Source organism: Homalodisca vitripennis, unplaced genomic scaffold, assembly GCF_021130785.1.
Source record: "Homalodisca vitripennis isolate AUS2020 unplaced genomic scaffold, UT_GWSS_2.1 ScUCBcl_3101;HRSCAF=8394, whole genome shotgun sequence".
Classification (NCBI taxonomy): domain Eukaryota; kingdom Metazoa; phylum Arthropoda; class Insecta; order Hemiptera; family Cicadellidae; genus Homalodisca; species Homalodisca vitripennis.
This window is the reverse complement of record NW_025779223.1, coordinates 209-65,310: the sequence shown is the minus strand read 5'-3', so window position 1 is coordinate 65,310 and position 65,102 is coordinate 209. Positions and strand designations below refer to the sequence as shown.

Here is a 65,102-nt window from a genome sequence, read left to right as displayed (position 1 = left end):
TGTAGAGTAGGCTCAAACTCTTAAGTTGGCACAATTCTGTTCATTGAATACTAGTTTTGATGAGTTAAGCTCTCTTCTGCATGATTTTGAATTTTACATTTTTGGTGTTTCCTAAACATGGCTTGATCTGTGCACTCCTTCAGACCAATATGAAATATCGGGGTATACCCTCTTGAGAGCCGACCGTAATGCTGCAGTGCCCTCCAAAAGCTGGTGGTAGCGTGCGATTTGAATAAAAGCGGGTATTGGTTATAAGCTGTTTTGAGTGGGCTGATGTAGAAATATATCTCTTTCACACTAAGAGTGGGAGGAATGAGACTGGGTCTTGCCATTGTGTACAAACCCCAGCAAGTTAGTTGCAATGCCCTGCATTCTCTCTTCCACTCTTAATTGGTCAAAATGGCTGTTGAAGTTAACTCACACTTCAACAGCCCACTTGTTTTTTTTTTTAGGTGACACTAAATGTGAAACCTAATATCCAGTTCATGCTATGAAGCAAAATTTAAGCATTATCTTTTACAAACTACCAACACTGTACAACATATTAATGAGCTGACAAGAGTAGTAAGTAACTCAGTCACTCTTGTAGACCACATCGTGTAACAGAAAAGTCAATGCAGTTAGAAAAGAAAACAAAGTAAAAAGCAAATACTGGAAATCATGACAGAATGATGATTGGGAAAAATACAAGACTATGAGGAATATACTATACAGAGAGAGAATTATGGATGGTAAAGAAATTTTATTTCACGAATAAATTATACAATTGTTCAGACCCTAAAGAATTTTGGAGGTGCATACGTCAAGGCGGTGTTCTTACTAATAGAGAAAAGTGTGTTACAGTACAAGCAAACAAGCTGAACTCCAAAATGTATTTGTATTCAATAGTGTTTCTGAGGACTAAGTAAAATCTACCATGAATGAAATCAGCTCCAAGGTGGGTTGGTACTGGTGAAATAAGTATTGATATGATCAAAGCCGTGAGTCCACATGCAATTGGAGCCATAGCCCATTTAATTAACACATCTTTAAAAACTGGAAAGTCTTTGCAATCCTGGAAGACATGCATTGTCCACACCTTAGCAAAAACACAAGAACCTTCCAGTTAAGACCAACATCTATCTTGCCAGCTATATCGAAGATTCTTGAAAAGAAACCAGTAAGACAAATTTTTTTTTTGTTTTTTTTTGAGGGAGAGGGCAGGAAAAATGCAATTACGCACGCAGGTGGCCAGCCTGTAGTGTGGGACTTCTCCCCTAAAAACGGGTTTACCCATTAAAAAACCTCTCTACTCTTTAGGATTCTAACCTGGGATTGTTTATCACATTACTTCAGACTAGGCCTAAATTTGGCTTAAGCCCGTGGGACTCGCTCCTTATCCCTTACCGCTCGGTCAAGGGATCTGGGCCACTTCGCGGTCCAGATCGGGTTTCTTTTCCAGGAGGATGCCCTGGACGAATTGTGACAAACAATCCCAGTTCCCCTCATCATCCATAATCTTTTCGCAGACCGTATCCACCGAAAAAACACCGAGTTTTCTTGTGGCCTCCAGGCGGGGCCTTTCCCAACGCGGACAGCGGAAGAAGGTGTGTTTCCGCGTCGTCGGGAACGCCCGGACAGTAGATGCAATCCGGTGAAACGGTCTTGCCCATCCGGTTCAGGTACGACTTGAAATAGCCGTGACCTGTCAGGAACTGCGTGAGGTAAGTAGTTCACCTCGCCATGCCGCCTTTCGACCCATGGTTGAACCTGCTCGATGAGTCGCGCAGTCCATCGTCCTCGGGTTTCGTGCTCCCAGCTGTGTTGCCACTGCTGGAAGGTTCGGGCACGCTCTTCGGATCTTGCTGCGTCCTTGCCGATCTCGCCTTGTCTCTGATAAATCGCCGTCCTCTCCCCTGCCAAGAGCTTGACAGGGATTACTCCGACAAGCTCGGATACTGTCCGATAGGCGGAACACACCCGGAGCGCAGCTTGACGCTGAACCCGGGCGAGTCACGACCTATAAAATTCCTTGGTAAGAGCGTCTGCCCACACCTCTGCCCCATAAAGGAGCACGGACTGGACTGCGGACATGAATAACCGTCTTTTGCTGGACCGAGGACCCCCACATTTGTAAGACAAATTGTGGGATATGTGCAAATGAAACATTTGCTACCTAGACTGCAGTCAGGTTTTCGGCAAAATCACTTGTACTGCCTTAGTATGTTTGCAGATTTGCTTACTATTAAAATTATTACTAACATATATAGATACTCCCCCATATCCTAAGTTTTTCCTACAATTGGCTCCCAAATTATACCCACTAGGTACGTAGAAATCCACCTTCAGAGGAGCAAGCCAATGTTCATTAAAACGAATTATATTATTTTCTAATAATTGACGAAAGAAAAGTCACAATTAATTATCCAATAATTTTATTTTTATACACAAGGCCTCTCAGCATCAAAGATGCCATCCTTTCATCATTATTAGAAAACAGTGTATTCCAATAAGAAGAGCTCCTCCTTCAATGAAATTATATTATATTTACATTTATTTTAAAATATATCCAATTCATTAACCTTATTTCAAAACACAATATTTGTAATACTATTGGAAAATTGATGTATGTTTATTTTTAAATGTTATGTCTTCAACCTCTCTTCTGTTGACATGAAGTTCCCCACTGGAATAGAGCCCACATTAGTCTGATTGGGTGTGGTAGATCTAGATAGAGGTGACATTGAATCTCCTGTGATAGGTCTCAGGGTCTCCTACACCTTAATTGCGAACATGTCTTTCCAACTGAATTTAAATGCGTACCAAGTACAGTACGCATGTGTCTCCCAGCTGTACTCGCTACTACAAACCTCGCATTATCATAACGTCACTTAAATTTTTTTAATTCTAAATTAGTTTTCTTAATACCTCTATTTACACATGAACAGTCCGGTAAGTCATATCTTTGAGGTAAGTCCACTGAAAACACTTTGTTATCAAAACAAAGGTCAAGAGTAATATTTATGCTGTCCAATAACTGTATGTGCTTCGTTTCTGACATCACTGAACCCACAAACAACAATCAGGATGTCTTTTCTCGTTTAAAACCTGCTTGGTAGGGCCTCCAGGTTTTAACAAAACCGACAGGTTGATACTTTTTAAAGGTTGGTTTCTAGCATTTGTTAATATGCCAAGATAAATCCCTTCCATGACTGTCCCCACAAATTAAAATTTGTTTCTTAGCAACATATTCTTCTTCATCTGCCACAGAGTTTTAACTACTTTGGGCATCTTTGTCCAGAGGTGTCAACAGATAAAAACAATTTTCTGAGAGAATACTGCCATGGTTTTTGTTTGTCGTATGGGGCATGTTCATATTATTTAATTTACTTCCTTCGCCAATTACTGATGAGTAGTTTAGTTTGAATAATTTTTGAATAACTTACTTAAGTATTAATTTTGAACTACATATATTTGGTAAACTGAAAGGTTTAGTGTTCTTTATTCAACCATAAAGACGTTTTCCTCAAATTTGCTTTTGAACTAACTCATTTTCATTTCAAGTTTAATGGTTTCTTCCTCTTTCCACAATACAATTGTTTCTAGTTGAATTTTTTGATTCCTTAAAGTTGTGATTTCTTTATTAGCCTGGATCAACTCTTCATTTAATATGCTTAATAAAATATTTACATACTTTATATATTTTCTGAAACCTAAACGTAATCAAATATTTTTACCTTTATAGTGAATTTTAGCTGTTTACTGGCAGTTAAATATTTGAATTATATTTCGTAAATATTATTACTATTTTTTTTCAAATCCTAAATATTCTGGAAAGCTTTTCTATCTTATAAAATTTACTATTGTATACATTTATGACAAAGACAAGAATGTCTTTATTTTCACATTCATCAAGAAGGAAATGGCGTCAAATACATAGTATCTTAAAATTTTTCCCAGGTTTGTTGTCATTAGCTGCCTAGGTCTTCACATTCTCTGCGAGTCGGCTCTCCAATTCAAGAATTCTTTTACCGAGTAAAAGGGTCTCTCTTGGAACCAGGAGTGCAGGCTTTTCTTCAACTTCCTTCCTTCCATTTTCTTCAGCTCATCAGGGAGATTATTGAAGAATTTTGCACCAGCATAGGTTGGTTTTGTTTCAGAGAGAGTTAACTTGTGGATCTGCATTTTTGTAAAATTTCATAATTTGAGTCAAATTAATTCTATAATTTTAGAAACTACAGTGACTGATCACTATCCGGTATTGCCCAGCTATATTTCCAAAAATATACACACTACTCAATACCTGAATCGTTTTATAATAAGTATAACTGGGCAAATATTGGCAAAGATCTTTTAGACACGAATTGGGAACCTGTTTTTTGAGAGCGCTTGTGTTAATGCTTCTGTTGATACATTTATTGAAATTTTGCGCTCCGTGATTAATTGTAATTCTAGAAGACTAAAGATAAACGCAAAAAATACAAAATTAAAACTATGGATAACTTTTGGTTTGCTAAATTCTATTCGACATAGGGATAAACCCAGTAAATCTTTAACAAAAGAGCCATTTAATACTCAACTGCGAAATAAATTTATTCGGTACCGTAACACGTTACATTCGACCATAAAGCAAGCTAAATTTGTTTATTACAATAATAAAATTGCTGAAACTGCAGGTAAAATTAAAAAGTTCTGGTCCGTGGTTAATGAGGTGGCTTTTTTAATATAGTGGCAGGTCTAAGAGGAATCTCTTCACCAGGATGGGATAACATTTCTACAAAATTAATTAAAGATCATATTCAAGCACTGTCAGAACCCCTTTATCATATCAACACTGTAGTACTGTAGTAACTAGTGTTGAACTAGAGCTGCAAACTGTTATTAATTTGTATATTTTTGACTCGGTTTCATACATCCTGAAAAATATTCCAGCTCTCACTTTTGGCAGCAACATACACCGCTACAATACCAGAAATAAAAACAACATTGCAATAGAACACTGTAGGCTAAGCAAAACACAGCAGAGTCACATTGTAACTCCTCAAAATATTTATAACAAATTAAGAAATGTAGTTGATAAGTATCCAACAAACATTTTCAAAGCTAAATTGTATACTTGGTTACTGAGGAATCCTTTTTATGATCTGACTGAGTTTTTTAGTATTCATGAAGTGAATTTCTAGTTTTCCCATTTCTTCCTGTTTATTCTTATTTCTTTCTTCTTATTTACTATACTTTGTTTCATGTTTTGTAAAAAAAAAAACAGTGTTTTGTATAACATTGTAATGTTTTTAATTGTACAATATTTTAATGTTTTAATTGTATAATATTTTAATGTTTTTAACTTCCTAGATAGGTGCTAATATTATAGGTTATAGTTTTATTTACAATTTTACAGTCCATTTTAAATAGCTTGTAATAGGGATTGATCAGGATGTTGTTTAGTACCTAAGTTTATTCCGTTGTATCATTTATGAAATTGTATTATTTATTATGTAGGTATGAAGATAGGTGGAAGAGAGAAATTCTTGGCAACTTTTGTTAAATATGTTTAAATGTTAGATTAATAATATTGCCTCCAGACTATACCACTTAGGTGTATATTTGACTTTGCTGATGCATTTTTGTAAGATGGCAATAAACATATATTTATTTATTTTATTTAGTATCAGAACAGGAGAATTCCCCAATGCATTTAAAGTTGCCAAAGACGTTCCCATTTATAAGTCAGGTGTTAAATCAGCAATGAATAATTTTAGGCCGATCTCTTAGCTTGCTGTTGTATCGAAGCTACTAGAAAAATGTATCAAAGTCCAATTGATGAATTATTTAGAGATGAATCTATTCCTTTCAAATAATCAATATGGCTTTAGGAGTGGTAAAAGTACATCAGATGCTCTCTATGACATAACTAAATTCATATTGTCTGAAATTGGTTCTAAAAAGCAAGGCTAGTCACCTTTCTTGATCTTGCTAAAGCTTTTGACTCTTTAGATAGGCGGAAACTGCTATCAAAATTAGAATATGCCAGAGTATAAAACGTTACGCTCAATTGGTTTGTCAGTTATTTTAATAATTGTCAGCAATTTGTTTCAATTAATGGAGTTAAGAGTAACCAAACAAATGTGGACTATGGTGTGGTGCAGGGAAGTACCCTTGGGCCATTGTTGTTCTTAGTCTATATAAATAATATAACAAACAATGAGATAAATAGTAAGTTGTTCTGTTTGCTGATGACACGGCTGTGGTATCATCTGGCTGTATGTGGAAGGAGGCATTTAAATAAAAAAAAATAAATAAATAAAAAATTGGTGTGATCACAATACTCTGACTATTAACTTAACAAAAACAAAATATTTACCATTTGTTTCTAGAATAGATTTTAATCTGGGTCAGAGATGTCTCAGACTGCACTCCTGCGGTGATCCTTACTCCGAGTCCTGCGGTTGTGGTATCATTGGTCGTGTGGACCAATACACCTATTTGGGAGTAATTTTTGACAGTAAATAAAATTGGGTACCTCATATCCAGTACGTTAAGAAAAAAGTTAGAAAATTGTTATTTGCATTTAATCAGCTCAGCGGGGTATTGAGTGGGGATCGCTTTAGGTCAGTTTATTTTGCCTACGTGCAGTTGGTTCTGCAGTATGGTATTCTCGCTTGGGGAGGAGTGTCGTCTGCTGTACTGGAACCGCTTGCGGTCACACAGAGAAGTATAATAAGGATCATTTTGAGGAGAAGCCGCAGATATCCTTCTAATCTATATATTAAAAATGAATGTTTGTATGTTTGTCCTTTATGGAATCGTGAACTATTGGACCGATCATGATGAAAATTTGTACGTATATGTATTTTTCCACGGAGAAGGTTTATAAGCTATGCCCATCCCTTTCCCGATTCAGGATTCCGCCCCACTGGTTACAGAAATACCCATAAGAAATGCATTGCAGCAAACATATGTTAACGTCTTTTCAAATTTTTAATCAGCTGTTCTTTGTAAACATATATTACACTTATAGTTTTAAAGCATAGAGTAAGCTTAAGAGAAACGACAAATTTTGTTTAAACTGTTTCTGCAATCACTGTTAAACATAGACTTTACTATCCAGATAATACAATTCAAATTTGACGTAAAAATTCACCTTTAACTGCAATATTTATTTAATATAAACCATGCTCATGCTTGATCAGAAGAGCAATGCAGATATCATAATTACTATCTTACGTTGGCTACAAATATAAAGAATGTTATAAAATCAACCTTAGTTGTTTTTTTTGACAGAAGTATGGTTCTCAAAACTCCGTGTGTACATATTCTCTCGATCGAGACAACAAAGCAAGCTCAATCGTGGCATCGGAGATATAACTAATTTAATCTAAAATTTATTATAGTAAAAAAAAAAAATTTACTAAGTAATATAAGGACTTCGGTTCTTAAGATTTGCGTGCGAAGCCGTGGGTAACAGCTAGATAGAGGCAGGAATATGGTACATACCTTCATAATACGCCCAAGAGGCTCACAATTCTCAGCAATGTTTAGAATGTGATAGAAAAAGAATAAGTGAATATAGTGTACTGTTTTCAACGGGAAATTGCGTGCGAAGCCGCGGGCAACTTTTGCAAAAAATTATTGAAATGCGCAGCAAAGCGCGCCGGGCCCGCTAGTCTGTTATATAATTTGTTCCCTGTTTTAAGTGTAAGGTAATCTATATATACAGTATGGTAAAAAAGTCCCGGAACGGTTTGATATATTTTTTATCAATATAGATAAAGTAATGAGACTCTGTCACCGCATAACAGAGGAAACTCATCAAATACCTCCTGAGATGATTCAAAAAGTTATTGAAGGCTTCTACCACAGACTGGGCTATTGCCAAGAGAAACTTGGACAACATTTTGAACACTTCCTATAACTGTAAGTACTAAATTTTCAATTCTAATTATTAAATTAATGTTATCTTAATGTAAGAGAATGACTTATTTGGATAAATGACGAATAACTTTAAAACGCCACCATTTCAGTTAGAGTGAACCTTTTGAGGTCCGGTTTGCGGCAATGTATTCTACTAACTAAGACCTTTAATTTGATATAAAACTCGACCTATGCTGCTATTTAAGAATTTTGTCTGACTCCTCGTGGGCCGTCCCCCATAAGGGATAAAAAAGACATTTATGGCTATTATTGATATACCAAGTCTCATTACTTGATCTATATTGGTAAAAATATATTAAACCGTTCCGGGACTTTTTTACCATACTGTATATATAAATTAATGTTTGTGTGTTTGTCCTTTATGGAATCGTACACTATTTGACCGATCATTATGAAAATTTGAATGTATATGTACTTTTCGACGGATAAGGTTTATATGCTATACTCATTTATAAAACTCACCACGAGGTGGCGCTGCAAAATATAATTACGAGACAGTAATTTGCCAAAGACTATTTGAAGGCACTAAATTACATGGCCAAGGCTTACGTAAAGCGTGCGAAGCCACGGGAAACAGCTAGTTATATATAAAATCTCTTTTACTGCATATACAAAAATACAAAGTTTTATCTTTATAGCGCTTCACCACAACTATACTATCAGAAATAGAATACAGTTTGGATATCAGATACCAAGACCAAATTGTTCCATAGAAAAATTTAACTCTTTTTACATAGCTCATGTGCTTTATAAAAAATCTACCAGAGCACATATTGGAGGCAGAGGGTGGAAGTGTTGCTATAAGTGTATATAATTTTTACAATAATGTATTTTGTACAATCTTAAGTCAATCTTTTGTAAATTTTAATGTAAAACTATGCTACACAAATGTAAATTAAGAAAATACTGATTTATGGACTCTTCTCCTTACACAGACCTATAGTCTATATGGGGAATTATTCATTGAAATTATGGAAGTGTATTGTATATGTTATTGTTTTGTGTATGTGAATAAAAATATATTGATTTAATTTGAAAGTAAAGTTATTGGCATGCCTAGTATTGTAAGAGTGAATGTCTTGGTGTTGTTGGACATTATGAGTTGTAGCTATCACAATAATCAGCCTAATAATAATCAACCTTGGTTTATCTTATCTTATATATATTTATTTATCTTATATTTTGGACTCCAACAAATATTTTTTTTAAAGGATTAGACGAATTGGTACAAACATTCTTAAGTTAACGCATAGCAAAACATTTAGCTATTTATAAGATTAGTTGTTTGTTTCATAGTCATTATAACTCGTTTACATTTCACTCTTCCCATTGTGTGAATTAATTGTACAAAGATGATACACTAAACTTACAAAAAAATTCACACAAAACTATACCAATACTAATTGTACTGAAAATAGCATGAAATCTGGTTTTTTAATTTTGCAACAAGAACACTGTGATATCCATACTTTAAAAGTTGCTAACTTGAGAGTAAATAACACTACATGTGCCTCTACCAAATCCGTATTGTATTATTAGGTACATGTACATTTAACTGTACCAAATATAGAGTTAACCCATTGCGGATCGTATTGTTTTGGCGCGCGGGCACGAATTAATTTACAGTCAGCGGCCGCACGAACAGCAATGGTGCGACACATCGTATCGCTCGCTATTGTATACTAGAAAATTCAGCCGTAAAGGTATTCATTCATGTGGATCATGGGCCTGCTGGGGTATCCGTGATGTAGGAACATTCCGGGGTGGCAGGGATGATGTCTGAATCATAGTCTAAATAATGCGGCTCGGGCGAAGCGATTACAACATCGGGCCATTGTCTAGACTAAACCCGCCAACATGTACTTATAATAACAACTGAGGAAAACACCCAATCAGAAGTGCTAAAAAGCAGAGAGTAAACACATATGAATGATTTTTCAACTTCGACATACAACTGCGATCTGTAGGATATTTATAAAAGTTATGAAAACTCTAAACGCAGACCGTTGTTAAACACTCTTAGTTGACAAGTGAAGACGATCGCCCGATCTATCAGACATTAATAGAACTATTTGGAGGGAAACTTGAAAGCAGACCGCTTTTGCGACCTGAGCTCATCATCAAGTTAGGCCTGGCTGCTGCGTGACGAGCTCAGCTCGTCAGTATTCCGCAATGGGTTAAAGGATGAAGTGAGTGACATTTTACTTTCTTTGAGCAATATTAAAAAAAAAATACTTTGAACTCAGTTGGTGGTTTTATACATTGAAGACCAAGCTGTTCACTGTACAAGACTTGGATTGTAACAGTAATCATGATATATTTTTTTAATACATCACAACAGACAAAAGTAAGCATAAAAAGAGTTTTTAAGAACCAAGGAGAAATGAAGGAGAAATTGCAATAAGAAAATTGATTTATTTAGGTGGTATTCATATATGATACGGCAAACGCCTGTTTTACTTTGGTAACTTGACATGTTTGAGTTCATGTGTAAGCCAAACCGCAAACGAGAGCAGGACCAGACTGCCAGACTGATGTGCCGCTGCTATGGACACTGGGACATATGTCAGCAGTGTAGTAATTCCCATTGCAACCTGTGGACAAATTTTAATTGGATTTGTTTGTCAAGAGACAAGCAGCTTGACATGTTTGATTTTGTGTGTGGACTAGACAATACATGAGAGTAGGACCAGATTGAACTGAAACTTTTTGAGATTTTATGTGTATTTTACTTTTTGCAGCTACTTAGGTTGTTGTATAATATAAAGTAAAAGTTTTAAAATAGTATTCCACACTGTAAAAAACATATTTTATTTTAAAAGTTTTTAGTTCTTTTAGTTCTAAATGTTTGTAATATAATTTACACTTTTTAAAATATACAGCTAAAACAAAAATATAGTACAACCAGAAGTTTACTTTGTTCAAAACAATAAGTCTAAGATAAATTAAAATCTATTTCTGTCAAGTGTTGTATATGTGTGTTAACATTTTTTTCCCTGAACTGATAATGATTCTATTTATAGTACAAAATTGAAATTTTCTGTATAGTACATAGCTCTACTTTTTAATAATCGAGTTATCTTTTTTCACTTGTCAGAACTGTATAGCTATAACAGTATATCTACCTGCAGCCATGCCATTGTAGCCACTGCATTGGCAGCTAACACAGCTCTCCTGGGGATCATTCTCCTTCGTGACAGCAGCCACATTCCTGATATCAACATCAATGTTGATGTTCCCTGTAAATATATATGTAAATTAACTGTCAATATCTTTGGAAACATCAGTTATTAAAAATACATTGACCTTTGTTTGAAGTTTGTTTTTGATGGAAGGATTGAAAGAGAAACAGGATTTTTCCGGACATTTGCCATCGTTCAGTGAAACAAAATAATGAGTAACACTACATTTCGAGGTCTAAAATCTGGTCTCTTACTCTGGTGAATAACTACCTTAACAAATTGACCTGTTGCACAATGAGTGACATTGACCTGTTGTGATATAAGCCTATCTTGAATTTCCTTGTCATATTAAAAGTAAAGTAAAAAGTAAAGAATGTCTTATTTTACCAGGCGAAGTTAGGGCTAAGAAGCCCTCTCTAACACTTAACCTGTATATTAAGCAGATACAGAAAAGTAAACTAGAATTATTTCCTCACTACTGTGCAGAGTGTTACAAAAATTGCACATATACGTTATTACTCTGTATATTAGTTATTGTCCTGTATACAATATGCTTTGGTTACATACATATTTATATGAACGTAAAATAAATTAAATGTATTTAAAATAATTATCTATATTTAGTTTAATTGGTTACAATTAATGATGAAGATTTCAGCTATTTAGGTCAAAATGTTTAGGATATATATTAAAATATGTACTAAAAACATGCTAGAAAACACAAGATTAAACATTCTTTTGTTTTCACGCAAATAAAATGCTGTATGATACTTATTTAAACTTTATTAATATGCGCTTGGATTTTATTAGAATAGTTATACAGTATCTCTTTTCTTTCTCTTAAATATCTTTTATAAAATCCTATCATAATTTATTTTACTCCTTATTTTGCAATTACAAACAGAAACACACATGGGCCAAGCAACATTAACAAGTATACTTTTAGTTTGGTTGATATACTAGTTACTTTAAATTTATATACTTTTAAATCAACCAATTAAGTGTAAATCTAATCAGCTGTTACTTTTCTAGTAAGAACTTTATATTTAATCTCATGTATTTTTCATTATTAAATAATAATGATTAAACATACTTATAATTTTTTTTGTAAAAGAACGTTAAAAATAAAAATAATAAATAAATGCAAATACAATCTGTTTAAATTAAAACACTTGTGGATACCCTTAACGCTATATTTGTATGATGATAAAGTAAAATTATTAAAACTTTTTCCTTATGTAAGCATTAAAACAAAAAAACATTAATTAATTATTTTATTAATTATCATTAACTAAATAAATTCCCAAATTCTGAAGTACTGTATTTTGTCAGTTTTTCTACCAAAGATCCCCTTATGCATTTACCAAGAGCCTGTGGTCGAACTGAACCGTTGTGGGGTTTTCAGTAAAGTTGCGAAGAGCAGGTGAAAATGCCAAAATGTCGTCAGGTATCCACTTATCAGCCATTTTGGGAAACGAGTTGTATATCAACCCAGCATCAAGTCCAGCCACAAAAGCCCCTGAAACACACAAATTATATTCTTAATCTGTTATTACTCACACATAGTAAAAAAATATATTAGACAAACTTGTAAAATACTTCTGAAATTACAATGATACTTTGACAATCATAATCAATAGTGTGTGAATTTATTGAATTATTAGCATTTATGGCACAAAGCTCTAATCAAACTGCTTGGTGGTCGGATATTGGGGAGGTATGGCTTTCTTACGCTGTTCCTATGTGGAATAGCACAACTAGAGTAGTCTGGGGTATATCAGTGTGAGCCCTAGCTTCACAAACCACTTCTGACATTGGGATACTGAGTAAATATTTCAATAACTTTTAATAGACAAAAGATATTTTGTTGAAAATCTGTAAATTCTAGCTTGAATGAGTACTTGAAGTCAAAAATGTTCACCAAATCCAGAAAAATTCTATTTTGTATTATCCACAGCATCACTTTTGTGTACTCAAAGAAGTTTTTTTTTTCAATTGCATGATAGAAATAAGTATGAGTAAACACTGATGTTGTCATAAAAATCTTCAAAAGAGTGATGTTTTGTCTTCAGCTACATTACTTCTAAGAAATATTAAAAAGTTCAGTTGAATCTGCAACTTTAATGCCTTTAACATAGTTATTGTTATTGGAGTGAGTTTGGTATTGTGCCTTATATGATACCAAAGACTTCAAAAACCAAAAGCCAACTCCTAAACTAGAAAGAGAATAGTAAAAATATTTTTTTTCTAAGTGCAAAGATCCTTGGGACTTTACTGCTGTAGAAACAAAACTTCTGTGATCTCCTTAACTTCTATTGCTCTTGGAACATAGTTCAAGAGTAGTAACTAACTGTAAGTGAATTTCACAATTTTAAAAGCTTTTAGTTTGTAAAAATCGTCTTAAACTCCTTGGGGGACTCCAAAAGTAGTTCATATTTGTACGCTGATGAAAACTCTTTCATAGACTCATCAATGAGAGTGTGAACTCTTCTGAATTAGATCAAAAACAGAAGATGGCTTTTCAGCTAGTTCAATTATATGCATTAAGTTCTAAGAATCAGACATTATCCAAAACCAGTTAATCTTTCACGTCCATATTATGCAGCTATGATGGAAAGGGTTAATTCAATGTGAATATTGACTTTAGCTCCATTTCACCTTTCGATTAGTGCAACTCTGAAATCTGACACACTCACAGACTTAATTACTGGGATCTTGAGATCACGTCTGCCTGAAGGGATAAAAAAACAGTAGGCAACGAAAAAGATGTTCATAACGAACTCTGTATCATTTCAAAATCAGAGACACCTAGACCACAAAAGAGGTCTTTCTGGTTCAGCCATCAGCCAATCATTGAAAAAAATGTGAATGTATCATTTGGCAAAATATTCTGAGAACGATTTAATCTGTAGACTTTTAAATTTTGCATGAAAATTTATTTATACATATATAAGAATGTGTTCTATGATGGTGCTTGCCCAACTATTGAATTTGGCTGAGCGTAATTTTTATGTCAATTTATTTTTTTATAATTTCATGTCTTTCTATCTGCCCACACGAAATCTCAAGAATGAAATAAACTATGGATTTTAAATATTGCGCACAATCCCAGTGAAGCCTTTTATGTGGTGTGGCATACTCTTATCTTGTGTATTTTATATTTTGGTGATAGGTGTGTCAAAGTTGAGCCACGATGAACTCACGTTGTGAGCTAAAAATAACTTCACAAATCTGTCACACACTCAAGAACGACAAGGGATCGCTCAACTGAAGATTATTACATTACTTTTTTGTTTGTTTGGTTATGTTTAACCCTCTCTTGAGCAATTGCCATGACAAGGAGCCTGGCACTAATGTCCAATCACCACTGATCATCACTAACTGCTTTATCACTACTTTCTGCTTTGTGCTGCCATCAACAGCTACTTTTTGAATTGCTAATGGAAATATCTATTGACAGTATTTTTGTCCACAAGGATTCATTGCATGGTTTTATGTTTATTGATGCTGTCTAAGAATAATGGATAAAACGTTTTAACAATCTCTTCATTGACAGTGATTTAGCCATTTTTCATCAAAATTCCTTCAAACTTCTTTTGCTATTATTAGATCTACTTGTAACTTTTTGTAGCCACTAATTTACTGACATATTGTCATGTTGTTTTAACAGTTATTTGAACAAGATATGTAGCCTTATTTTAATATAACAATACAAACAAAGAATTCTTTTACAAATGAGTATTCATTTACATTGAATTTACCTTAAAGGCTTAATAATTTTTCAAATTAATACCATCATATTATAGAGAATTTAATAATATTTACAATGATGTATAATACAGGACAGTTTTGTATGGAGTAGAGTTGCGACTGAGTGGCTCAATCAAATGAGCCTGGTAGTATCACAAGCGTGTTACACTGTTGATAAAATTGTAACTTTACGATGAGTAAGAAAAATCTGAATGACGTAAAACTTAATTTTATTTCTATGTAACATTTGAAAACGTTTATACATATTTTGTACTAATATGACATGAAAGATTATAACTTGAGGAATAAATGAACAACAAAGTTATCATTCTAGATATAAATAAGCATTACAAAATTACAATCATATTGGTAAAACTATACAAAATGACCCCAGTCATTATGGATAGTAAGTCTCATTGTTTGGTCGTCTTCAATGAGTTAAAAGATGAAGATCGTCTTCAAAGGGTTAAAATATTACATAAAACTAAATATTTTTGTGTAGTAGACAAATATTTCCTAAACATCAAGAAAAATGAGAACTCAAGTAATACTACGTGTTAAGATAATTTAACTATTCTTGTTGCACAAACCAATCAGGAATATTAATAGTAGGCTAATTTACAATGAAAACATTCCTTTACCTCATAAAATATAAAATAATGTAGCAAGTATCGAAGATAAGCATTTTTACTGAAAGTTGTATATTTAATGTTAACAGATATCCTATTTACATTTGTATTTAAATTTACTCAGGCCATGGACACTTAAAAATTATATTACAATTCTGATTGGGCAATTTCAGATTTGTATTACTAAATAGTTTTAAAATAATAAAAGTGCTTAGCTAATAATTAGATTAAGAAAATTCAATATCTAAGTTTTGTAATACATTAAAAAGTATGAATTTGTTTTGAAATTTTAAATTGTTCGAATTTGTAATTTCAATGATTTTGTGAAGGAAACAGTATCTTTCTGGAATGCCATCATACAGTGATACAATAAATCAGAAACATTATGTTTCAAGATTTACAATCTAATCTATTTCTCACTTGCATAACTAATCTCCTATAATAACAATCACGTTAAAATAAACAAATCATACCACAGCATTGTGACACACATAAGTAAAGAATTACAACAAACATGTTATGTGTCAATTCCATACACACTATATCTAAAACATGCACTTTATATAAACAAAACACAAATCATTGAATCTGAACTAAAGAATACATGTCAAGATAGGTTTAACGTTGTTTTCTTCGTGGTTCTCATTGATGAGGTTACTGATTCCTTGTATCAATGTACAATGGCAAATATCTGAAAAAATCCTGGTTCCTTCACAATACTTTCATTGTTAACAACAAACTTTAATCTATTTTACGCAAAATTTACTTTCTCCAAAAGTTGTTGTATTCGGCCAGAATCAAACAACTTGGTAGACAGAATGTCTGTCACAGCAGAAGTGCTAGGTCTAGCCTTTCCTTCGCCAACAATGACGGTTGTAGACTCATCATATTCTTTGCACATTAAATAAAAAACTCTAGACCTTGCATCCCTTGATCTGTATGTGAATAGTAAACAACTGTTTTTAGACTCATTTTAAATTGTTTGATCATTTAGAATGAGTCTAAGATAATATTGATGTCTAAAATATTGTTTAGATTCCATCTTCATATTTTACCTTGGTGTCCTTGCAATTTGGTAAAGGCCTTCTATTACTACCCTATTCTTGATATCATAACTTGAGAACTTGTGAACACACCTGAGACCGCTGTAAGGAATACAAGGCCCTTGCAGGAATGGGCGAGTGCTCGGAACCTGGTGGCGGACCGCGTGACCTGAGCAAGTCTCTCGGCAGGCAATAGCTGGTCTAGAGCTGACCACAAGAACAGAGTGTATAGGACGAATGCCAGACTGAGGTGTGAGGCCAGACGGTATTGGGACACTCTGGGCACATCACTGGGACCATCAAACTTGTTTTCCAGGCCAGATTTGACCATGTACCAGCCCATTAGCCCCTAAAAACAATAAGTTGAGTATTTTGGATAATTATTCATGAGGATTTATACATGTTTGTTTTTTCCCAAGGTATATAATGGAGAAAATTTTATGTTTGGGTAAAACATTGGTTTTGTCATCACCTAATACTAGTTAACCCTTTCAGGGCCAGGAGCAAATATGAGATGTTGCAAAATTTGTTCACATCTCATATCCCCTTGTGACTAGTCAAAAGTGCCAGGCTAAAATTGGTGATTTTGCAGTCTCTTAGATTAAAATTTATAAGTTTTCATAAAAATTAGAGAATGACCTAAAAGTTGCACCAAATTACTTGTATAAATATATACTATCAACAACAAAAATATATAGATGTAATTTTAAGTAATTTAAATTTTTTTTAATGTTTTAATAAATTACATAAAAATTTTTAGTTTTTTGCAAATAACTAAAAAAGGAAAAATAATTAGGAAGCTATTTTATTATATTATACATTTAGAAAGGAACAACCATACAAAATTTTGTGTTATTTCTCTCATAAATAAATTTTTTATGACACATTTTGTATAAATACGCATAATTGCACTTCACAACATTTTATAAGTATTACAGCAACTGACTCTTACATTGCAAAAAACTTAAAATAAATATTCACATTATGGATGTACCGGTTAACAAGTTACGGTTACCTGCATTGCAATGAGGGTACCAAAAGCTAACACTCTTTTCTTCAAGACTGGTTGAAACCAACCCTTGGCCCAGAAAATTGTAGCTGGAATAAAAAAACTTGCTCCAATAAGTCGTCCCCATTGCCTATGTGCATATTCCATCCACCAGATGAATTTGAACTCTTCCAAAGTCATATTCTTGTTTTTTCTGCAACAAAAAAAATGACGGTTAAATTTATATTTACGTGTAACAGGAAACTTTCTTTTCAATTTGTTTTTTTTTATTGGCATGGCAAGTTCTTAACTGCTCAAAATGGTTTTACATTATATAGACTTGCTGACTCACAACCTCTTTATGTGGTTTGATGTTCACATAGCGTGCAATATCAGCCTGTCACGTAGTTCTTTCTTGCAGCCAATTCTCGAATTATTTAAACAATGTAACTATTTTTCTATGGAGAATATTGGACACAAAACATGAGACATACGTTTGTATTAAAGTAAAAGTAAAGTAAAGTAAAGACGTCTTATTTTACCAGGCGAAGTTAGGGCTAAATACATAATCTAATACGTAATATGAATCATAATACATAATCTATTATGTTTTTGTTCTAGTGTTATTTTACTGAAAACTGACAATATTGAATGTTCCTGTCAGCTCAGTAGAGTTATGGCAGCTTATGTAAATGAAGTGACAACATTTGCTTATCCAGGCGATTGTTTATATTTTACGTAAGTGAAATTCACTTTTCTATAGAAAAGTTGTTGGGATTGTAATATATGAGGACTATCCAGAAGTAAATTACGTTTCGCTCTGTAACCATTAGGAACGGGACAATTGCGGCCATTTTGATGTCAGGGCATATCTTTGTTCAGTGGCTATCCAGCCATCTATTTAGAGGTTACTGTTGTTCCTCGTTGTTTTACAATAGCAATTTAAGGTATGTAATACAATTGAAACTCCCACAAGTTTTTAGGTACGGTCAGTAATACGGTTTTTGTTGGCTAAACACAAAAAACCAATTGAGATTTATCGCCAACTCTGTGAAGTTGGTCGGTCAGCATCTCGGATAACCAATACTTCCAAGACCTCCATAGATTGCGTATTGAAGCTGAAATTTCAAATCATACAGGTCAAGTTTACAGCATCAGCAAACGAATGGAAAATAATAAAAGACATTAAAGTTCCTTTAGAAGAAACTACAGTCCACAGAACCCTAATTGCTTAAGGGATGAGCCTGCTGGGGAAGATTGGTACCATGTGATTAATGCTTGTAATGCTGAAGAAGCTTAACAACAATTTTTGACAACTGTGACAAGAGCACTTAACTATGCATGCCCAAAGCAGACTAAAAGCAAAATCAAAAGTAATCTATGATGATGAAGCCAATAATCTAAAAAATAAATATCTTAGAGCTTTTTATAAATATGAGAAGACAGGTAGTAATAGTGACAAGGAAGAAATGGCAAATATAAAGAGAAATTATGATATTAAACTCAGAAATCTCAAACGTAACATCACTCAGGAACATATAACGTACTCTGGAAAATTATTAACTTAGAAAGGAACACTAAGCAAACACACAATACTTCTCTATGCTTGAAGGTGAATGGCAAGAAGGAGGATGACCCAGAGCTCATTGCTGATTATCTCAACATTTATTATTCATAAATAGCAGAAACAACTCTTCAGGAAAACAGAAACCAGCTGCAAAATGTAGTTCTAGCTCATCCAAACAATATTGCAGCTTATCATTATTACACAACATTCAATTTTACCCTTATTGATGAGAAAGAAGTCCCAGAAGTAATAAACTCACTAAAACCAAGTTATCTTTTGGACTGGACGAATTCCCAGCTAAAACAGCAAAACTGTGCAAAATAGTTGGCAGCTCCTCTAACAAATATAAATAACAAATCATTCAGTCTGGAACAATTCACATCTGCACTGAAAATATCTTAAATCTATCCCAAGCATAAATAAAAAAGGTTCATCAAAAAATCCAAAAAATTATTGACCTATATCATCTCTTATCCACATTTTCCAAAATAATTGAGAAAATTGTACTGAGAAAATGCTACAACACCTTGAAATTAACAATCTTCTAAGAACCAGCATGGATTTCCCAAGGGGAAGTTGACTTTTAGTGCAATTACAAGCTTAGTCGAGTTTATTACAGATAAATTAGAAGAAAAAACCATGTATCAGTTGTTTTTCTAGACTACAGTAAAGCATTTGACTGTTTAGGACACAAATTGATACTGGATAATCTGACTGCACCAGGCTTTCAAGGTAGAGCCAAAGATTGGGTATCCAGCTATTTAAAAGGGCGTAAATCGTAGAAGTTCAGACAACAAACAGCAGTAAAAGCAGTATTGTCAGAACCAAGCCGCTACGAGTGAAAAGAGGTGTGCCTCAGTCCTGGGTCCTTTCATGAATGTGCTTTTTACAAATGACTTTGTGTTTTATAAATGACAGAACTGTGGAGACAATAATGTATGCAGACAACACCACCTTGCATTTTAAGAATGAAAAAGCTCAAAGTTTCTTTTCTGACATAACACACACAATAGATAAAGCACTCCAGTACTGCCTCCATAACGAATCAGCAATAAACCCATTGAAAACAACACAAATCAATTTTAGTCGCAAATCTGAAGAAATACAAAAAATTCTCAACAACTCTACAGAACAGCAAAATAAATTTCTGGGCTTAACAATAGATTCTGACCTTAACAATAGATTCTGACCTTTCCTTGGCCGCTCATGCTGACATACTAAGTAAGAAACTTAGCTCTGGAGCCTATGTGGTTCATAGAATGAAATGGATATGAGGGATGTTGACAGCAAAGACAGCATTCATGCACTGATGGAATCCCACATCAGATATGGCGGGATAGTGTGGGGAAGAACATCCGAGCACAACCTCAAAAGAATACCTCTGCAACTACACTTAAGAATTCTGAAGAAGAGTTATTAACACACACCATTTGTTCTCTGTCTTTCCAGTAACTTTCAATTAATTGTAATTCAAATTCCTTATTCCATAAAATTCAAGTTTTTTTACATAAAATAGAGTGACTTACAGGGTCAAAAGCCTTGCTCAAATCCATCAGTGTAGTTTCAGTCACCAACTTATTTTCAGAACAATTCAAGACAACCTCAATAATTACTTCAACACCTATTACAATGGAGTGATTTGGTCTATTGATAAGGATAGATGAAATTGTTGGATGTAAAATATTTAAAAAGTTGCCTTATTAAACAGGATTCTACTACGAATTATCAGAACTATTGCTATAGTGTAGTTCTCTGGTAATTTCTTGTCTCCTTTCTTAAATAAAAGGGTAACCTTAGAAAACTTAAAACAGCTAGAAAATTGACCCCCAACTAATATACAATTAATTATATACATAAGAGGTAGAATTATTAAATCTATATTTTTTTAAAGAAAGTTGGATATTTCATATAAGCCTTCACTACGTGAACAGTTCATTTTGGAAACAATGGAAATTACAGTACCACAGTCAATTAACTTCCACTTGAAATCATGTTCAATAACATTAACAGGATGAGGATAGTTCTCCAACAGATCAAAATATGATGTTGTCATTAACTATTACACCATTACTACTAGTTAACAAAACACTTATTCAAGACATCAGGTGTTACAGGTACAATATTATTACTAGGCCTACTCAGATTACCAGATTCATTTTTTACAACTACTCATGCTGTTTTACATATTCTTTGCATTTGTAATCATAGTGTCCTTAGCAGTCTTCTTTGCTTTATTAATTTCTTGATTGTAAAAATTATTTTCAGTAACTTTAAAAAGTTTATAATATATACATTAAATTGTATAAATGGCAATAGCCTTATTTAATTTCAATAAACATTGAATCACAAAAAATATATATGTATATAACTATATATATATATATATATATATATATATATATATATATATTATATATTTTTTAAAGTTACTGAAAATAATCTTGTCCCAAACATAAGAGATAAGTTTCCATCTGCAATATAATACTAAAAGATTAAGCTCTCATGTTCTTAAGTTGAGGAGCATACCAAGTTTTAACTTTACATTTCGATTTTACAGGTACATTGATAAAAGGACAACAAATATTAAAATAATAACTTAACACATCAACAAACAATGAAAACATCAATACCTACATTATTACATAGGCCTAAATTAAACCAGTCAACATTACTTTAGGTAATTTTTATATTTTCCCTAAAGTTACTTTGTTTGAGATTTCGCTTTTGACTTCCTTCATGTGGGCCTTCAACATTTATCTTACTGATATATTTTTTGTTACTAAAAAATAACCCACACACCAGCATGATCAGAAATTATATTTTGCTCTAACATGTACTGCTAAAACACATTTTATCAAGATTATAATAAATTTTGTCGAGACAGGCCATATTCCTAGTCGGTTTTTCATTAGTGCAGTACAAGACTAAGTAAATTTTAAAAGTGGTTTACATGGTCTTATGTATTCCAAAATATTTACATCGAGGTCTCCTACTAGGGTATAATATCTATGGGCCTTTGCCATTACATTAAGTAAAATATTTTCAAGACAACTTAAAGTTAGAAAAATTAGAATCCGGAGTTCTTGTAAGTCGATTGTCACTTGGCTTGATGATTTCTGCCGAACTCGATCTCGTGACGTTAGAAAATTCTGGTAGCCGACAGTTCTCACAGATATATACAGCTTCCCCTTTAAAAGCTACAAATAACTGATATTTCACACTTGGACATTTTGTTGCTCGGTGCCATTCTTCACCTCCATATGTAGTTGTCCCTGGGACATTTAAAACAATTAAAGAATACAATGGCTACCATGAAAATGACTGATGACTGACTATAATGGCTGATGAAACAGCAAATATTGCTGGAAAAGAACAACTTTCTATTGGCTTTCAGTTTTATGATAGGAATCAAAATTTTATAGGCTGTGTTGAGCTAAAATCTCACGATACCCATCCAATCCCTGGTGTAATTCAGAGTTTTTTTAGCTGATCAGAGTCTTTCAGCAGATAATTGTGTTGGATTTGAAGGACGTTCTATGATGTCTGGAAAAGAAGGTGGTGTACAGGCCATTTTAAAGAAAAAGTAGCATAAATATTTATTTCTCAATATCTCAAGCCACAAACTAAATCTTGTGGTCAATGAAGTTAGTAAACCACTAGAAATAATAAACTTAATAGCAACATTTAAGTATACAATATTCTTTCACGAGCCGTCAGCCCACAGGAATTTAGCTCCTAATCCATCAAGACTCTTAAAAGACCAGATGGTCTAAAAAACACAAGAGCATTAGAAATTTTTGTGACAGCTTCCTTGAAATAATAGTCAATGCAATAGAAAATACCTCTCGGTCATAGGAAACTACTCTACAAGAAAATTTGCCTACCATTTACACTGTGCAGTTACTAAACAAATTTTCGTTGCAGGTTTGGTTATAATTGCAAAGTACTCTGTAATTTTAGAACCCGTCATGAACGTTCTGCAAAGTAAAAATATGGATTTTATTATGGTGAGGAAACATACTGGTGAAATCCTTGATATTATCAAGAAGGATTGACATTTTGGGATTGCTTCCCAAAATGTGTCCTGCCAGGGGCATGTTTAAGAAAATATTATTTTGTGTGAAAAAATTAAAAATATACATTTAATATTGCCTTCACGCTAGACTAGATTTATAATGTCATATCAAATTATTTCATTATCATTAATATACCTACAGATCCATAAATTACTTTTATATTAAACAAAAGAGATTGCTACGTCATCACATGAATAGTGTTATGGTGAGAGACTCGAATGTGCACTCACTACTATTTCTTGGACTGTGTTACTTTGGCGCTACATATCACTCCACCCAGACAAGCCAAAGCATGACATTGACTGGCAAAAATGTGGTGTAATATGTAGTATACTGATAGTGGCAGTTCAGTGGTTGTGTCAACAGGGGGGCTTCAAGCTCCATTCCAGCGAAAACGACCATTGCGTTAAATTCCTGGCTCCTACATGGTAATGAAAAACTAAAAATACTAGCTATATGCCAACAGCCGGTTCCGGGGAGAATAAAAAGCACATTATGACATTGCAGGTTCTAAGATTAATATGTTCAGTTGCACTCACATTTTAAACTCAGGAAACTCCTGGTATCTATTGAACTCCTCTACCCACTGCTGCTGGGTGGTGGGCAGTTTCTCTCCCAATAGTCGCCAAGTCACCATGGACAGTCCAGACTCTGTGAGTCTGGTAACACCACCTGGAATATCCAAAATTTATTTTTAATATTAATAAGCTGAGTTCTTAGTTTAATTTTTTTTAGAGAATCATGTATTTTTATTTGGATCTAGTGAAATATCCAATAATATTATGAATATACCAAACTCTATTTAGAAGAAAATTCACTACATGGCAACTAAACAACATAACTATCTCCTATATTTTCTGGTTTAAAATGTGTCAAAACAATCATACAATTATAATCTTCACATATTCAGTTGCAGTTGTTTTCAAGAAAACTAAAGGAATAAAATAATACTCACTTATTATTATTGCTACTGTATAGTTTTTTTTATTTATAAAAAATTTAATCTTGAACAAGCCTGAAAAGGATGCCTGTCCCAACTCAGCTAATAGTTCTCTCAAATCACTCGATTTGTTCCTAACATTAAGTGTGACTTCAACCATATTACTAATAACCAAAACAAAACATATAACTAAAAATAAATCAATTAGACAGACACCAAAACACAACGAAAGCAATTAGAAAGACACCAAAACACAACAAACGCAGACGTAACTAAGATAATTGGCCCGGTCAGTTGGTCAGAGGCAAAACAGTTGCTTGCACAAGACGTTTCTTCTAACCATACAAAGATGAATAAAGTTTGATGATGTATTGAGTAATAATATATGTACCTCAATCGATAACTCGATTATTCTGCCATCGATTGATATTCAGTTTTAAACCGAAACATCGAAATAAGTAAATAATAACCGATTTCCAAACAATCTGCTTACTGCTGTATATACAGCAGTGCCAGTACTCAGGCGGCCTAACTACCGTATGTACGGCAGTTGCCAAATAAGAGGGTTAACACTTCTTTCTGAAGATAGGTTTCCACATCAAGTTTGAAATATCTTAAGATTATAATGGGTTAATAATGTTTTGACATAGTGTGAACTTTAAAACACCGGTTACAAAAGCCACATATAATTAGATGATGAGACTATTCAATCAGCTGGAGAAAGTTTGTAACACATTGAATGTTTTTTTTTTATTGCTTCTTATTAAGAACAAAAAATAATACATAGCCAACAGAACTGTGTTAATGTCATAAACATTAAGATCAGAACACAACAGAGCAAAATTAGTAAGGATCGTAAATGAGAACTATTGTTAAAGTATTTAGGACTGGTGTCTAAATCTGTGGCTTTTTATTTTCAGCTGATAAGCATCACATAAAAATTAAATTGGTTGGATTTGAACTAGTAACCCATAAAGTATGTAAAGATCGCAGCTAGAATATTTAGTATTTTTTTTTTCCCCTTGGGGCGGCCTACTGCCATGCACTTAAGCCTCAAGGGCTTTTTGCGCACCCCGGAAACACACCATGAGGCCCACCAGTCTACAACTTCAGCAGTTCAACAAACCGCCGAAAACAACCTATCAAGTCTTCCTGGGAAAATTCACCACCCCTGTCCAAACTACCAAAGATGGCATACCGCTCTCTTGCTATTGCAGGGCAATCAAAGAGCAGGTGCTCAGCAGTCTCCTCCTGAGCATTACACCTTCCACAGAGCGGATCCTCCTGAAGGATGCCAACTCTGTGAAGATGCTTCCTCAGGTGACCATGCCCCGTGATGAGACCAGTGACCTTAGAAGACATTGATCTGTTTAATGAGAGAAGGTCCGAAGCCACCTTGGAGGAAGGTGACTGTAATACCATTGTACTCACTCTCAAACCCGGATGCAACCTCCACCTTCTCTCATGCTCCGCGCGAATCCATTTCGAGACAACCCTAGAGGATTCACACCTTGGAACACCACAGAACGGTTGAGGGCCCGTCATAATTGTTGCTGAGCCCTGGTTAGCCAGGGCATCAGCTCTTTCGTTCCCAAGAATCCCCTCATGACCAGAAACCCAACAAACGGTTACATTGTTGATTCTGGCAAGGGAGGAAACGGCCTGATAGCAATCCCAAACCAATTTGGATTTGATCACGCAAGAATCCAGCGCCATCAGCGCTGCCTGACTGTCCGTGAAAATATTAATCGTCTTCCTCCTATATCGCAGACAAAGATTCTCACGAGCACATTCCATAATAGCTGCGACCTCCACTTGAAAGACTGTCGGATACAGACCCATAGGGACCACCAGCTCCCTACATGGTCTCACTCCCAGAATTCCAGCGCCTGTGCCGCTTTTTGTTTTAGAGCCGTCTGTGAACTATTCGAGCTGAGCTGGTGGAAGAGGTTTCTTTCCCTCTGACCAATCATCCCTTGAGGGTAACATAATCCTAAAGGGTTTGTCAAAGGAAAATTTTTGTGGCATCTGATCAGAGATCATGTGCAGAACATCCTCCTGTATCAGAGTGCTAATTCTGCAGTGCCCACCGCTGCAGCCCGACCAGAGTCCCATCTGCTGAAGACAGTAGGCACTCCTCCTGGCCATAGCCCGAATGACAATGTCGAGGGGGGCGAGGTTAAGACAACAATCCAGAGCCGCGCCTGGTGCACTAGGAAAAGCCCCAGTGATAGCAAGGTAGGCCATCCTTTGGATACCCGCCAGACGAGCTACCACCGTCTTGGCCTCCGTTTTTGGCCACCATACGACAGCTCCATACATTAGTGCAGGTCTGACCACGGAAACATAAAGCCAGTACAAGAGCCTCGGCTTCAGTCCCCAGGGCCCACCTATCACACGTCTGCATTGCATTAGAGACCACTTCCCCCTGGCAATGACCCTTTCTAGATGAGGTCCCCAGTTTAGAACCCTATCTAGGATCATGCCCAGGTACTTGACCTCAGACTTCAGCTCAACGGGTGAGCCTTTGAATAGAAAGGGACCAATGCCCTCCATCTGTCGCCTTCTGGTAAAGGCTACCACAGCAGCCTTGGTGGGGTTGACAGTGAGGCCAACCTCATCACACCAATTTCCCACCATGTTCAGAGCAGCATTGGTCAGTTCCGTGATTGTTGTGTTGAACTTGCCACTCACAAGAATCACAATATCATCTGCGTACCCTTGTGCAAAGACACCGCTGCTATTCAAAGAATTTAGCAGGTCATCCACAACCAGGTTCCACAGAAGAGGAGAGAGGACGCCGCCCTGCGGACAGCCCCTCGTAGTCTTCGCACTAACACTTGCTCCCATGAGGGTTGTAACAACAACCCTGTCCGTGAGCAAGGCCCCTATCCAGTCACACACCTGACCATCAACACCACGTCTTGAGACCGCATTGATAATCGCCTGAGTGGCTGTATTGTCAAAGGCTTCTTCAATGTCTAAAAAGACTCCTATGGCTACCTCTTTTGCTGCCAGCGTTTTCTCAATCCTGCATACCAATTGATGCAGGGCCGAGTCGCATGACCTTCCTGGAGTGTAGGCATGCTGGTTAGGATGTAGAGGTCGCTCCAAAAGAGCTCCCTCCCAAACAAACCTGGCAACAATTTCTTCCTGGTTTTGAGAAGGAAGGAGGACAGGCATATCGGTCTGAAAGACTTCGGCCGATCCATGCCCGCCCTCCCCTGCTTCGGTATGAACACCACTCTGGACACTCTCCAGGATAGTGGGATGTACCTGAGAGCCACAGAGGCTCTGAACAGTCTGCACAGCTGGGGAAGGAGAATATCCAACCCCCGCTGCAAGCAAACCGGTCTCACCCCGTCACCCCCAGGAGCTTTGTAAGGACTGAAGGAGTTGATAGCCTATTCAATCCTTCTGAAGGTCACAATACGGTGCGCCAGACTCCACTGCAAATGGGTGGCGTGGCCCGCATGTCTCCCCTCACTGTCGGGTGGTTGATTACTCTCATGAACAATACAGTCCGGGAAGTGTGTTCCCATCATAACTTTTAGAACTCCTTCCGGTTCAGTAATGTAAACACCTTGATCGTCCTTGAGACTACCAAGCGGCGAGATGAGATTCTTTGCTAATAGCTTTTGTAACCTTGCACAGCCCTGCACACTGTCAATATCGGTGCAGAGCTTCTTCCAGGCTAACCTGTTAGCCGTACGAACCTTGCGGTTGTACAGTGCAAGAGCCTCGTGGTAGGTGTCCCAAGTGCCCCAAGTTTTGGCTCTCCTGAATAGAGCCCTGACCCTCTTCCTCAAAGAGGCCAGTTCAGAGCTCCACCAGTAGAATATATATTACTATATATATTCTATAGTAATATATATTGTAGTATATGTTACTTAACATATACTACACACTTGACACATCTTGAAAATAATGTAAAAAAAGAATTTTTATTATTTAATTAATTTGACCACATATGAATCAGTGCAGGAACTCCATCATGATAAAGCTCACAGCACAAAGATCATAACTTCTTTTAGTTGTTTACTAAACATCAAATTACACATGTTAACATCTCCCTATTCCACTGATTTTCTTCTTAATCATTTGTTTCTTTTCTAAAGTCTGAGCTTAATGATGCTTATTCCATAATGTTGTAGAAATACAATGGAGTAACTTTTTATACTTCCAAAAAGTGGCTTCAAAACTTACTTTGAGCAATAAAAATGGCACACTGGGGCAAGTGTGTGTTGTCACAATGGAACCTAATAGAATTAAAACTTTCAAAGTTATAAGTCAAACATCATTATTTAAAATATTAGTTCCAATACTTTTTAAATACAAATTATACTTGATAAATATTGATTTCGGATTAATCAGATTAAGTCTGACAAGTTAGAACAGCAGACAAGGAAATAAATTAGCAATCAATTGCCTTTACAAGTAAAGATTCAAGATATTTTATTGTCATTAAGCAATTTACAAGGTCTGTCCAAAAAGTATCCGACCGCCAACCAGCAGGCGCCCGCGGCGTAACCGATCGGCTCGAACCGGTTATTGGAGGGGAGGGACGAGCCTACTCTTTCCCATATTAGGCATTTAATACGATCCGGTCACTCAGTGAGTCACAGCGCTCTGTTCCGTACAGTACTGCCGTGCGTGTGCGTTGCATTTCAATATGACTGAGCGTGTTGAGCAGCGCATTTGCATTAAATTTTGCCAAAAACTTGGCCATTCAGCATCAGAGACGATTACTATAATACGGAAAGTTTATGGTGATGTGTCTATGGGTGATACACAAATAAAAGAGTGGTTTAGGCGGTTTAAAAATGGACGCATATCAATGGAGAGTGATGACCGATCTGGCAGGCCTTCAACGGCCAGAAACGCTGAAAATGTTGAACGTGTTCGTGCAGCAATTAATGAAAACCGTCAATTGACTGTTCAAGAGCTGGAAGAAGATTTAGGAATACCAAAATCGTCAGTTTGTAACATTTTACATGAAGATTTAAAAATGAACAGTGTTTCGGCAAAATTTGTACCTCGGCTGCTGACCAAAAGAACTGTCGACTTGAAATCGCACAGGACAATCTGGATTTGATAAAAAAGTGACCCAGGGCTATTTTAAAAAGTTATTACTGGTGATGAGTCATGGGTTTATGGCTACGACCCTGAAACAAAAGCTCAATCTTCACAGCGGAAAACTCGCGAAGAGCAACGGCCGAAAAAAGCAAGATAAACTTGAAGCAATGCTGACAGTTTTTTGACCAGGACGGCATTGTTCATCACGAATATGCTCCAAGAGGCCAGACAGTGAATAAGGAGTATTATCTTGAGGTCCTAAGGCGGCTAGGAGATGCAGTGCGAAGGAAACGACCTGAACTGTGGACAAGCTGTGACTGGATCCTGCACCACGACAACGCGCCAGCTCATTCCTCAAATCTTATTCAGCGTTTTTTGGTCAAACACGACATCAACCAACTACGACAGCCTCCCTAAAGTCCTGACATAGCTCCTTGTGACTTCTGGCTATTTTCGAAATTGAAAATTCCTTTGAAAGGAAAAAGATTTAACGACGTTGAACAAATAAAACAAAATGCGACGAATGACCTGTTAGCCATTCCGCAAAATGAATTTAAGGAGTGTTTCCGGAAGTGGGAGGAGCGTTGGAATAAGGTAGTGGCTTGTGGAGGGGAGTACTTTGAAGGGGACCAGATTGCCGTTGCCGCCGAGTAACGTCAGTTCTTACCAGACGTCAAGGTCGCATACTTTTTGGACACACCTCGTACATGCCATAGACAAAGTAAAAGCACCAATATTTAACCGTTTACCCTAAGACAACAGTATATTTAAGAGCATAAATAAATAATTTATATATATATATATATATATATATATATATATATATATATTTGTCAACAGAGTAGAAAGCATTCATTTTTAACCATTTACTTAATACTAACTTAAATCTATGCATGTCTACACTAAAAGCTCTCTGAGGTAGTTTATTAAATAAATAATTTAATCTTCATGAAGATGTGGCTACTTTTTTATTTTTCCAACCTTACTGAAACTTGATTAAGTAAGTATTTATTGCTTGTATTGAGGTTATGAATATCTTGCCTAAATTTAAAATGGTACAAATTCTCCTTAAAACTAACTAACAAGAATATATTTTATACATTTTTGAAGTTTTTTTTTTTAATGGGCTAGCATGACTCTCTTTCTGGTATAGATATAATTGTCCTTAAAGCTTTCTTTTGCCAAATAAAATTTCTATCTGCATGACTGCTATTATCCTAAAGTGTAATTTCATACAGAAGATAAGAATTAAAAAAAGGCATTGGCTGTAATCAACATGGATAAGTTAACAACGTTTTTTAGTTTTCTTAAAAAGTAGATAACCCTAGATAACTTTTTACACAGACTATTAATACGTGAGCCCCAACTTAACACTTTAAATGCCAAGTCGGTCAGAGTTGACCGACGCCTATGATGTTTGTACAGATAACTGTCGGCCATACCTGACCGACAGCGTTGCTACGCAACAGACAACCATTATGCCCGTCCTGTATAATGCACTACACTCTAGCGGAAATTATCAAAACTACGTGACCTAGAATGACATTGGCTATTTACAGAACACTGTTTCAGTTCAGATACGCTACAATAAAGTTGCTGTTATATGGCTCGAAAGATAGAGTATTTCTTTAGCATCTCGTCGGCCAAAGATGACCGACAGATGTTTTTGTAATTTTTGGTGTAACATAATTTTTGTTATTTTAATTGTAAAAATAGTAGTGATTATAGCAAATACTATTACCCTGTGTTGCATTATAAAATTTAAAGGAAATCAGCAATTTGTATGGTGCTTTTCTTGTTTTTTAAGATTTAAAGATGTTGTTTGTAAAATAATATACGTATTATGCTGTAATAAAATATACGTTTTATTATTACCACACAAAAAGTGTTAATTAATTATTAATCTGTAAACCGAGAAGGTTACTTACATGAATATCATAATGTACAGTATTATTTAGAATTATACTGTCAGGAATAAAATATTCATACATAATTCAGAACATTACTACAAGCTTTTCTTATAGCTTCTTGTAAAGTTGGCTTCCTTATACCTAAATTACAAATATAATTAACACTTTGTGACATAAGGTTTTTGTTAACTTACCACAAATGAATGATCTAATTTTAATGTCATTTCTGTATTACATAGTAAATTTTTTCATTTGTGAATGTCCTTGAAAACATGTTTCACATAAAAATGGTTTGTCAGGACACACGCAAACAAAATGTAGTGACTTTTGTCATATTTCTTGCTACACCTGCGGACTCCTCTGTTCGGACAGTTTTTGATAACACATTTTGCAAACTTTCCTAACTCTGTGTTTTTTTGCACCTTCTCCAACCATAGCAGATGATGTTAGATAGTGATGCCCAGTCCTTGATACTTCAGGAATGCGTGGCGTTTCCTGCAAACACCATTAAGGAGCAAGCTAGCTGTTCTTTGAATTTGTAATCGAAATTAAGTGCTTCTTTTTAGCATTGGGAGGTTTTTTTGTTTTCAAAAATGTATTGTATGCCAACCAGCTGTTAACCACAGAAGTACCAAGAACGAGTTCTTCACCTACTTTGTGGTACCATCTCATAGTCTTTCTCACAGCGGTGCTGTATGAAGACATCTGATCAGAAAGATCTATGCCTACTTTAGCCTTATTGTAGGCTGTGACAACAAGTGGCTTTAGTACAGACGGCTTGTCTGGGTTTTTGGATGGAATTTCTACATATTCCGGTTTGTGCACAGTTGACAACATTAAAACTTCTCGTTTATCCTGCCACTTAGTTATAAGGACCCCTTCATCATTTTCTAAAACAAATCATTTCTCCTTTCTGGATTTTTTCTTTTGTCAAGTCTTTTGGAATGCCCTTTCGTTTTCGTCTTAAGGTTCCACAAAGATGAGTTTGTCTCGATAACAAAGAGTTTGCTAGTTGAACAGAGGTATAATAATTGTCAACATATAGGTTGTGGCCACTGTTCAAATGGTTTGCCATGAGCTCCATTACTACAGAGGTAGCTACTGAGTTGTCTGTTGCAGCAACGGTACCTTTCCCCATATAAACTTTTATACCATAAGTATAGCCAGTTTTGTCACAAAGTTTAAATATTTTAATACCGTACTTATGAGCTTTGCCAGGTATGTACTGGCGGAAAAGTAACCTACCACGGAATGGTATCATTGTCTCATCGATGACAAGGTCTTGTTCGGCTTCTTTTAGGTTAAAAAACATACCATTTATAATAGAAAGCAAGGGTTTTATTTTGCCGATACGCCCATCTCTTTGCAGATTGTTGTTATCATTGAAGTGCCAAAAGCGTAAAATTAATTGGAATCTATTTCGGCTCATTACTTTTGAGGCACCTGAGAAGCTATATAAAGCATTTGTGGACCAATAATCACTTATTCGGGGAAGTGTTACTAGGCCCATGTACAAAAGTTGGCCTATAAACTTTTTCATTTCTTCTGGATTGGTGTCTCGCCAATCTTTAAGCCTACTCTTACGGCTCAATCGTAATTTAGAATATTACATCGTGAGCATTCCGATTTGTTTCTGTGACCATCAGATCAATGACATCGGCATTAAGACACTGTTCAAAGAAGTCGATCGGTTTTTGAATCATTAGTGGTAATAAATTTGAATGTAGGCCTAGAGTTAAACTCAAAGATCTGCTGTTTACCTTCAAAACTATGCCAATTGTCCACCTTCGTCAGCAGTACTGTTAACTGTCGTTATGGTATTATCAACATCGGCGTCTGTGTCTTCGTTTGCAACCATAAACTCATTTTCAGCAGCTTCGTCCGAGCCATCACTTGGTTGAAAGTCAGGGTCTGAATCCGTTGTCGTCAACCACACTATAGTCCATGTCCTCAACACTTTCATCTTCACTTAATCCCGCAAATAAATCACCTTGAGATGAGGGAAGGTCAATTATTCTGTCAATTTCCGATTGTCGCAAAGGATCGCCCATTTTACGAACGCACTTCCACTTTCTAGGCTAAAGCTTCAAAACAATAGCAGGTTGATGAGAAAAGGCGCGAAAGTACAGTGAGGTGTCGTCCGAGAGTGATGTAATACACAGCTGACTACAGCTGCAGTACAATCCAGTGAGCTATTCTGCACTACCAACCACAAAAACGTAATATCCCACACCTAATATTGTGTCGGTCATGTACGACCGACGATGTAAAAAACGTTATATATACAAAAAAATTATCAAATCACAATGGTAAGTGACCAACTAACAGAAAAACATGAATAGTTTTCCTAGTTTTAGCCACGGATAATTTTGGCACTCTAACGCTAAAACAGAATATTTAGGCTTGGCATCTAACGTGTTAACCTGCTGTCTAGATGAATGCCAAGTAATTTAACAGGCTTATTACTTTGAACTACTTCTCAATTGAGAGAGAAAATTATTTTTTCAGTTTTACTATTATTTACCATCAATCCATTTGATGTATACCATTCCAGAGCCATATCCGTAGAATTATTTTGTTTAGTTATCAAACTAAAGTTTTGTCACAGTTTAAAAGTGTAGTATCATCCGCATATAATACAGTTGGACATGGAATGTTAAATGATAAATCGTTCACAGCAACTATAAAAAGGAAATGGCCTAATACTGACCTTTGTGGAACTTCTGTCTCTGTAATTTTAAAATCTGATTGTTCATTATTTATTGTTACCATTAATTTGTTTTCTTCCACTTAAATATGATTTTATTAAATTGATTTCTATATTTTTAATTCCATAGTTTATCAATGAGTAGGATATGTGAAATACAATTGAATGCTTTTGTTAAATTAATCAAGGTAACAGAGAAGATTAGTTTATTTTCAAAGTTTTCTAATACCTTTTCTACAATATTTTCTAGAGACTTGATTGTGTTAAGACCTTTTATAAATCCAAATTGTTCTTTGCAAATATACTCGTTTTCATAAAAATAATCATTTAGTTGCTCTTAAAACAACCATAAAAATCAATAGATTTTGATTATCTGTTTTAATATAGTTTACCAGGCTCTTGACACAGTAAAATATTAATCATAACTATGTATAGGTGACACTCAAACCAAATGATTTGTACAAAATGTTTTGGAAAACATTTATTTCCTAATTTAATCATATTTTACAGGTAGAATCCAAATAGTTTAGTTTTCAGCTGGTTGGACTATACATAACTCATTACAAAAAGAAGTCATAAATGGTGTTCCTCAGGACTCTAAACTGGGACCCATCCTTTTTCTCAAATACACCAATAAAGTGGCATCCTTTATCAATCAACAATAAAAAACTGTCTATTATATATAATTTTCACCTGATAAAAGGAAAGGCTGTGAACATTTTAATTCTCTGTCTCTAAAGGACTCTCCAATTGAATGCACTCTATACACAAAATTCCTTGACCTTTGTATAGACCGTGGCCCTACTGGAAATTTCATGTTAACTTGATTTGTAGGAGATTATGGTCAACATATTATGCGTTAAGCCAATTCCCACAGATCTGCAGCAATGAAGTACTAAGAATGTATACTTTTCTTACGCAGAATCTGTTCTTGGGTACAGGTAAACATCTGGAAATTTCCTTCTAAGGTGATTTTTCTTAGATTTTTCAGAATGCAGAAGTAGTATCTTTAAGCCATTATGCAACTTAACCATGAATCATGCAAATCTATTTTGAAATCTATCAACATAACGACTTTTGTCAGATTGTTGGGGTTTAAGTGCTGTATGTTTGTGATGAAGAACTTCTACAACACGTGCAAATACTCATTCATATCCTACAAGAAATAACCAGCATTTAATATTACTAAAGCATGTGAGTAAAACATCTACTAAGAGACCCCATAGTCTTTGTATTAAAATACATAATTCATTGCCAAAAAATGAAGCAGTTATATATTTTACATGAATAATCTTTGCTCTATTGCCTGATGTGTTAATGTACAATGTATGTATATTGACCCGATAAAAATGATTTAATTGTATTTATTTTGCTGATTTTGACAGTTTTTCTTTAATGGCATAAAACTTAATTTTCATTTTATTTTTACAAATTAAAACTTTGAGAATAAATTACATACAAAATATATGTTCTTTGTTTGAAGGTTATTTTTGACGATGGAAGGATTGTGAAGGAAACAGGATTTTTCCGGACATTTGCCATCGTTAAGTGAAACAAGAAAACAGTAACACTACGTTTCGAGATCTGCAATCTGATCTCTTCTTCAGGTAAAGAACTAACCTAATACATAATTACAAACTAGGTTAAAAAAAAACAAATCTTACTAAAGCGTTGTGGCACGCCTGAGTCAGGAATCACAACCTACATGTTGTATGTCAACTTCACTAACACTAAAGACATGCACTTAATAAAAAAAAACTATACAAAACACCAATCATTAAACTAAACTACGGAATACAGGTCACAATATGTCTTCACTCGTCTACTAACCATTTACGACTTTTTTTTTTTTTTTTTTTTTTTTTTTAACCTAGTTTGTAATTATGTATTAGGTTAGTTCTTTACCTGAAGAAGAGATCAGATTGCAGATCTCGAAACGTAGTGTTACTGTTTTCTTGTTTCACTTAACGATGGCAAATGTCCGGAAAAATCCTGTTTCCTTCAAAATATATGTTAATTATATTTTTTTAGATGGCTGTATTAATTGTAATGGATTTTTGGCATTGTTTCTGCACTGTAATATGAGGGTAATTTTCAAAGAATAAAATGTTCATCAAGTCTGCACAGGCAATCATATGACATGGTCACCTACTCTTGATCAGTCCTCAATTATTCCATCATTACACTTCAAATTCCTGCTGTTGTTGGGTTTCGTTTGTCACCATGTTAATAAAATCTCACCAATTGTGATGTGTGCACTGTTATTTGAATCTTAAATACATAAAAAAGATCATCCAGTTGAAATTCATCAACAATTTATTGAATTTATATTGAATGTGTAATGAATGATCAAAATGTGGGTATAGAGACTTTTTAATGAAGGCAAAACAAATGTTCCTTATGAAGAATAACGTGCATGGCTTAATGTCATGGATGAACGAATATGACTCCAAAGCTTTATATGAAATTCTCCACGTAGATGCTTTACTTTCCTATTGACAAGCTTCATCAAAAATTCTCCTAATAAATTTCCAGATCAGTAGTTATTAACTTGTTACTGAAAAAGTTTACTACAGCAAAATGGGTGCCAACACTGTTGACAGAAGAACACCAGACAAAGCGTTTGGAAGTTCTTTGTTCCTTTTGTAGAAAAATGACAAGTAATGAACATGGACTGTGTATTACACTCCAGAGACTAAAGAAAAAAACTATGAGAGTCATCATGCTAACTCTCCAACAAATCCTCGAAAATTCAAAATGCAAAATCATGGTCATAGTTTTTTATGATTGGAAGAATGACAGTACAGTTAAAATTTCATCTTTTTCCAAAACGTTTGGTGGGAATGTTTTGAAGGGAAAGTCTGGAAAGTGATTATATATTGAAAATAAAATTACTGATTGGTGTAACAAATAGGAATCCAAAAGCTGGTGCTATGGCTTAACAAAAATGAACAAAGTTCATTTTTGGTCTCTGATACAATTTAGATTAACCCTAGAGGTGGCATTGTAAATTCTCTGTAGTGGCACAGTGTTTTAGGCCAACTAATATATGTGTAATATTAATTTAGCTTATAAGTAATAACTAGCTGAAATAAACTCGAAACTATGGACTTGGAACAACACCAGAAAGTAAACAAATGTGCGGGCGGGCCAGATGTATGCTGCACAACTGTTTATATATATCCATAGAGGTTATCTATAAATAGTATAAAACCTAATAAAATACATTATTATTGTAAAGTATGATTCTTCATCTTTCCAAATATATTATTTTTATCACAATCAGATAATATTTACTCCTTAAAAAATAACGTAATGCGACGCAACGTAATCGGGCCGGAATTCCGGCGCTGCCACTTAGACGAGGGCCGACCCTGCCGTACATCCGGTGCCTTTCCACTTCTAGAGTTAATAGATAGTTTTTCTTTCTCTATTAAAAACGGTTTTTACTTATAAGCAACCATCATATACAGCTAAGTAGAAAGTAAACATTTAAATACTTTTATCATAGATAATTAATTTACACAATAAGCCTTTTAAAACAATATTGATATGTTTTATAAAAAAAAAGACTCTTGCAAAAAGGATGAAACGCGTTTTGCACTGCAGAAAGAATTGTACAACAAGTTAGAGTTCAACAGAACATCCCACATTAACTTTTACTTATATGTAACTTCACCAGGTGAAATAAGACATCTTTTAACTTTTTTTACCCAATATAACAGCGCAGAAGACCATGCCACCGCAACCTGCGAGCCAGTACCCCACAATCTTCTGTGTTCTAGGCAATGTCTGCGTTGCTTCAGCTGCCAGAGTAACTGCCCTCCTCGACAATATCTAAGCAACCATATATCTTATAAATAAAAATGAATGACGAAATGTGTTGGTAAACGCTAATTTCTATAACGGCTGGACCAACTCAGTTAATTCTTTTTGTAAAATGTCCATTGAAATCCGAGGAAGAAAAAGTTAATATAAGTTACCTGAAACATTTTGGAATTCAGAAAAATTGTAGTTTTTACGTTTAATAATTCCAATTAAACTGGCACTAAATAGCTGTTGACAGCTATAGTTCGACAAACTTTCTAAAACATCTGTTTACATTAAAATGTTATCAATAATAAGTAAACAGTGCTTGATCGGTAGTGTAATCCAGATAGTAAATAAAACATTAATATATAAATTTTACACCAGATTGCGCCAGTGACGAATTAATATCATCTAATCCATTAATACTGTTATAAAACTAACCTTAATGAACAAAGTTATGAATGTATTCACATAAGTTACTACTGGTGGGCTTCCTTAACATAATGATATTACATTTTAACAATGACTTATAGAAAAATAGAGAAATGAATACTAACATGCCTCAACGATTCATTCTTTCCTGACTAAAGTCCAAAAAAACAAGACTTATATGACACAAAACTTTAATAATGATTATTTTGGATTGTGCATAACTTTAATAAGGATTTCCCCCTTATACAGAAAGTACATCGGAAGTAGGTAGGACTTCTATGCCGTAATAGGCTTCTTGGTCCTACTTATGTGTGTATATTTTCTTCATCAGGACAAGGCAAACTCAACTATGCCAACACGATTTTGACCAAAATAGATTTCCAAGTACTAGATAATCTAACGTATATAGTATTTTGATCGAGGCAATATGGCAAGCTAAACTGTGACATAGTACGTAAGTGAATTTAAACGGTCTTAAGTATGCACTTTTAACCGAAGTAGGCATCTCGGTCCTATGTAAGTATACGAGGGGGTACCCAAAAGTAACCGGAATTGTATTGCTGGCAGCCGGCAGCGTGTAGTACACATTCCTGCCGCTAGGTGTGTGTCGCGCAACCCATTGTGAGCTCAGTGACCCCAGTTCCGTTGTCCTAGTGTATTCTGTTCGTTCGTAGTGACTGTTTTCGCTAACCCTGTTTTGTTCTTGTTTCGTTTTTTGTCAGTGGCAAGTTTAAGTGAACAACGTGCAGCTGTGAAATTTTGTTTTTTACTTGGTAAAAATGCTGCAGAAACTATTTTAATGTTGAATACAGCTTACAAAGATGATGCTATGGGGAAAACTCAGGTCTACGAGTGGTTCGCTCGATTTAAAAATGGCGACATGTAGATTGAAGACAAACCTCGTTCTGGACGTCCATCAACCTCTCGAACGGACGAAAATCTTGAGAAAATTCGTGAACTTGTGCTCACCGACCGTCGACAGACAATTGAGGAACTATCAGAGAGTAGTGGGTTAACTTGGAGCTCGGTTCAGCGAATTTTAACAGGAGATTTAGGACTGAAAAGGGTTGCTGCCAAATTTGTTCCTCGACTTCTGACTGACCATCAAAAGGCACATCGAGTTGAAACTTGCCGCCTTCTGAAAGAACATCTCGAAAATGATCCCGATTTTCTGGAAAAGGTAATTACTGGTGATGAGTCATGGTGCTATGGTTATGACCCAGAAACGAAGCAACAGTCAAGCCAATGGAAGTCGCCATCTTCACCTCGTCCAAAAAAATGTCGGCAAGTCAAATCAAACATCAAAACCAAGTTGATTTGCTTTTTTGATGCTAAAGGCATTGTTCATTCTGAGTTTGTTCCTCCAGGTCAGACTGTCAACCAAACATTTTATTTGGAGATTTTAAGAAGATTGCGCAACAGTGTTGCCAGAAAAGACCCGATTTGTGGCAGACTGGAGACTGGTTCTTTCACCACGACAACGCACCGGCACACACAGCCATCTCAGTTAGGCAGTTTTTAGCCAAAAACGGCATGGTTCCGCTGCCCCACGCACCTTACTCGCCTGACCTCGCTCCATGCAACTTTTTTTTATTTCCACACATGAAAGGTCAACGATTTGACAGCGTTGAAGAGGTTAAGAAAAAAACGAAGCTCGAGCTTGCAGCCATTTCTAAAGATGACTACAAAAAATGTTTTGATCAATGGAAATACCGTTGGGACATGTATTAGCTGTAATGGAGATTATTTTGAAGGAGATAAGGTCGTATTGTAAAAAATTTGATAATATATCATTTTTATAAAATAATTCCGGTTTTTTTTTGGTACCCCCTCGTATATATTTTTTCTTCGTCAGAACAACAAGGCAAACTCTACTATGGTACTGGAAATATCTTAGACCTAAAATATATGACAAGGGCTGGAAATATACGCTTTTTAACCGAAGTAAGTTTCCAAAACCTGTGTGATCCGAGATTTGTGTTTTCTTGATTGGGATGAATGACAAGGCAGATTCAGCTGTGACGTTATGTATATAATTAATTAGAATCAGAAATGCTCCTACACGTTCCAAACAATAATTAAGTTAAACTCTGATACTATTTACCATGAACTTAAATAATATCTACATGATGTATGCCTACTTACGTTTAAAAATTTTTATGTGACTTCCATCATATTACATCATAATTGCTTTTACTTCGTAATATAAGGACTTCGGTTCTAAATATTCCATGCAAAGCCGAGGGTAACAGCTAGTTTTATTAATAATTTTTTACATCATGCTGTTTGGATATAGTACGAATTACAATACAATGTGGCCATTTAATTTGTTTATGAATTACATTTTGACATGATAATCTTATCTCTTTTCTTTCCTAGTTTTTAATAAAAAACTAGGAAAGAATAAAACGAACAAAAATTTGAAATACCCATCTGAATTTTTCCTTTTTAACCAATCTGTTTTTTTTTTTTTTTTTTTTTTTTTTTTTTTTTTTTTTTTTTTTTTTTTTTTAACCCTTTTAACCCCAGCCATTTTTCCATGGACTTGCCAGAAAGCCCATGGCGATAAGGGACCGTAGTGCAGAATTGAGGGAAAATTCATCTAGTTTTCTTATTTTTGAAGATAATTTTTTAGGTTTTTATTTTAAATTGTTCACAAATAAGTGTACTCTTAGATGTAATAGTTAAAAAGTACTTTTACAGAATGATTTGTTTTTTTTAGCGTATTTATACATAAAATTTTTTTAATTTTTTTAATTTTTTATAGTTTGGACATACATAAACGGTAGAAAAAAAAATTGTAGCCCCTGAAAATGAAGCAATTTTGTTGTACACATATTTCTTACTACACACACACAAAATTTTAAGAACTTTCCTTGATAAATGCAGGAGATATATCCAATTAATCGTATTGCTGCATAAGCACTTCTTCATATATTTCCACATACACGTCAGTAGAAGTATACAGATATGTTTACTTGTTTTTGCACTTTTGAAATAATAACAATTGTAAAATAACACAAACTAATTGTAATGGTTTGTAAGACTAAAAACTCGTTTAATTTTTCAAAAAAGTAAAAGAAATAATATTTACAATATATACATTTTATGGTACTTTGGGAATGGGGTCAGATTCCGTTAAATGCCCCCAACGCTTAAACCTTTTTCAATGAACTTAGAACGTTATAAAAACGATGTAGTTGAGTAACAGAACTAACATTCCATTAATCAACAAGCATTTCCAGGTATTGTGATCGGTATTTTTGTCGCTGTTATCTTATCTTTCTCGAGAATCCCCTGCAATCACTTATCTACTAGACCGCTCAACTTTGACCTCTTTCTGAGGATGGGGAGGGGTTTGCGATAAGACAATTCCTGTTTTATATTGACGAAATATTGTTCTACGCTAATCTAGTAATCAGTAGAAGCAAAATGTCAAATAACGATTCATGTATGGGTGTGGTCGGTATAATCCCAAAGTACCAGTGTTTATCAAAGTGTTTTCACTCACTGGTAACTTTTCTCTACGACGTTTACTCATGTCTTTTTACTAATAATACAATAAATCACACGAAAAACAACCGCTTTCAATCACGCAAACTAATTGAGGTTATAAGTCAGCATACAACAACAATGCAACTGAAGTCGTCTGACAACTGACATCGACAAATAAACTACGCTCAATGACGACGAAATACGATGCCAATTGGAAGGTTTATTGTTTTTTGCATGTAGCCCGTTTCTTCACCGACTACTATTACCGAAACTGATGGCATTTGGACTTATTATTAGCCAACTACATTAAATTCTCGAGACGTCCGGTATATCGGACGTTGGGCATTTTAGCTAGACCACCTCTGTCCGATATATCGGACGCCGGGGCTAAAAGGGTTAACCATGTGAGTACAAACACAGTACAAAATAAATAGAAAAAATGTTTGTAACATGGGTAGCAAAAGTTAGGTAAATCAGATGACAGAGACCTGTGCCATTTAATGTGTGAATAAACAAAGGGACTTGTTAAAAATGTCCACAAAAGAAGACAGAAGGATAACTGAACATGGGTTAAGCACGTCACTCCTGCAATCTGTTGAATTATAGCAAAGTAGAGTACAAGGAATATAATATTGCATAAAACAAAATTTAGATTTTAATTGAAATGAATTTTTCTCTACCAATTTACTCCACTTCCTTTACAACTGCTGTTGTACTACACGCTCATAGATTAGCAATAGCACAATTAAAAAACTGATTTAAAGTTTTACAAAAATAAATACGGTTCATACCTTTGTCCCATGTTTGGCTAAGGAGGTTGTAAGGCAACCACAGTGTTGCGGCAAAGCAAACCTGGCAGCCGTTCTAAGACCCAAATATGAAGTCAACAATACCTGAAACATTTCAATCAACTTCAATTAAAAGGCTCAATGTTGGTTTCATATATCCTTTTGACATTTTGGACTATTTCTTCCTATTTAATAAAAGAGTTTGAGATTTTATACTTATAACAGTTTAATGTTTTTGCTGATGAGTCACATCATGTTTTTATGTGTTATAATCAACAAAACAAGGAAAGTCCATTATATTTGTGTTTTTAAATCAGTTAATATCCATTATGCATTATTCCCAAGCTTTAACAAGGCTTGGCCTGGCAGCTGAAGCTAAGTCTGTTGAAAGTAGCATGTATTTGTCACTTCAGACAACTGTCATATTTAATACAAAGAACATCTATTGGATTACGCCTCTTCTGCATCTGTAATGGTTAAGGCTGCAAATCTTTAACTCAAAGTTATAGTCAATCTCGGAAAGCTTCTTTTATAAATGTTTACATTATATTATTGTGTTCTTTATTTATACTGTTGTATTTTTATTCATATTGTTAAATTTTTTAACTCTTACTGGTTTATGAAAATAAAATTATCGTGTAGCAATAATAGTAAATAAATCCATATTAAATTTTTAAAATGACATATGTACTACCTGTAATGACGTTAAATGGTGCATGATCTTATGATCAATATTAATTTTATTGACGTTTTATATTGCGATGTACATTGATAAAAGACAATAAAGACATTCTATTCCATTCTTTATAAAAAAAGAAACAAATTTTCATATTAGACTAGGCCTAAAATCCAATTTAACTACGACAATTGTGTTACACTATATTGCACTTACTGTATACAGGGCGAGTCTGACCACCCGTGCAGTATTTACAGCTGTCTTAATAACTGACTTCCACACTTTTTCTATCTCTTTTCTCCATAATTTGGCCCCTCCGAATCCGTTAAAATTATTTTTAATTTTGAAAAATGCCCCTAAAGGGCCCAATTTGGGGGGTAGGGGTGCGTTTTGGGGAGTTTTCAAATGTAAACATGGGTCGTGTGATACATCAATTTAAAGGTCTAATTACACCGAACATTGTGGCGCAAACAAAAGTTAATTATCTTTAACGGTATGTACAGGGTGTACCAAAACGTTTTGAAATAGGACTTTAAAATAAAGTACTGTGTTACCCTACCTACAATACGGAACAGCTCCAGATTTTTTCCTAACTTGCTATTGACCTATTTTTCAATGAAATATGTGGTACGGGCATTTTCCACTGGATTTTCTAAATTTCAAAAATATTCAAAATTTTAGAATACAAAAAATCCTAACACTCAAAATTCTTAAATAGCAACATATAATAAATTTTATATCAAATAAAAGGTCTTTTTAAAACAAACATTTTTGTATTTAACTTTTTTTCTTATCTCTTACTGTTTCAAAAGGGCAGCCGAAAAATTGAATTACGTATATCTGTTTACAAATTGTAACAAATTATTTTTATTTGAACAAACAGGTTTTTGTGATTAAATAAACAGAATTTTTTATGAAATCAGACCAAAATTCAACATGTTTTAATTTTCCAATGTGGCCCAATATTTTTGTAGTAGTTTCCATGTTTATCTTTTAAAGATAACAATGATTCATGTATGCACAATCTCAATGCAGTCTTGGACTAGAAAGGTACTTTTTACCACTCTCAACAGGCTTATCACTTGCGGCATGCTGGCTAGACATCTTTATCTGACAAATGTGATAAGGCTACCCTTAGTAGGTTCATTGGTGTCTGCTGTTAAGGACAGCTTGTGGTTTTTCGAAATGCTGTACACAAATGCAGAGGCATTCGATATGCTAATGGTGTTAGGCGAATGTTTTCAAAACTATGTGGCTTCTGCGAGGGTGTATACCGAATGGTTTCCAAATAGAGAACCTCAGTCACGAATGGCCTTTCAAAGACTTGCTATTCGAGTTCGTGAAACAGGACAGGTACAGCCTGACAGCAATAAGGGAAAAACACTTGCAAGGCCTGTAAGAAGTGATAGGGCACCAGAAGTATTGGCGGCGGTGCAACTAAACCCAAATGATTCTTCCAGAAGAATAGCTATTGATTCTGGTATGAGCCAAAGTTCAGTGCTGAGGATCCTGAAAGACAATAAAATGCATCCCTACAAGATGTCCCTGCACCAAGAACTTCATGGTGATGATGGCATTCAAAGAATGAATATTTGTTTGTGGGCAAGAGAAAAGTTGCTACAAAATGAACATTTTTTTCGCAATTTACTATTCGGAGCAACGGCGAAGTTAACCGTCATAACATGAGGTACTGGGCTCATGAGAACCCCGACTGGATACGACAGGTTGACAACCAGAGGTACTGGACTGTGAATACTTGGTGTGGTATTGTTGGCAGGAGAATTGTAGGTCCTTTTTTCTTTGAAGGACACCTAGATGGAGAGACTTTTTTAATTAATAACTTTTAATTAATAATTTTTTAATTAATAATTTTTTTTAATTTTTTTTTAATTTTTAAAAAAAAAAAAACCATTTTTTAATTAATAACTTTCCTAAGTTATTAATAGATGTACCTGATGAAGTTGTTGGCAATATGTGGTTTATGCACAACGGTGCTCCGGCTCACTACTCGCACAACGTGCGACAAAAGCTTGATGAACAATGCCCTGGAAGATGGGTTGGAAGAGGTGGTCCAGTTAACTACCCACCAAGATCCCCTGATTTGACCTGTATGGTATTTCTACTTATGGGGTAGGCTGAAAGACTTAGTTTATGTTTTACGACCGACAACACCCGAAGATATGATGCAGCGAATCCGGAATGCTATAAATTCAATCAGCCACGAAGAAGTGTTGCGAGCTGTAGATAGCTTAAGTTCCAGATTAGAACTGTGTTTAGCAAATGACGGACTACAATTCGAGCACCTGTACTAGGTAAGATTCAATTAAAGGTAAGATTATGGCTAGTTCAGAGGTCATTCAGAGCTATTAAGCAAATTAAAAATTATAGGACATATTTTTATTTCATATCATTTAAAGATAATTTGTTACATTTTGTAAACAGACATACGTAATTCAGTTTTTGGCTGCCCTTTTGAAACAGTAAGAGATAGGAAAAAAAGTTAAATACAAAAAATGTTTGTTTTAAAAAGACCTTATTTGATATAAAATTTATTATATGTTGCTATTTAAGAATTTTGAGTGTTAGGATTTTTTGTATTCTTAAATTTTGAATATTTTTGAAATTTAGAAAATCCAGTGAAAAATGCCTGTACGACATATTTCATTGAAAAATAGGTCAATAGCAAGTTAGGAAAAAAATTCTGGTGCTGTTCCGTATTGTAGGTAGGGTAACACAGTACTTTATTTTAAAGTCCTATTTCAAAACGTTTTGGTACACCCTGTACATACCGTTAAAGATAATTAATTTTACATTTGAATGTTTACATTTGAAAATTCCCCAAAAAGCACCCTACCCCCCAAATTGGGCTCTTTAGGGGTATTTTTCAAAATTGAAAATAATTTTAACGGATTCGGAGAGGCCAAATTATGGAGAAAAGAGATAGAAAAAGTGTGGAAGTCAGCTATTAAGACAGCTGTAAATACTGCACGGGTGGTCAGACTCACCCTGTATAAACAGTATTTAGACTTGTACTATACTTTTTGCTGACAAACCAGTGATATTTTAATTCCGTAAATACAATGTAAACCTAAGCCATTCTAAAGAGCACCCAACTTCATGTACTATAATGTTGAAACAATCAGCTGATACAAATGATCTAGTCAATCATATTATTTTGTAGTAAAATGACTGTAGCAGTCCAGACACAAGTCACCTACACTACCCTTGTAAACAATCAATCATTTAATTTCATTGAATTGAAATGAAATGAATTTTTTTGGTTTGGGTTTTGTTAATAACATGTTTCCAAAGTACAACAAATTACAATTAACTCATTATTGTAAAGCCTTAAGACGATTTTTGCACTCTATGCAACCACTAAAAATAACACAGTTCTGATACAAACTTATTATCATTGACTGATTATAGTAATGTCCTGGTCCAGCAGGAGCCATTTTTCTTCACACTGCTAAAACCTGAAAATTTTTTTTATAATTATTGATCTTTTAACCTGGGTAAACTTTGATAAATAGTACAATATTGTGATTGTTACCTTACTGCTACATTTTATTGTTCGTGGACTGTGTAAAATTGAAGATAATGCACCAACTCCATGAAGTAACCGTGTACTTAACATATTCAGTTTTCTGTAAACATAAAAGGTAAACGTATTAGTGATAAAATCAGTAAAATAATAACAATTTAAGTGCGTAAACAAGGATAAACTGCCAAATAATAGTGCAAAACACATGTTCAGCTTTATACAACTACCTGTACTAAGCAATTAGTTGGTTTATTACAAATAAAGCTAAATGAGACCATTAATATGGACTTTGTTTAATCTGAACAGCCATTTATCAGTAGGATATAAAAATTACCTACATCTATGTTAAGAACGTAATACTATATAAACTATGAAGTTTTAAGATGTGGCCTTTCGATTAGTAGCAAACTGCCATCACTGTGCGAGTGAGAGTGAGTAATGATGACCAAGGCCGGTACAAGCTATGCTGGTGCTCTACACAAAATATCCTTTTGCAGCCCCCATCTCTAACTCAATTAATTGCTACTCTTTTTCCCTCCAAAGAGAAACTCTACAACAAAAACAGTTCCATGGAATTTTTTAAATATAACAAGACTTTAATTATCGGTACGGTACAAAAAGATATTTCACGTTTTTGTATCTTATTTCAAGTAGGAACTTAAAACAAATAAAAACAAGTCTTCAATAATTCAGAAGACAACTTTTATTTAGTATACATAAAATGTATTTATCATTTCATTCTCCGTAGTTTCATTTTTGGGAAAGGATAAGACTAGTTCACCTGATTTAAGATTTAGGCTGTCTTGTTCTATTAATAAGGTGGATAGCCCTTAAAGTCTTTCCTGGGTCATTTTCAAATAAATGTAGGGTTAGTTTCACGAAACTGATTTTACCAATCGTTGCAATTGCTTGATTTTCATTACAGAGTTTATTTCCTCCCATATATAGTACCTTCATTTATCTAAAGGTTCTCTAGCCTAATACAATCTTCCAATAGAGATTTGGTTGGCAAATTGGTTTAGAAGGTTTGGTATAAAGTGGACTAGATAATCATTTATCTTATCAGAGCAAATTCATTTGTTTTTTATAAGAAGATAATTTTAATTTTTAATCATATGACTTAATTGGACATTGTCAATAAGCATGTTGCATCAGCAATTAAATTGATGTTGCCCTATATATTTGTTTTATTAAAATTCTATTGTTATCTTCCGTATGTGTATGCTGTTTTGACAATATGTTACAACAGTATAATAATAAAAGCAAATTTTTATAATCCAATTTATATGTGTATGATTTTTTTCTTCTATAAAGTCAATAATATTGTAGCCTTACCTTTTCTGAAAATAAATTTATTTTCATTCATTCATCATGATTAAAGTTGAGTTTTAAAGTCCTTTTATTATATAACTTAGCTTGGTGAATGTACAGTAATTTATATTAAATTTTGTATTTTTTCCTGTTTCTGCCACCCCCTGATGATGCCACTCTTAGTGGCTGCCTAGTTTGCATAATGCTCCTGGTAGTAGTAGTGTGTGTGTTCAAGTTCAAAAACTCTTTATTCAAAAAAAACAATACAATCATTTTACAGGTTTTGTGTCCAAAAAAGAACTTTACCGGAGGGAAAAAGAAAATGCAAAACCGTTACTTAAGTTAGTATTTTTTTTTAACTTGCAGATGAAATTTCTTTTCTGTTATGAGGAACATAAGAAATAAAATTATTTTGCCTCTTCCAAACTCAAACATCAATACTATTGTTTTATTACTAGGTGTATTATTAAAACAACTGTTTAATAACATATATTTTATTATTTTCAAACCAATTACTCATCATTGAGCTGTGATGTATCATGTCCATGGATTTAAAATTTATGAAATGTATATTTTTCTAAAAAGTGTTTAGCAATCTTAATGGATGGTATGGTTGCAATTTTACTTTCATTAAATATTGTGGTTGGTAGAGGATGACCCATATAATAAATCTGTATTATATGTCATATATAATTTTGTGATTAGTACCAAAATCACTGCAATATTTATTCTTGAGATTCAGCTAATTAGAGAGTAGCCTATAGGTATACTATATTGCATCAAGCAATTACATAATATCAGGGATTCTTTACACCTAAGTGTATCTTGTCATTTTTAGGAATAAGGAAATAACAAATTCTTCAATGTTTTCTGTTATATGAATAATAATATTACATCAATATTCTTTAAATAAAGATATACTTTTTAATATAAAGGTATATTTAATCTAACCCTTACAAAATATTCATTTCTACTACAGTTCTACACAACACAGCTGTTTATAACCTAGAATTAGCTAATAAACGTTATCCAATATGTTGTTCCTGAACATTGCACCCAACCAACATGTTTTAGTATTCTCAAGAACAAAATAGTGAAATTTATTTGTGATCACAGGATAAGCTAGGCTGTAATATAGATATGAAATTAGGTTATGTATCCATCTTAGCTATTCTGATTTTAATTACTCTATATGTCAACTATCCTCAGATTTGTAAAACTTACGTCTAAAAATTGTCATGAAATTCCTACTAATTTCTTTAGTTACTGACAAACCCCATGAATGATAACAAACACAATAAGGAAAATGGGAATAGGTTTCAAAACAAAAACTCTATCTTGACTAAAATTAAAAAAAGCGTGTTAATAAATACAACAGAGACAGACCTTTACGATGATTGATCAGTAATAGTCAACCTTACTATCGGTATCGTGTCGCCTATCAGTCGACAGCAATCGGTGTTGAATGTATGTTGTTCGTGACTGACTGACCCCAGGGCGCAATCATACCCTTCGCACATCAAAAGAACGAGTATTTTCGCCAGTTAGCCATGACTCAGTAAAGTTTGTAATTGTTTTGCTGGTGGCATTTGTCAGTTTATAATAAGTGACTCTTTCTTTTTTGAAGTGTTAAATATTAATATGTAGTAACATTTCTGCTACCAACATGGGCACTTCAAAGGTTAATCCTTAACAAGTAAAAAAGAGGTTTACAGGTGTATATGATGCTCATAGTTGCTGTGCTACCGTGAAATTGGGTAGGGTCCCCAATAAGCGGACCCGGTTTTTTATATCGAAATTGGCAAACGATATTACTTAATCATAACCATCGATATAATCAATCGATACTGATGAATTATTTTTAACAACTTAAATAATCTATATGAACAGCTGTAAACACTTTCAAATAATACAAATTAAGGTAATATTTTAAATTTCACGTAACACTGTGTATTAAAATGGCCGTCAATCTTAGGAAGCTTCACGAAATTGCTTTAAGGGGAGTCGGTTGACAAAAAATCTAAAAAAAAATTAAAAAAAGTTTTATTTGCTTTCATTAATCTTTAGACTCTCCTGTTTAATTTGGTGTAATTTTTATTCAAATCGGCCAACAATATCACACGCATATATAATATTATGTAAATGGCTGCAGCATATTTTGGCTCGTAAAATTCATGTACTCTGCATCATTGTCATACATAATCCTAATTATTATTAGGCTTATGTTGGCCAACCTGCTTTATGCTGCTTTGAAACATACAAGGTTGTCAACCCATCTGTTTACAGTCAGTTGAGATTTGAGATAACCCTAATTGTTGTTGTTTATTATTTGTCACATTACATTGTGTTTCTTGCTTTCATTCAGTCTAAGTTATAATATTTTAGTTATACTGTGTAGTTTATTGTTTGTGAAAATGTCTAGAGCACATAAAACCTTCAAAAACAAAGCAAAGTGCTTTACAGGGACAAGAAATCCAGGTGGTAAAAAAGTAATTGTGCCTAGTGAATATCAAGAACCAGAACCAAGTACTAGCCTGATATAAGTACTACTAGCCAAGATACATGGTGTAAGTACCAACTAGCTAAAATAAATGATGAAACTTATGATCACAACAATCACAATCACATTGCTCCTGCTGTCATGAAAGAGGCGAAACAAATATTTAGAGATTTATCAGATCCATCATTGTTAACAATATGTTTGCACGGTGGTACTCAAAACCCCAGTGAATCACTGAACAATATAATTTGTTCGTGAGTTCCAAAATCAACCTTCGTGATGAAGGGAACATTAGAACTAGGTGTATTTGATGCTGTGGCAAGTTTCAACAAAGGGAACATAATAAAATGTGAAGTGTTGAGCAAACTAGGGATCACACCTGCATGCTATATTGTTGTGAAACAATGAAAAAATTTGATGTCACTCGAATCAACACAAAGCGCAGAAAGCTGTGGAATAGATCGAGAAAAAGTGTCGCCAGAAAGTAACTGCAGCTAAAAGGCATTTAGAAGACTTACATGAACAAGAGGAGGGTCCTGACAACCCTAGTTATGGTCCTGGAATGCATTAAATGTTGTTATGTTTCTGATTAATGTATATGCAATCTTTAAAAGAGTTTTCTGAAAATTCTTGTTTTTCTTTATTTAGGAACACGTTTCTCTAGAACCACTCATTATATTTTGATGATTATTTTTTAATTTTGTTCCCCGTAATTAGGGCAATGTTTATAGCACAGCAAATTGTTGTATGTAGTCTAATAATAATTAAAAAAAAAGTTATTTGCAAAAAAAATTGATAAAAATTGACTTTTATAAAAAAAAAATTTTAATATTTAAAATTTATGCTATGGAAATTTGCTGTGCTGTAAATGTAGGTAAGAAATAGCAGATTCAAATAAAACAAACCATATCTTGATATGTTTATTGGTTATTGAGAAACATGTTCCTAAACTTATCTAATTTAAACATGTGCGCTATAAAGTCAACCGACTCCCCTTAAAAGACGATAAAATATGTTTTTTATGGCTTCAGGATGTTGGGTTAGTACCTAAGAATCCATTATGTGATATTTGTGGAAAGGTAACAAATGTAACTGTCAGAGGAGCTAACATGGTCGTCTTCAGATGCAAAAAAAAAGAAGGTAATGGTGGACACACCTTTAGTAAAAACGTTTTTCGTTCTGTTTCATTTAGTTAAAGTTATGAGTTTCCCTGATTTTGGTTATGTTCATTTATTATTTGTTATCATTAAATTCACATTTTAATTTAAACATATGATTGTTATTACTTTTATATCGATTGATAGCCTATGATTCGATATGCGAATATTAGGTATCGATGATATATATTCTTCGATATTAAAAAACCGGGTCCGCTTATTGGACCATACCCGTGAAATTTCATGAAATGCCTAGAACAACCTTTAGAAATAGGAACGATGACCAAAACCAAACAGGTTGGCAACTACTGGTACCAACTAGAAATAAGAGACATTTGCTTTTAGGTAATATGAATGTTTAAAAATCTTGTGCAAGGTCTGGTACAAGACATGTTATAGATTTTCCCAATAGTTTTGAAGTATTAAACAGTACGAAACAAGCTGTAAATATTCAAATAAATTTCCGAACAGGAACAACGTGTTAAGTTTACGGAAGTAAGACCTCTCCTATATTTGTCTCCATTATTTCCAATAAAAATATATAATTGTAAGCATTGAAAAAGTAATGAGGAGTGACTCTTATTCGTACAGATTTATTACTACAGATAATGTAAAATTGAATGCTGTAACATGGTCCATACCGTGTTCTCGTTAAACACTTAACCAAGATCAAGGAGAGTCTTCATAATTACCAGGTTAAGAAAAACAAGGCTTATATAGTTTTACTTAACACGTTCGCGACGACGTGTCCCACCGGTGGGACATGTACCCTTGCATAAAAAACCGGTGGGACACACCGGGCTTCATTAAGGCTTGTCATGTCCCACCGGTGAACTTAAAAAGAACAAATGTAATAGCATATCTGAATAAACAACAAAAATAATCATATATTTAGAAAGCCGTTATAACTGGTTAAACTCAAAAAATGGAAGTAACACACAACTAAGAAGAGATTAATATGGAAAAACACTGGGTTTTTACTAACTGTTAGATTACTTGTGGTTTTTGTTCATAGTCAAGACACATAGGAGGACTACTAGGGCAGTCTTTACAATACGTAATGACCTTTTTCGTCTTGTTTCTCGCTTCTTTGGTTCCAACTTCTTCCACTAGGTCCTTGTAACAGGGGAGGCACCTCTTCCTGGAAACTCTGGCCTGTCCTTCGTATTTTGACAGTTGGTGTGTAAATCCCCGACGTCTTGCAGGAACTGCAGCTGGTGCAAGAGGAGCTGCATCTTCCACCAGTTTATCAATGATGGCTTCCCGGAACTTCAACATGCCCATCTGATCCTTCTTTGCTTTCCCAGCATTGAACACCACGAATGCATTTACTATGCAGGTTCCCAAGATCAATTCAATGGCGACCTTCATATACCATCGAATGGTTTTTCTTAGTGGTGTGTAGTATGGAGCAAGTTTATCCGAAATATCAACTCCTTTCTTCACTGAGTTGTACGCCAGAATTGCTGTTGGCTTCATGACAGGCTGACCTCTAATATTTCGGCGCCCACTGTTTACTACAGCACCATTGTCTTCTGGACGGGTTGTTAATATTAGAACCCGCCTCTTATCTTTCCAGGCAATAACTTTTACACCATTCTCATTTTCTGTAGCCTTTGATTCACCTCTCTTCATTTGATTACTTTCCTTTAGGAAATCTTTAGGGTTGTCCCTGCGGTCTGAACGAAGTGTGCCACACACGTAAGTTTGTTTGCTTAGAAGAAACTCTGCCAACGGGACAGTACCGTAAAAGTTATCTATAAACAAGGTACGTCCTTCAAGTAAATAGTCTGACATCAGGTGCAGGGCGATCTTTTGGGTATGACCCTCACTACCAGTAGCATCACCACATTTTCCAGCATAAATTTTAACTTTATGGGTGTAACCACTTTCCAACCTACCGCGGAATGGAACCCTAGTTTTATCCACAACAACGTTTTCATCAAGTGCCAACACTGCCTGACATCGATTGTTTATTAAATCAACAACTTCCTTCACTTTGCCCAGTCTTCTGGGCAGTTGTGGTTCTGGGTCTACAACTACATCGCTGTCGTGAAAACGAAGGCATTTCAAGATCGCTTCAAATCTATCTCTCTTCATAGTTTTTTTACAAATTCATTTTCATATTTAGGGTTACTAGACCAGTAAAGTCTTAATTTCGGCAGAGGATTAATTCCCATAACCATTATAATAGCAAGAACTTTTTTGATTTAATATGCATTACAGTCGTTCCAGTACCGCATGATCGATCGTCTTTTAACCTCATTTTTGGATAGCCATGCATTTGCATATCTATTTGTCTCAGTTACCATTAGTTGCACAACCTCATCAGTAACGAACTGAGAATAAACCATCATCGGACTTTAAACATCAAATTCGTATAACAAACCTTTAGCTCCATTAAACGGAAACTGCCTTACAGTTTTCTGTACACTCGTCCCATTGGCCTACAACACGATTGCCTTGGACCACAAAACCATTATCATCTCTATCCAAACCACTTTGTTCATTATCTTGGTTACTAGTACTAGGCAAATTTACATGACTATTTACAATAAAGTTGTTCAACTCACGATCTTCTCCATCATCCGTGAACTCTGAGCTGCTCTCAACTTCAGAACCTGGCACATACTCACTTCCAGAATGTGAAAAATCAGATAAATCAGATTGTTGTAATTCTATGTCTATGTCACTGTCATCCATTTCGAACGTTTGTAGTTTGTTGAACTTTATCCAAACTTAAACTTATTAAAACAATATAAAACTAATAATAAAAAGTAAGCCAACAACCAAACAATGTAAAGAACGTTTGCACTGGTAAAAAAGTGAGGTTAGGAACGAAACTAACAAAACAACTCAACACTTCAACTGGCTAGCGGGACAGAGTGCAACTGGCGGAGTGTCTAGAAACAGTCACAGGAAACATGAGCGCGTCCCACGGGTGGGACATTACGCACATTTCTAATAAGGTGTTAACTAGGGACGTCATGTCCCCACCGTTGGGACATGATAAAAAGTTACCAATAAGCACTTCTAACAATTTTGAAATTTTGTCTGTACTCATATAGTCTTTTAAACATCATTTTTAACGTATTAAAGTAAAAGAATTTACGAATTTTTTGAAAACTCCATGTTATTAAGTCCGTAATTAACAAAAAACAGCAAATTTCTGTCGTCGCGACCGTGTTAAGAAAACATGTACTTCTCTACTAAGGTAATAAAAACATATATAATCATACTGTTAGAAATATATCGAGCGAATCTAAGAAGTGATATATCTGAGGACGCTCTCTCTATCGATTTAGAGCCTGTGTCTAATAACAAAGACATGTTCAACGTTCAGTTCCTACAAAATGCCAAAATTATATTTAAATATACCCATAAAGGTAAAGATATGGTACAGTGTAATAAATGCAGGTGGCCTGGTGTCTTATTGTTGGCATCCAAATCAATGTGTAAAATGAGGTTCTGATCACGATACTACAAATCTACAAATGCCTCCCCCCCCCCCCCCAAATGATTACTATGTGGTTGTGACCACCCAGCAAGTTACACACGATGCTCTTTATATAGGTAAAATCAAATAAATATTTTCTAACATCAAAACTGAGTACTGAGAAAGAACCTACTCAACCACCAAAAATGATAATGGTGATAAGTAGTAAGGCTAATAAATTTCTCCAAGACCTAAATTCATCTGTATTACATGCTTATGGGTCTAATTCAACATCATCCCTGCCTTATGCTGAGGTAACATCAAATCGATCTAAGTTTCAAGAAAATCTCAATTTCAATCAAATATTCAGCGGGTTTTGAACCATTTGAAATGCTCGTGTCTTAACATGTCCAACAAATAGATCTTAATTAACTTATTGAAAACTGTCATTGCAAAATTAAAATTAATAGTTTTTATATGATTCGTCTCTGAAATGCCAATGGCTTAGCCCATTATAGCCAAGATATTACGATTTTAATTTCCATGCGTAAGTTGAAATCATGTTGGTATCTGAAACCCATTTAGAAGCACAAATTAATTTTAAATTCATAATTTTGTTGTTTGTTGCTCTACCATGCCGATAGCCTCACTCACTGTGGAAGTTCTTTGCTCATTAAGAAAACTGTAAAAGACGTCACAAGCTTCCAAAAGTTCAGTAACATGATAATCAAGATACCAGTGTTATTGTAGAATATTGGATAGATTTGTTGGCTACTACTCCATTCTACTGTACTCATAGATGTAACATTTTATAACATCGGTTTTAATTAGTTTTTCAGCTCTATTGGTTCTCAATTCCTTGCAGGAAGCGACTACAATGTTAAACATGTACTGGGGTTCAAGGATAATGAATTTTAGGTGAAGAAGTCTGCTTTAAATAATAATAACCTTAATTTTATATCAACTGGATGCCTGTCTATTTGGCCAACAGATTAAAAAAAAAAAAAAAAAAAAAAAAAAAAAAAACACCAGGTCTTCTTAACTTTTTTGGCAACCAGAGGAATATCTCAAAACTACATAGATACCGCTTGATCTTTAATCCAATCACTCGCCCTTGATATCGATACTGACTATAGTTCAAATATTATGTCACATGAAGAGGCTCCTAAATTGGGAAACAAAATTACTAAATGGGACCAAAATTTTGGAATTTATTGTATACTATTCTACGGCTAGACAATTGGCGGTCAACCTTTCCCTTACTAGGATGGCTGGACTACTAGTTGTAGAAAACGACCAAAAGAATGAAACAGCCCCAAATCTCAATCCCTCCTATTTTAAGCCTGAAGGTACTTGGGCGAGAAGCGAGTTAGAAAAGCTGACTGGTTCTAATTAAGGTTTTGTTGTATGAATAAATATATACACATAAGTCTCGAAACCCTAATTTTGTTGTGTCAACTTCTGTATGTTTAGATTAATTTTCTATCTAAGGTATTTCAAGTGCCATACTTGAGTTTGACTTGTGTCCTAATCAAGAAATATATACCAACAAAACTAAGTTCGATATAGAAGTGTCTACTTTCGGCTCTTTTCATTTACTTTCTGTATATGATTTTTCAAGTGCCATAGTGATAGTTTGTTTTTTACGTACGACAAATAACTCACTGCTGTCAAAAAGAGTCAGATACGACCTATTAAATTCACTTCCACACTACTTTATTTACGGTTCCTCAGTTGAGTTTATGTTGTTGCACTGACGGACAAAATGCACGGTCTGGTGTTCTAAATTTCTTGGTGTTCTAAATAGTATTGATTTTTCCCTCGATCAATAAAATATGTGCATGTGTAAGCTTAAAAAGACTATTTCAGTCAAAATGCATCTGATTCCGTAACTTGTATTCTGCTTCTGATATGAGAGGAAAAGTGTGTCATTCTTTTGCTTTTCCTTAAAATACAGTAGCCTAAATTTGTTAAGGGAGACAACCAGTTTAAATATCATTACTTTCTAAACATCCACAGCCTTCTTAATCATGGTGGGTTTTAAAACATCGTTGAATATTATTTTAATGCATTAGATTATTTATTATTCGTCACTGGAGCAATCTAAAATACAATCTAAATGTAAACAAATGTTTCTGTTGCTGTGGTGAACTTCTGTTGAAAATCTCAACAGCCGTTTAGTGTCCATCAACTTTGGATTACGTGTCATAAATAGCATACTAGCACATATGGGCGGCTTCCCCCGCAATGTCTTTGCAATATTCCGTGCATTTGTTTTGAAAAGTTCCCACGATTTTAGTAACAATTGAACTATTGTATATCATTGTAGAGGAATTTCAAAGTTAAAGTCGTAGCTTTCTTTGTGAAAGCACTTGTGGTGTAATAGATAGAGTCCTATGACTAAAAAATAGAATTAGTCATACATCATGCATCAGGTACCCATTTTTGTGTTCATAATATAAAGGACCAGAAATTAATAAAAATTTTAAGTAATTCTTATTTCAGGTTTTTAACTTATACAGTTTAAATTGAGGGGCGTAGAATCAAAATTCACTAACTTCGATAACAATTTTGGGAAATCGTAAATAAACTGTTTTGATTGCTTGCTCGTGGTTTGGAATAAAAGTAATGACTTGTTTTGAAAAATAATAATAGAAACTGTTTGTTACAATATATATTAGCAAAACTTACACTGTGTTCTGGTAAATTACAAAATAATTTTAGAGTTAGAAAGTTTTGACACTCACATCTTTAGTTAGAGAGTTTTGACCTTTAACGATTTGGAATTAGTGAGTTTTGATCATCACAATGTTATTATTGTTTCATTGAATAAGTAAAATTTAAATGTAGCTTGGTTTGATGCTTTGCACATAATTTAAAGATTTTGCATATTAATTAGTACTACTTTATACTAGATAGATTACTGTCAAAACAAAGGTAGATTTCCATTAATCTAGGCATTAAAGATATTTAAAATAGGTAAAAATTGTGGTATAATCGTTTTCTTAATTCCTTATACATAAGTTTAAGAAATGATATAACATTTTATGAGGCTAAACCATCAAAATAGGATCCTCGTCAGCTACCTCACACAAATGATTTCTTTCTGTCGACTGTAGGTGATGTAGCTCCGTTCAAATCCCCAAAAAAATCTGTCGATCTTATAGATTATACTAATGTTTTCCATAATTTTTTAACTAAGAACTTTTTTTCATCATTCTTTTTTTCATTGCTAAGAATGTTTGTTTCTGTTATGGGCTCTGGAACAATATCTCTTGAAGTTTTCCGGGAAAGAAACAGTGAGCTATAGATTGCACAGTGGCTAAGGTAAGTGGCTTTATGCACTGTAAGTTTTTGTGGGTAATCAAACGGTTTCCTATTGATAGGCAGGCTTGAATGTGCTATTAACATAATGTTTGAAACCAGCAAGATTTAATTTTTACGGTCACAACTTCTGAGATTATTTTGTAAATTTCCTCAGGATTTTGTATTACTTCTACTTATCTGGCGTAACTGGATAAAATAACAACTCCACATTCCAATAAAAATAATTAACATTCCACGCACAATACACAGTATGTACAACACACCATCAAAACACAGCTTAAAAACAACCAAAACCAACTAAGCCAGTTGTTGATTCAGTTCTGTACTCTGATTGGCCAGAGTATCAATGAGTACTCACTCAGCCCTCATTGGCAGAAAAAGTTAAGGATCTAAACTTTCTAAACGCCTTCGAACTAGCGAGTTTTTGATTCTGACTGGCAATTAAAAATGTATTTATAAAGGGGTTCAGTGAGATGTGACATGAAAATAAGTTTAGATATAGATACAGCGCTAAACAAAGAATAACATGCAAACATAATTTGAAATTCGAATATTTTGGTGTTAGTGAGTTTTGATTCTACACCCCTCATTCATGTAAATTTCCAATACATAATTTGAGTTTGCTATTTTGCCTTGAGGAACAATATAAATAGACCTATATTATTACTTTGTAATGAGGTGGGATTCAAAACAGTACAGTTTTTTTTAATTATATGAATATAATTAAAAATTAAAAACTAAAATGAACATCGACATCACTTACACATTTTAACGCTTATATTATGACAGTTGTCATCCGTATGTAAAGATGATACATAAAACAGTAAAGTACATGTTCTTACCTTCTAATATTATACTGTTGTTCATATAATTGTTCGCAATATCATACTATTTCCTCAGTCCAGTTTAGGAATTATATCAGTATCTATATAACTAATCAGTATCATATTTTCGGAAAATTTCAGTACAAAATTGGTTGAATAGTTTGTGAATGAAAGCAAAAGAAACACAGCAACTTTCGCATTTATAATATTATTAGGACTCTGAGAAACTTTCCCACTGTTCTCATCTTTTAACACTTCTAAAAATATTTTAAAACCAAAATTAAACAAACGCTTTAGCCGTTCTCGGGTTTTAGTTACGCTAACAAATATAGATTATAGGTGTTTATTGGCTTAGAACCTAATTTGTTGCCGATTAGATGACTTTGCAGATAATTAAATACAAAGTACAGACTAAACATTTTCAGGAACAGTATTGCCGATAAAGAAATTGCTATTTTTAGTGGGAACTAAAAATACTGACATATAGAGGAAAAAATTAGAAGAAGAAGTAAAAAAGTCGGAAAAAGAGAATAGAAACTGTGTTACTTTTAGCGTTATTCCTTTTTTCCAGAACTCGTTGAACACAAAACTTACAGTGATTTCTGAACTAATAGTCTACATCTATCTGTTTGTATACTACAGATGTATAAAAAGTAATCCTTAGTCAATTTATTCAAAATGTCAAATTTTACCTGTTCGGGTTTCAAGCCGTATTTCTTTTCGTTCTGTCTCTTCATCTGGCCTCAGGATATCTAACGAATGAAAATGAAAATTAGAAAATTAACTTTTCTACACTTCATAATTTTGGCACTATTTCTGAATGATATCTGTAGTATGTCCAGTAAAGAGAATGTCAAGTTATAAACACAATTTATACAACAATATTGTTGACTGATTTATAAAATTATGTATATAACTGAAATTGAAATACTTTGGTGCTCTAAATTTATACTGTTAGATTGTAATTCCCAAAGCGGTTTCGTATCAAACTCAAGTAATTTAAGACAAATATTTTTAATGTAAACCAAACCATTAACCCGTTATTTGAGCACATACTCCGTTACTACGAACAAAATAAAGCAAAACACTCAATTTTATCTGTTTTAGATTAGACAATATTAATTTTATTAATAACAATATGTTGTTTTACACTACCGAGGGGACAAGAGTCGGAGAATACGAGCATGGCACTAATTGCACTAGCAACATTAAACACTGGTAGCCAACTTAACATGTATACTGCATGCATTTTGTTGTAAGGTCAGCCGCGCAGTAGCAGTGGCAAGTAGAGATATGCCTCGATCGTTTCGTTCACTTTTTCCTGCCAACTGAATAAATTTGAATTTTTTTTCCAAATCAGATTTTTATTTTTAAGAATCGTTATCCAGGGAAAATGGCTTATCATATGGAACTAACTAAAACTATTGGTTCTATGCGTTAGGTTACATTAGGCCCACAAAATCGTTTCGTCATTCTTTCGAGGAATGCGTCTGTTTGATTTTTAGTAATTGATTTAAAATATGTGTAAGGGAATAACCTCACTTATGATAAATCAAAGGCATATCAATGAATCAAGTCCATTGTTCATAAGTATGAACGTTCTAAACATTTACTAGTAATGAACGATACCGAATGAGCCGGATCAGTCAGATGATCCGATAGAGCGAGCTCCGTGCAGCGGTGGGGAGACTTGTAGAGGGCGGCATCACATCGTTTGAGTTTACCCTACCCTGCGTGAACTCAAACCACCCAGTCTTTTTACAAGCGTTATACCTATAATAGAATAGTTTTATTTCAATGTTAGCTTACAATGTTTCAAGCGCCATAGCTATACAAATAAATAGTTACTTATTTTTAACTTCAATTTTTAAATAGAAGTTCTATAATTTTAAATCAAATATTTTTTATGCTACATTATATACAGAAAATAAACAACTAAATAATTAACAGAAAAACGGACAAATATTTTCTTCTTGTTAGTGCTGCTCGGTGGAGGTTCACTTTGGAACTAATCCCGGCACGTTTAGCCTTAAAGTATCTATATTCAGCCCCATTGAACAACATTAATTTTTGTAGGAGGCAACTCAAGCTTTAATAATAAGTAATTAACAGTTATATTGTTTAAATTAACAGTTATATTAATTAAATAAAGTAGTGATAAGTAATTAATCACTTTGTCTGTGAATATTGAATTGCCATTTGGGCTCTTATACATAGTAGAAAATAAAAAGGTTTCATCGTCTATTTTAAGGTAAAAGTTTTTCTCTTCAGACAGTTCATCTCCACCACTTGCAACTTTTAGTTAATTTGTCTCTAGACTTTTCCTTAAATATGTATCTGTGGTCCCATTTTGATTTTTCTCAACAATAGAAGCTTACTATTGCGTATTTCTGTATTGTAATTAACTTTATTGCACCGTCTTTTAAATTTGGTTTAAGCTTATATCTCAAGATAACATTATTGGCTCATTTAGAAAAATATCGATTTGTTATTTTATTAGGTATACTTGTTAGTTTTCTTAGTCCATTTCTTGTACTTTTTGCCCTGTTCGTTTTTTTATAGTGTTTCAGCTCCATCTGTCCTATTTTTATACTCATATCTAATCATATATTACTGTGGACGCCATAACTCTGGACCCAGTGGGTTCAACATAATCAGTTCATAGTAAATAATGAGAAATCTCAAATGATTAATTTTTCTATCAAGAGTTTTTAGGATTTGGAACAGATTACATTCCGTTTTGGGGAATAAAGAGATTTCGTTTTGTGACTCGTTAAAGTTTCTCGGCATTCAGATTGACAACAAATTAAGCTTACACAATCATATATTGAGCTTGCCTGCAAGAAACTAGTTTCGGAGGTTTTATCGTTACAAGAAACCCATCAAAGTTTACTGATACCAGGGTAAACTTGGCTGCTTAATATGAGCTGATTTACCCCTTTCTCACACATGTGGTAGTTGTTTGGGTATGCAAAAGTGTACACACAAAATTAGATTTCAAATTTCAGAAACATGCGTTAAGAGAAGTTTTTGGGAATCCTCGAATTACTTCATATAGGTAACTTTTTAGGGAGGCCAAAGTTATAACATTCCCATCAATTTATATCTTGAACTGCGTGCCATTCGTTCACAAAATCTTCCAACTTTCCAAAAAAATAATTCCTAACATCACCATAATCCATGTCACTCCAATAGAATTAAACATCTTTTCTATTGAACTAGATTTTTTGCAAAACATTTATTAATCAGCGGCATTAAACTTTACAGGGATATCCCAAAAATAGAAACAAGTCTGTGTTTTTAGATGGAGGTCAATATAAAAGTGTCTGAGACTTTTTGAGTGCTCTGATCAGACCTTTTTACTCTCATATAAAAGACCACATGAGACCAAGTTTATTTTAGCATAAACACAATTTTTAGAACTAATCTAATTAGTCTGAAGTATTTTATGTTTAATTGTTTTGGTTATTTTAATTACCAATGTAATTAATTATCACATGTTATTGTTGACGCTATTTATCTCCTGTCTGTCAAAAAGGAATTTCTCAGTTCTGTAAACTATCGTTCTCTGGTGTTGCTAAGCTTGTTTAATAGTGACAAGAAACCGTAGGCACTTTTTTCTTGTTAAATTCTCTTTTAAGCCTCAGCTGTTGGCTATTCTGGCTTGTTTTCAGGGCCACTGTGGATATTATTCCTATCATGATTGGGCCTCCTTGGCATTTGAAACCGTGATCTCTCAGAGAGCCGTGACTGTATCCTCTAGTCTACGTAGGACATAGGCACTAAGTTTTCTTGTACTTTTCTGATCATTACCTTCATTACTTTCATTTATGATATTTATACTCTTTGGCCATAGAAGAATGTAAACAGATATCAAAGCTCAAAAATAAATGACTGTTTCGTCTGTCTGTGTATCGTGTATGTTTATGTTTCTGTTTTCAGAGTGGCTATACGCCCGGTCACCGGTCTTGGTTTCAAAGAACGGGAAACGACTATGACGTCCACAGACTGTGACGCCAAAGATTTTGAAGTAGCTCTAGCACTGTGCATTGTTATTAGAATGGCGGGTTGTAGAAAGTTTAGTTCTTTTGACCAGTTGAAAACTTTGATCAATAATAAAGAAAATACGGACCATATTCAATTAAGAATAAGTGATTCGAGAACAATTGCAATTTCATGAACAACTATATTTTCATGAAATAGGTCTATGCCCTAAATATACTCAATATTATGCACCATTTTCACAGTTGGGATTAAACTCCATAAGTGTGAATACAAACAAAAATTAAATTACAAGTACGTATAAAATTTTAAATCATCAGAAATATACAGTGATCTTATCTTTTGGTCATAAAGTGCACAGTATTGATCCGTGTAAACATTATCATGCAAACTTTATAACTAATCTATTTCATTTGGATGCTTACAAAGAGCTATTAATTTGTCACATTTTAATTAACAGCATTATACCGCATTGGTAACTTACGTCCATTCCCTCTTACAACTCTATTAAGTGAATTACTTATTTTTACTCATTTTTTTAAAGTTAATAAATATTGTAAGTTCTCAGTTAATTCCATTTTAATAATTTTCTTATAATGCATTCTACGGCTTTATTTTTAGTTTGCCTTTCCTAATTATAATTAATAATTCAAGTTTCATATTTAGAGTCAATTTTAGGAATTTTCATGATCGTTTTTTGTTAAATAATTTTAAGCTTGAGGAAACATCAGTCCCCGAGATTTATTGTACAGTAATGGGAAAGCGGAAGGGATTGTGGTAATGAAAAGAACTGTCTGTATCATCCACGTTTAAATGTATTAGATCTACGACAGTTGTGCTGGGTGTGAGATGCCATCAGTTGTTTTCGTTGAGATGTCGTATACAACTCTTATAACTTTCTCTAGACTGTTATTGCTTTAACGCAATTTTCCGTTTTTGGCCAGTCACATCTTAATGAACATATTCAGGCTTCTTTTTACGGTAAGTTAAACAGCTCAAAATTCTTTCGTGTAAGAAGCCAACTTTTCTAGATAATCTTATCTGTTATCGTAATGACACATCCCTGTGTTTTATAAACAATGAATGAGAATTATACATTGATGTATGACATTTCAAGTTTCCAGTTTAAGTGTTACTTTACATCTGTCTGACTGATCCAGACGGTTGTATAACTGACAGTATTTTGCCGAAAAAATAGAAAAGTTACGTAGTGATGTAGACTGTATGCTATATACTTTAAACTGTACCTAGATCCCTTCTATAAGAACTTACAGTCCTGCTAAAGTCCGATATTACGTAAGTGATTAATAATAAAACTATTTTTAATCGGTAAATGGAAGAATTTTCAAATATCTCAAGACGAGAGACTAATTTGCCTCTTACCACTTACATACAATGTACAATGAAATCATAACCATTTGAGTGTTATTAGTAAATAAAACAAATGTTCCAGTTATGTTATGCTATTAAATGACATACATATTTAATATGACAAAAATTATTTATAATTAATTATGAATTTTTCTTAATGACTATTAATTGAAACATTCCAGTAAAATTGCGAGAAACAAAACTATATCTTAATAAACTACGAAGTGTAGATTCTGGTACATGGTTAATTTTTAGTTGTATATTTCTTCTTTTTAATTTATTTAAGCGTACACTTTTATTACATTACCGTTCAATACGTTACCAATGCATAACATGCAATTTAAAAAATAGTCTACAAATTGTGTTTTTTATATTTCTAAGGCAGTGGTGTAAAGGTGACAGTTGTGGCTGCCCTTTCGTTACTTCACGGTGACGTCACCACTCATCGCCCGTCTTTCTAATCTACAGACGGTAGCCGGCCATATATAGCCACAGCGTTCTGTTTTGGTTCCACATGCGTTTTTTTTTGTTTTGAAAACGAATCATAACCTATACTTTCGCGTCGGTAATCATACTTTGATGAACGTTTGTTAGTGTTGTGAATAAATTTTTTAATTAATATTTGGCTGCCTGAAATGACTAATTCTTCG

At 34.2% G+C, this 65,102-nt stretch overlaps 1 protein-coding gene across 3 annotated transcripts; it reads right to left on the bottom strand.

Annotated features, from left to right (window-relative positions):
- Positions 1 to 10,306: 10,306 nt before the first annotated feature.
- LOC124372398 (cytochrome c oxidase assembly protein COX15 homolog) lies at positions 10,307 to 49,315 on the bottom strand. Of its 3 annotated transcripts, none has more exons than XM_046830797.1 (10): positions 49,222 to 49,315; positions 46,534 to 46,627; positions 42,308 to 42,409; positions 37,493 to 37,616; positions 23,686 to 23,818; positions 17,531 to 17,717; positions 16,609 to 16,864; positions 12,458 to 12,612; positions 11,037 to 11,150; positions 10,307 to 10,505 (listed from the first exon to the last, which is right to left on the bottom strand). In XM_046830797.1, exons 2-10 carry the CDS (start codon positions 46,615 to 46,617, stop codon positions 10,368 to 10,370), a joined length of 1,293 nt encoding a protein of 430 aa, XP_046686753.1. In that variant the 5' UTR covers positions 46,618 to 46,627; positions 49,222 to 49,315; the 3' UTR covers positions 10,307 to 10,367. The 3 variants fall into 3 exon arrangements, with proteins under 3 accessions (XP_046686753.1, XP_046686752.1, XP_046686751.1); XM_046830796.1 differs by lacking the exon at positions 49,222 to 49,315 and adding an exon at positions 49,060 to 49,196; XM_046830795.1 differs by lacking the exon at positions 49,222 to 49,315 and adding an exon at positions 48,793 to 48,818.
- Between the last annotated feature and the right edge of the window lie 15,787 nt (positions 49,316 to 65,102).

Excerpts from the sequence above, each read along its gene's own strand:
- LOC124372398 (XM_046830795.1), bottom strand. Across the intron at positions 23,819-37,492 it reads CTTCTGCGCTGTTATATTGG|GTGGTGTTACCAGACTCACA; the intron begins GTAAAAAAAGTT and ends TGGATATTCCAG. Across the intron at positions 10,506-11,036 it reads CTACAATGGCATGGCTGCAG|GTTGCAATGGGAATTACTAC; the intron begins GTAGATATACTG and ends ATTTGTCCACAG.